The sequence below is a fragment of the Pinus tabuliformis genome, chromosome 3_2, assembly GCF_031772625.1.
Source record: "Pinus tabuliformis cultivar Carrire ecotype Pingquan chromosome 3_2, CPIR1, whole genome shotgun sequence".
Lineage (NCBI taxonomy): Eukaryota > Viridiplantae > Streptophyta > Pinopsida > Pinales > Pinaceae > Pinus > Pinus tabuliformis.
The window spans coordinates 763,093,170-763,165,258 of NC_142302.1; the positions used below are offsets into that span (position 1 = coordinate 763,093,170).

A 72,089-nucleotide genomic window follows, 5' to 3' on the forward strand; every position below is an offset into this window, starting at 1 on the left:
AAGTTTTTAGTGAATTTGATAGTATGCCACTAGAGTTTTCCAAGAGGAAAAACACATGTATTCTACATGAGAAGGCATAATAATTGATTTCAAAAGATCACTAGAAAATAGCAACGAACTTTAAAATTTAAAACCAAACTTATATTACAAAATTAGATAAATATTAAACCAAAATTACATTTGAAAATTAGCTAAGTACTAAAACAAACCATAATTCTTAACGAATTACAACCCCAACTAAAAATGTATGATTCCCAACATCACTTGCCATAAAGCTTCTAAAACCCACCACAAAGGACCAAATGCATCCTTCCAAAATGATTCCTAACATAGGATCAACCTTCGCATATCTAGAGGAATTCCCTCATCTTGAAACTTGCCTCCACTATATCAATATTGTGGAAGCTCTTAGCGTCAACTGTAATACTCCTATCAATGAATGTCTTCACAAAAATCTGCACACCCCCTCAAAAATGAGGGGAAGGAAGAATTGTAGATTCCTCTAACTGTCATTATCGACCATAATAAACCATATTTCTACTATCATCTTCACATTCCTTTCCCAACAAAGAACAATATTTGACGATCTCAAGGAATTCCATCCTTGCCTTGAATTTTGGCCTTGTTCATGGTATCTAAAATCTCAACATCAAGAGTAATTGTCTTCCCAATTAGAGTTTCGACAAAGATATGCATTCCACCTCTCAAACACAAAACCAAGTGAAAAGATGATTTCTTTTGGATGTTTATAATCACTTCAGGTACAACCATCCTCCAGTTTCTTTCTAGCAAGATTCATTGTTAGTAGCTAGAATGTATGCCCTCTTCAACTTGCATCTTTGCCTAGCTTAACTTGTATACCCTCCTTAATGGTGCCCAAGATGTCCACCTCAAAAGAATGGTTTTGCCACTCAAAACTAAATACAGAATTCCATCCCACAATCGAGGAAAGGCAGCAAATGCTTTCCAGTGAGTTTTCGGAATCTTGATGTTCATATTGTCAAAATAGTCAGAACTCTCTACCCCTAGATATAGTCTTTCCAATGAATACCTTCACTAGCTCTTTTAAGTTAATGTATTTACAAATATCTACTTATTGGCAACCACTGATACAAAACAAGCCTCCATACCAAAAAAGTGTATGATAAAGTGAATCAACTTTTATAATAAAACCATTCGAACAAGAAATATATAACTTACCCTTCTTTATCCTTAAAACTGCAAATAAACTTCAACATATACCGAAAAAATGTATGATAAAGTCAATCAAAGTTTGCAATAAAACAATTCAAACAAGTAAGAAATAGCATTCCCTTCTCTATCCTTCAAACTGAAAGTAAACTTCATTTCCAAATAGGTTATGAGGTAAAGACAAAAAAAAAATGTGGCAATCTACAAACTACCAAAATACACTGAATTCAAAGAAACTGAAAAATCCTCCTTGATGTTATTTCAAACAATGAAAATTAAATTCAGTACCAATGGGTAAAACATACTAAGATACCTCTTTTTTTGAGTTTTGTTTAGCTTTGAATTTCGCATCAACCATAGCTAAAGTGTTAAATATGTAACCATTTATGGTATCTAAAAATTCCAGGGAACTGATTGGGGGATATTTTACCAAAAAACCTTACTCGTTTGGGCTAATTCAAACACGATAAAATTTCAAATTAGCACCGACGAGTAAGTCAAACTAAGATACATAAATTTAGTTTTGTCTAGTTTTGAATTTCCTATATGGCATCGCTGAAGTGCTAAATATGTGACCATTTCTTCTAATTTCAAAGAAAAAAAGGTTTTGCACCTATTTTGAAAAAAAAAAAAAGGGCAGTAAATTTCCAAGGAAAATTGTAAAATAGCACTCAAAAAAGAAAATAAACCTTAAAGGAGAGGATGCATCTAAAGATGCCAAGGACCAGCTGAGAAGTAAACAAAAAAAGATACATAAGATTTCCATACATTGTAAGGAAAGGCAGTTGTGACAAATTAGGAAAGATTCTCTTCAATTCAATGTCCAATTGAAAGGTGAAATATTGAGAGAATAAAATGAAATGTAACTCTTGTCAAGGACCCTAATCATTTAAAATTCCAAAAGAATTATTCCAAGATACGCCAAGCAAGAGAAATATGTTGCCATTGCATGGAAGCTTTTGTTACATGAAACTAATGATCTTCACCATTATCCAACATCTCAACCCATTCACAGGACCCGCCATTATCAAAATCAGCCTCAGATCCATAATATATATAGAAACAAATTATCTCCCCATAACCAACTAGGCTCACTTTTGTAACATCGATGTCTACAATCTGTAGTAAGTGTCCTAGTTTACATGAATATTAAATAGAAATATTCAAGAAAGCTAATTCAATGTGCTCTTCATTTCAGCCCTTGTAATTTCGATGGTACAGTACATATTCAAAAAAAACTATTCAACACATGCCTAATACCAAATTCAAACACAGGTATGAAACATTAACATCGTAAGTTTCAAGAAGCCATGTCAAATTCAGACTGAGAGAAAACTAGCTATATGCAAGAGGGAGAAAAAACAAATAGCTTATCAACTCAAAATTTGTCCATCTTTAACAACATGTGCGTCTTATCAATAGTTCGTGAAAATAAAAATTGTTTCTCATTTAGCTAAGCCATACTAGTATAAGGGCAGTGTCAGTTTTAGAAAAATGTCAATACTAGATAACAATTCATACAAAATCTATAGATTTGTAGCTGACACAAATTAACTAAAAGGAAATTATCCACCAAAATTTCTACTATGCCACTAAATCCCCAATCCAACTGCATCAGTATCATAGACGGTATTAAATGACATTTAGAAAAGGATTGGAGAAGTTTCTTTCCTGGATAAATAGAACTACAAAGAAAGCTACAGAACACTGTAAGATATAAACAACTTCATACAACATTATATGTGAAGCAGAATCTAATCATACAAGCATACCACAAACTAGATTCATATAAGATATTAAATATACAAGGCAAAGCATCAATAAACCAAACCAAATAGTAGCACTTATAACTCTTGACCTTTTCAAATAAGTACAAAATCGAAATGGCAAGAAACTGGACCAACCTCTCTATCACATGCATGATTAAATCTTGTAATCTCCCGTAAGATTCCCTGTAACCATCATTACAGTCTCCACATCATCAACAGTGATTTTTTTGTTGTTGTATAAACCATTAAGTTTCTCTGGAACATTGTTGCTTGTACTGTCTGTGAGACTAGTGCCAATCTCATTAATTGTAGGTTCTTGACCATTGTCAGGCCCAACATGCCTTGCCCTTAGTTTCTTTTCTAAGTCTATGTGAAAGCGACCTCTATTCTCCATAGATAATAGTGAACCCTAGGTTCTACATCAATTTTCTTGGTTTCTTCCTATCAGGCTTCGTTGTTCAACTTCATTGATACAATATTTTGCAGCATACTTTCTTCATAACTATTAAGACCTTGAGCAAGAAAATATGCATATTGACTTCTGGCTTATCTCCACTGTGTTTGGCTTCTTGATGTTTTTAGATTTTCCCCCTTATACATAGACTACTCCTTGAGACCAACTTTACCCAGGTAGGCGAGGTAGATCCTAAGCAAGATCCACCTCACCCACAATATTGCAGGAGCATATCCTCCCCTTGAACTGGGACTAACTTGATTCCCCATGGCAAAGTGCTTATGTCACCCACAATTGAAGTTTCAAATATTGCCCAATTGGGATTAACATTATTCAATTTCCAATTTTCTTTCTTTGGTTAGGCAGCTACCTTTTGAGGGGTACTCCACTTGTTCTAAATATAGACTCTATTACAGGTACCACGTTTACCATAGCACTAAGTTGGGCTTAATTCCCTCTGTTACCAGCATTTTAAACAAAAGGTAGTTATCATTTTAAACAAAAGGTTGATTCATGACAAACATTTCTTCGAATGGAGAATTCTTTACAGATTCCAATGGTAAATTATATCTGTGTTGGAAGGTTGCTTTAAAAAGGAAAGTGTTATCAGAAGTCACTAGGAAAGTCTCATGGCGGGTATTGACACTGATATCGAAAATATGGATTCACTGGTATTGACTGAAAGCACCAAGACGCTTGGCTTGCTTTGTTGGCAGATCTTTCACCAGGAGAACAGAGCATTGTTGTTGTTGTCTTTTGTTATACCGGGTTGTCTCAACCTGATAAACAAGTCACAAGAACACATGTTGTTGTTTCTATTTCTACTTAAGAGGCAACAGAAGTTGTCTGAGAGGAGCTAGCTCCTATCAAAGAAGAATCATTGGCCGAAACTAGAGTTGCAACACATGCTGCTCTAGAAGCCCAATGATGAGCCCCAAAAATGGATAATTATTTGGGCTCATTCAACCTCCTAATTCGATTTAATCCACCATTCTCATTAGTTTATTGCATGTTTTTTATTATATTTATGCTAATAGAGTGAATTGGGTTAGTCATTATGCCAACAAGTCTAATGGGTGCTTTGTGTAGCCTTTTTGGTCAATTTGGAAACAAAATTGAAGGTTTTAATGAGCACTTGACAGCCAAATTCGTTGGAGAACAAAGGAGAGGATTTGTAGGAAGGTGTCCCCTTCATTTATGGGCCCTTACCTCGAATTCTCCACCATCAGCTTGGAGTTCAAAGGCCACCAAATCAATTAACACAAGGGCAGCCAAGCAAGTCAAGTAGGACTGCTGTTAACTACAAGTTTTGGGCAGCCGAGTCCCTAAAGTTTAGGAGGATTGTTGGGGTCCTCAATTTGTATAAATAAGAAGGCTCAGGGCCTCATTTTGGTTAGCTAGTGGTTAGTCATTTTTGTTAGCCAGTAGTTAGTCATTTTGTATTCATTTTGTAGTCATTTTGTAGTTCGATTTTTAGGCAGTAGATTAGCTTTGCTTTCAGCACATTTTGAAGTCCTCCTTGTGGACAGTTTTTGGAATGTAACATTTCTTGCTCAATAAAGATGAATCCAGCTTTGCACCAGTTCTAAATCTCTCTTAGGAGGTGGTAGCTCTTGGGGTTGGGCCCATCTCAAGTGCCCAGTACCTCCTTTGTTTACTTTCATGTGTCTTTGTTGCATTCTTAGAATAAAATCTGTTATTTAGATTTAAACCTTGTTTTATTATTTAGGTTGTTTTTGATGAATAAAATAGCTTTTCATGCTCAGATTTAGTTGATAGGTTGTTAACAGAAAAAGCTTCAAGAAAAGGGCCAACAAACATCTGTGGTTTCACCTCTCCCTCAGTGGGATCAGGAGCTGTGACTAGGATGACTTTGCTGCCCACAAAAACACTGATTTTGCTTTGCCATGCAATCACTAGTGTTTGATCTTCATGTGTAGAAGTTGGTTACAAGTTCAGACTTTCATTTGCATAGTTGCATGAGTTAAAATACATGGTTTCATTGCAGGTCACACTTCTGTTCATTCTCTTTACTGACAGCTAGCAAATTAGGTCAACGAAACTAGGTCTTTGAATTTACAAGTCTTTGTTGGTTCAGATTGAAAAAAAGACTTGCAGAGCACCTGTACCACTCCATCTGCTTATTCTCCATCAGCACCATCCACTCCACCCTCTACTTAGAATCCTTACCTCACGTTTGACACATTTGCTCACATAACCCTAGTTTTTGTACATCATTGTTTAAGCCTTCTTTGAGCCAACTTAGCTATCTACACCTTCTCACCACTCCATCCACCAGTCCCTGGGCCACTTCAGACCCCTATCCTACCTCCATATCCATTCATGCATCTTCCCTCACTCACCCATCCTCCAAAATCCAATTTTAAAACGTCCTGTAGAAATTTCTGAACATCCTGTAGAAATTCCTGAAACATCCTGTAGAACCCCTGCAGACTTCCTGTAGAAGCTCACGAATGAGGTTTCTTGATAGCCAAACTCTGTGAAACTCTCTGGAAGGATGTTAGGGACCCCTTAGGCCCTCTCTGAACCTTCCCGACCTCTTCCAAGCATTTCCTCTCGCCAATCCACCTCTGCACAGTAAAAAACAGTTAAATTGTATGCATGATAATTGTGACAACTTATTCAAAAATACAAAAAGATGTTTTCTTCAGATAGTGATAACTTAGACACATGCATTTTACCTTCCTCGAAGTCAATGGCATCTCTTTTAGTAGCTTGCATCTTCCTTCTTGCATCAGTAGGACTAGCTGGTAGAATTAGGGTTTGCTAGGGTTTGCGTTTTCCTTCAGTTGCTCAATCTCTTTTCACAAATAGATTAGCTTCCTTCGAGTTAGTTTTCATCCATAAATTAAAAATCTTCTTCTAAGAGCTCATAGAAGTTGGCTTAAGCTCCTAGCGGACTTGTGCCAGCTGACCAAGTGACAGCTACGGCAAGAGCTAGTACTTGTGCATACAGCACCGTTGCTTCCAAGTTTGTTACGAACTATCGGGTTGATAAAATTAAAGAAGGGAGTTCCAGGAGTTGCAGTATTATTGCTGCAATACTGGGGCCCACCATCTTTTTGGCGTCGTTGCCGGGGAAGCGTCAGAGTATTGGTGATTGCTGCTTTTCTTCTATTTTCCACTACAACCTTCTGCTAAGTAGTTTATTTCATTTCCATTATGCAATTTCGGTTATGCAAAAGTAGATTAGATTTCCCGCTTTCATAGATTAGCATTTCAATTCCGCAATTTCATTTCTGCAAGCGTAGATTAGCATTTCAATTCCGCAAGCGTAGACTAGCATTTCATTCCTGCAATTTCATTTGAGCAAAATAGATTAGTCCTTTCCTGCTTTCATTTCAATTCTGCATTTTCATTTTAGCAAGATAGTTGCAGTTCAATCTATTTCAGTTTTGCAGGTAGAAGTAGAAAAAAGCAAAAATCAACCAAAAAGATTTCATTTCATGCCTTGTAGGAGTAGAGATAAGTTAGAAAAATGATTGCACAACACCCCCACTGCTTCACACAGCCAACATTCTCTCTTCTTCGACGGATGTGATTAAAGAACCCTTAGGTGGACAACAAGACATATTTGAAGAACCTCAAGGAAAGAAGAAGAAGAAACCATTCCTCTGGAGCAAATGGCTACAAGCAGAAATGTTGGGAGCAGCACCTTGTCCAAAGACGAATTTGAAAATCAGATCGAAGATTTCAAGAGTGATATGAGGCAGTTTCTTGCCATGCAACTGGATACCTTGCGGATCCAAAAGAAGCAAGAAGAAGCCAAGAGGGCTTTCGCCATTTTTTGTCCTAGGTGCACTAGAAAGCATCCTAGGAACGAATGTCCACTGTACTCCATAGAAGTGTGTTTTGTAGTTGAAGAATACCATCCTACAGATCAGTGCCCTTCCTTACCCATAATCAAAGCTGCATATCAGAGAGCCAAAGGAGCCACTGAATCACTCTATTATATGAACCAAAGGAGGCCACATGAACCTAGATCTTATCAGCAGGAACTGCAAGGGACATCCGAGACCTATTATGACCCCTATCAAGCCACTTTCATGCCTTCTTGGGGTCCCCCTGCTCATCCTTCCTGGCTCACACCTCCTCCTTGTTCCTTCATAGATCCATATTATGCCCAACCAGCTGCTCATTCGTTTCACTCTTATGCTCAGCCACAGCCTCAGTGGAATGCACCTCATCAGGGGTGGAGGCCCCAATACAACACTCCTCCCGCTTCTTTTCCTCCACCACTTGCTCATCCACAACCATCGCCTCCTGCTCCACCAAGGCAACCCCAAATGCCTGCCCAACCACAACCCCATCCACATCCATCTCAAATATACACCCCCACTCAGCTACCCATACCACCATTTCCAAACTTGTCCATTGGAATAGCTCAACAAAATTGCAATGCTGAGACACAACATGTCCAAATGACTCCTCTTGAGCTCAATGATCTTCACCATAGCTCAGGAAGAGCGTTGCAAAGCAAGGATTACATTGACAACATTGAAGGACCAAAGGCAAAAGAAGATTCAAAAGAGGAAATCAAAGCACCATGGGCTGCACTTGATGAAGAGAAAACATCAGAAGCAGAAATCAAGAAATCTCCCTCATGGTTATCATCAAATCTTCCATGTATTCAAGAGAAATATCAACAAGAAGAGGAAGATGAGAAAGTCATGATCGAAGGTGACATGAAGAATGATCCAGAGCAGCAAAAGGACCAAGGATATCAGAGCTATATTGAGATATGGTTTCAGACGATCACTAAGTTGCAGCAGTACTCTCTTCCTCAGCTGTGTTTGATCCCCTCAAATTCAAATCATTTGGTCTCTGAAGTCCAGCTAGCTTTCAAAGCATGCATTTCAAGCCACCACATCAGTTTATCTCTAATCTCGATGTGCACATGGCTCCATTGGAAGTATTCTTATACTTGAAAATGATTTTGTTTTTCTAGCCCAGACTAGCTTACTCTAGGCTAGCCTACTCTAGCCTACCCTACTATACTCTAGCCTAGCCTACTCTATCCTAGCCTAACCTTACATAGCCTACTCTAGCCTAACCTACTCTAGACTACTCTAATTTATCCTAGCCTAGCCTAGCTTACTCTAGCCTAGCCTAGCCTAGCGTAACCTACTCTAGCCTAGCCTACTCCAGCCTTCTCTAGCCTACTCTAGCCTAGCCTAGCCTAGCCTACTTTACCATACCCTACTCTAGCCTACCCTAGCCTAGCCTACTTAACCCTACCCTACTCTAGCCTACCCTAGCCTAGTCTGCTATAGCCTACTCTAGGCTACCCTAGCCTACTCTAGGCTACTCTAGCCTAAACTAGCCTAGCCTAGCCTACTCTAGCCTAGCCTATCCTAGCCTAGCCTACTCTAGCATAGCCTACTCTAGTCTAGCCCAGACTACTCTAGCCTTGCCTAGCTTACTCTAGCCTACTCTAGCCTACTCTAGCTTAACCTACTCTTGCCTACTCTAGCCTACTCTAGCCTGCTCTACTCTAGCCTAGCTTACTCTAGGCTACTCTACTCTAGCCTAGCCTAGCCTACTCTATCCTAGCCTAGCTTAGCCTACTCTAGCCTACTCTAGCCTAACCTATCCCAGACTAGCTTACTCTAGGCTAGCCTACCCTACTCTCCTCTAGCCTACTCTAGCCTAGCCTAGCCTAGCCTACTCTATCCTAGCTTAACCTTGCATAGCCTACTCTAGCCTAACCTACTCTAGACTACTCTAATTTATCCAAGCCTAGCCTAGCATAGTGTAACCTACTCCAGCCTACCCTACTCTCCTCTAGCCTACTCTAGCTTAGCCTAGCCTAGCCTACTCTATCCTAGCTTAACCTTGCATAGTCTACTCTAACCTAACCTACTCTAGACTACTCTAATTTATCCAAGCCTAGCCTAGCATAACGTAACCTACTCTAGCCTAGCCTACTCTAGCCTAGCCTAGCATAGCCTACTCTAGCCTAGCCTAGGATACCCAACTCTAGCCTAGCCTACTCTAGCCTTCCATAGCCTACTCTAGCCTGGCTCAACCTCGCCTAGCCCATCGTTCTCTAGCCTAGCCTACCCTACTCTAGCCTAGCCTAGCCTACTCCAACCTAGCCTACTCTAGCCTACCCTAGCATACTCTAGCCAAGTGTAGCCTACTCTAGCCTAGCTTAGCCTTGCCTAGCCCAGCCTTCTCTAACCTACTCTAGCCTAGCCTAGCCTTCTTTACCCTACCCTACTCTAGCCTACCCTAGCCTATCCTAGCCTACTCTAGCCTAGCCTAGCCTACTCTAGCCTACTCTACTCTAGCCTAGCCTAGCCTACTCTATCCTAGCCTAGACTACTCTAGCCTACCCTAGCCTACTCTACTCTAGCCTAACCTAGCCCAGACTAGCTTACTCTAGGCTAGCCTACTCTAGCCTACCCTACTCTACTCTAGCCTACTCTAGCCTACCCTACTCTATCCTAGCCTAACCTTACATAGCCTACTCAACTACTCTAATTTATCCTAGCCTAGCCTAGCTCACTCTAGCCTAGCTTAGCCTAGCGTAACCTACTCTAGCCTAGCCTACTCCAACCTTCTCTAGCCTACTCTAGCCTAGCCTAGCCTAGCCTACTTTACCCTACCCTACTCTAGCCTACCCTAGCCTAGTCTGCTATAGCCTACTCTAGGCTACCCTAGCCTACTCTAGGCTACTCTAGCCTAAACTAGCCTAGCCTAGCCTACTCTAGCCTAGCCTATCCTAGCCGAGCCTACTCTAGCATAGCCTACTCTAGTCTAGCCCAGACTACTCTAGCCTTGCCTAGCTTACTCTAGCCTACTCTACTCTAGCCTACTCTAGCTTAACCTACTCTTGCCTACTCTAGCCTGCTCTACTCTAGCCTAGCTTAATCTAGGCTACTCTACTCTAGCCTAGCCTAGCCTACTCTATCCTAGCCTAGCTTAGCCTACTCTAGCCTACTCTAACCTAACCTATCCCAGACTAGCTTACTCTAGGCTAGCCTACCCTACTCTCCTCTAGCCTACTCTAGCCTAGCCTAGCCTAGCCTACTCTATCCTAGCTTAACCTTGCATAGCCTACTCTAGCCTAACCTACTCTAGACTACTCTAATTTATCCAAGCCTAGCCTAGCATAGTGTAACCTACTCTAGCCTAGCCTACTCCAGCCTATCGTACTCTCCTCTAGCCTACTCTAGCCTATCCTAGCCTAGCCTACTCTATCCTAGCTTAACCTTGCCTAGTCTACTCTAGTCTACTCTAGCCTAGCCTAGCCTAGCCTACTCTATCCTAGCTTAACCTTGCATAGTCTACTCTAGTCTACTCTAGCCTAGCCTAGCTTACGCTAGCCTACTCTACTCTAGCCTAGCCTAGCCTACTCTATCCTAGCCTAGACTACTCTAGCCTACCCTAGCCTACTCTAGCCTAACCTAGCCCAGACTAGCTTACTCTAGGCTAGCCTACTCTAGCCTACCCTACTCTACTCTAGCCTACTCTAGCCTAGCCTACTCTATCCTAGCCTAACCTTACATAACCTACTCTAGCCTAACCTACTCTAGACTACTCTAATTTATCCTAGCCTAGCCTAGCTTACTCTAGCCTAGCCTAGCCTAGCGTAACCTACTCTAGCCTAGCCTACTCCAGCCTTCTCTAGCCTACTCTAGCCTAGCCTAGCCTACTTTACCATACCCTACTCTAGCCTAGCTTAGCCTAGCCTACTTTACCCTACCCTACTCTAGCCTACCCTAGCCTAGTCTGCTATAGCCTACTCTAGGCTACCCTAGCCTACTCTAGGCTACTCTAGCCTAAACTAGCCTAGCCTAGCCTACTCTAGCCTAGCCTATCCTAGCCGAGCCTACTCTAGCATAGCCTACTCTAGTCTAGCCCAGACTACTCTAGCCTTGCCTAGCTTACTCTAGCCTACTCTAGCCTAGCCTACTCTAGCCTACTCTAGCTTAACCTACTCTAGCCTACTCTAGCCTAGCTTACTCTAGGCTACTCTACTCTAGCCTAGCCTAGCCTACTCTATCCTAGCCTAGCTTAGCCTACTCTAGCCTACCCTAGCCTACTCTAGCCTACTCTAGCCTAACCTATCCCAGACTAGCTTACTCTAGCCTAGCCTACCCTACTCTCCTCTAGCCTACTCTAGCCTAGCCTAGCCTAGCCTACTCTATCCTAGCTTAACCTTGCAGAGCCTACTCTAGCCTAACCTACTCTAGACTACTCTAATTTATCCAAGCCTAGCCTAGCATAGTGTAACCTACTCTAGCCTAGCCTACTCCAGCCTACCCTACTCTCCTCTAGCCTACTCTAGCCTACCCTAGCCTAGCCTACTCCAACCTAGCCTACTCTAGCCTACCCTAGCATACTCCAGCCAAGTGTAGCCTACTATAGCCTAGCTTAGCCTTGCCTAGCCCAGCCTTCTCTAACCTACTCTAGCCTAGCCTAGCCTTCTTTACCCTACCCTACTGTAGCCTACCCTAGCCTATCCTAGCCTACCCTAGCCTATCATAGCCTACTCTAGCCTAGCCTAGCCTACTCTACTCTAGCCTAGCCTAGCCTACTCTATCCTAGCCTAGACTACTCTAGCCTACCCTAGCCTACTCTACTCTAGCCTACTCTAGCCTAACGTAGCCCAAACTAGCTTACTCTAGGCTATCCTACTCTAGCCTAGCCTACTCTATCCTAGCCTAACCTTACATAGCCTACTCTAGCCTAACCTACTCTAGACTACTCTAATTTATCCTACTCTAGCCTAGCCTAGCCTACTCCAACCTAGCCTACTCTAGCCTACCCTAGCATACTCCAGCGAAGTGTAGCCTACTCTAACCTACTCTAGCCTAGCCTAGCCTTCTTTACCCTACCCTACTCTAGCCTACCCTAGCCTATCCTAGCCTACTCTAGCCTAGCCTAGCCTAGACTACTCTAGCCTACCCTAGCCTACTCTACTCTAGCCTACTCTAGCCTAACCTAGCCCAGACTAGCTTACTCTAGGCTAGCCTACTCTAGCCTACCTTACTCTATTCTAGCCTACTCTAGGCTATCCTACTCTAGCCTAGCCTACTCTATCCTAGCCTAACCTTACATAGCCTACTCTAGCCTAACCTACTCTAGACTACTCTAATTTATCCTACTCTAGCCTAGCCTAGCCTACTCAAACCTAGCCTACTCTAGCCTACCCTAGCATACTCCAGCGAAGTGTAGCCTACTCTAGCCTAGCTTAGCCTTGCCTAGCCCAGCCTTCTCTAACCTACTCTAGCCTAGCCTAGCCTTCTTTACCCTACCCTACTCTAGCCTACCCTAGCCTATCCTAGCCTACTCTAGCCTAGCCTAGCCTACTCTAGCCTACTCTACTCTAGCCTAGCCTAGACTACTCTAGCCTACCCTAGCCTACTCTACTCTAGCCTACTCTAGCCTAACCTAGCCCAGACTAGCTTACTCTAGGCTAGCCTACTCTAGCCTACTCTAGCCTAGCCTACTCTATCCTAGCCTAACCTTACATAGCCTACTCTAGCCTAACCTACTCTAGACTACTCTAATTTATCCTAGCCTAGCGTAACCTACTCCAGCCTTCTCTAGCCTACTCTAGCCTAGCCTAGCCTAGCCTACTTTACCATACCCTACTCTAGCCTAGCCTAGCCTAGCCTACTTTACCCTACCCTACTCTAGCCTACCCTAGCCTAGTCTACTATAGCCTACTCTAGGCTACCCTAGCCTACTCTAGGCTACTCTAGCCTAAACTAGCCTAGCCTAGCCTACTCTAGCCTAGCCTATCCTAGCCTAGCCTACTCTAGCATAGCCTACTCTAGTCTAGCCCAGACTACTCTAGCCTTGCCTAGCTTACTCTAGCCTACTCTAGCCTAGCCTACTCTAGCCTACTCTAGCTTAACCTACTCTAGCCTACTCTACTCTAGCCTAGCTTACTTTAGGCTACTCTACTCTAGCCTAGCTTACTCTAGGCTACTCTATCCTAGCCTAGCTTAGCCTACTCTAGCCTACCCTAGCCTACTCTAGTCTACCCTAGCCTACTCTAGTCTACTCTAGCCTAACCTATCCCAGACTAGCTTACTCTAGGCTAGCCTACCCTACTCTCCTCTAGCCTACTCTAGCCTAGCCTAGCCTAGCCTACTCTATCCTAGCTTAACCTTGCATAGCCTACTCTAGCCTAACCTACTCTAGACTACTCTAATTTATCCAAGCCTAGCCTAGCATAGTGTAACCTACTCTAGCCTAGCCTACTCTAGCCTACCCTACTCTCCTCTAGCCTACTCTAGCCTAGCCTAGCTTAGCCTACTCTATCCTAGCTTAACCTTGCATAGTCTACTCTAGCCTAACCTACTCTAGACTACTCTAATTTATCCAAGCCTAGCCTAGCATAACGTAACCTACTCTAGCCTAGCCTAGCATAGCCTACTCTAGCCTAGCCTAGGATACCCAACTCTAGCCTAGCCTACTCTAGCCTTCCCTAGCCTACTCTAGCCTGGCTCAGCCTCGCCTAGCCCAGCGTTCTCTAGCCTAGCCTACCCTAGCCTAGCCTCCCCTACTCTAGCCTAGCCTAGCCTACCCTACTCTAGCCTAGCCTAGCCTAGCCTAGCCTACCCTATCCTAGTCTACTATAGCCTACTTTACCCTACCCTGCCCTAGCCTAGCCTAGTCTACTCTAGCCTAGCCTAATCTAGTTTAGCCTAGCTTACTCTAGTCGATCATACTCTAGCCTAGCCTAGCATAGCCTACTCTAGCCTAGCTTACTCTATCCTAGCCTAACCTACTCTAGCCTAACGTGGCCTAGCCTAACCTACCCTACTCTAGACTAGCCTACTCTAGCCCACCCTAGCCTAACCTACTCTACCCTAGCCTAGCCAAACCTAACCTAGCCTAAACTAAGCTAACCTAAGTCAACCTAGCCTAGCCTAACCTAACCTAACCTAGCCTAGCCTAGCATAGCATAACCTAGCCTAGCCTAGCCTAGCCTAGCCTAACATAGTCTAATCTAACGAAGTCTAACCTAACCTAAGCTAACGTAGCCTAGCCTAGCCTAGCATAATCTAGCCTAACCTAATCTAGCCTAACCTTGTCTAACCTAGCCTAACCTAGCCTAGCCTAATCTAATCTAGCCTAGCCTAAGCAAGTGTAACCTAACCTAGCCTTACCTAACTTATCCTTTCCTAGCCTTGCCTAACCTAACCTAGCCTAACCTAGCCCGACTTAACCTAGCCTAACCTAGCCCAGCTTAACCTAGCCTAGTCTAACCTAGCCTAGCCTAGCCTACTACAACAAATGGAGTAAATGTATAAATGGAATGATCGAAATGAAATGGGTGATTGGATAGAGAGAAACTACAGTAATGGCTGAAGAAATCAACAAAAAATACTCTCATAAAACTAAAAGAAAAAATGAAATTCCCTTCACTAAAAGTAAATTCTCGAAATATTCTTCTCAATGAATATCTCGATGGAGGTGATCGTAAGGACAGATCATTTAGCCTAATGTTGCTTTTTCCAATCAAGATAAAAACATAATTCAAAATTATTTGGAGAGAGCCACTTAATATGAACTAGAAAAAATATTTTTTTATTAAGTTGTTAGAAAAAATATTTTTTTATTAGTGAGACAGTCATGGAAAATTGATTTTCAAAGCCACAGCTTACCTAAGTAATATTCATAATTGCTAGAGAAAATTGACACCCAACAATAAAGGTAAAAAAAATAAACTACAAAGCAATCTCATAAAATTGACGCCCAATTACAGAGGTAAAGAAATTCCACCCAACTACAGAGAGGTAAAAAACTAAACTATAAAGGCAGTATCAGAAAATTGACACTCAACTACACAGGTAAAAAAATTGTCAGAAAATTGGCACCCAACTACACAGGTAAAAAATTGCCAAGAAAAATTGGCACGCAACTAGGTAAAAAACAAACTACACAGGCAGTATAAACTTATAGGCAAATAAACTACGACCACAAATACACTAAATACATAAATGGAATGAACACAACGAAATATAAAAATAATGAATTGCTCCCAGCAAAAGAAATCAACAGAAAATCACCATTCTTCCCTCACTAATTTTTTTTTTTTTTGATATTTTTGATATTCAGTAAAATTATTACATAGTCAAAACTAAACCATATTGATATTGATCCTGTCTTAAATTATAAGAGTAGAAATTTGCAATTTCTTTTTTCTTTTCCACAATCCTAGCCAACACAAATTTAGATACTCTGGCTCCATATTTAAAACTTAAATACAAAAGATTACACTGTTTACAATAAGACGTTCTATCAACAAGTGTAATTAGTAAATATCAGTCCTTATACGTTTTAACGTTTGTTCTCTATTTTTTTTTGCCTAGTGTGGAAGTTGCAGGGCCATGGTAGTTATGAACTCAAGAAATTAACCCTTATTCTTAACAATTAACAAGGTGGATGAGGCTCAGTCAAATCCATACAATTACCTTAATAGCAAATTCAGGCTCTGCAGAGAGGACCTGTTGGCACCTTACGGAGAAGCCCTGCAAAAAATCAGAAGTAATTCCAGGTTGCAAAAACAAAGAAACTTGTGTTATTCAACTATACACATCCGTTAGATATGTATACCGAATTCAGGTCCCAGATAATTGCATTCTTATAAACAAGGTGGATGAGCCTTATTGAAATCCATATAAAATTGCATTCTTATCAACAAGGTGGATGAGCCTTATTGAAATCCATATAATTACCTTAATACCCAATTCAGGCTCTGCAGAAAGGACCTGTTGGCACCTTTTAGAGAAGCGTCATCTTACTGAGAAGCCCTGCAGAAAATGAGAAATAATTCCAGGTTGCAAAAACAAAGAAACCTTACTGAGAAGCCCTGCAGAAAATGAGAAATAATTCCAGGTTGCAAAAACAAAGAAACCTTACTGAGAAGCCCTGCAGAAAATGAGAAATAATTCCAGGTTGCAAAAACAAAGAAACTTGTGTCATTCAACTATGTCGGCATGTGAGCAGGTCGCAATGGTGTTGATTAGGGTGTTTCGTTTGAAGTCAAAAGTGGTGCCCAAGTCGATTGGGAGAATTCAAAACTTCTGGTGAAATCTTTGCTCTGCAGGTCTAGCGATGGATTTATGGCATTTTTCTGGTGAGGGATCACAAATGTTATAAGAGTGAGATCATGGATGGTCATGAGCTAGTTGAGCTCCAGAATGGAGCAGAGTATTGCATATGTGAATCCACGAACCCTAAAGATTTTAGGGAAGCTAGTGATAGAGAACCTCCACTTCAGAACATCTTGAATATCTTGAAAGCAGTGTACACGATCTTGAATATAGTGTGGATTGGCGTGAGTTCCCAGCATAAGTCTTGAAATTTTTTAAGGAAATTCAGCCTCTCAGATTGCGTTTCTAGATGGAGAGCTTGACGTTGAAGATCGTATTCTGTGTGAGTCAGAATAAGGGTTTCTGTAATTGATTCTCGAGTTGGGTTAGTTTCCTGTCACAATTAACTGCTATGGCTACGGAAAAGGTTATCAAGGACAAGGTCGCGTCCTTGAGGAAGGCGCTAAGTGAGAATGGAGAAAGCCAGTAAAGGGATCTAAGGGATACCTGTATGAATTTAACAAAATTCAACTAATGAATAACAACAAAAGAATATAGACAGAAAGACAGAAATTATACAAAATTTGACCACAAGTAATGAGGATTGAATAACACACCTTAAATGCCTAATCAGAGTTTTTGAAGTTTGCAGTAGCTGGGGGATGCAGGGGTAGTCTCTGTGTTCCATTGCCATAGCTTTTGGACCACCACCACATATTTAACGGGTAGTCTCTGTGTTCCATTGCCATAGCTTTTGGACCACCACGTTGTTAACAGCTTGAAAAGGGCGAACGATCCTCATACTGATCCCAAATGAAATTAATTCTCATACCAGGAATGAGGGATTAATGTGAATATCTAACCAGAAAAACAGAAACACCCAAAGAAATTTACTTCTGCTGCAGACAAATTGTGAATATCTCACAATTGGATTCAACGGTCATGCTTTTGCTTATTAGAAAGATGTGGGAAAAGCGTATTGGATTCCCAGTTTTAAAGCAATGCTTTTCTTGAAAAAGATAATTTTATGGTAATATTTATTTATTTTATTTTCTATTCCTATTAATATTTATTTATTTTTTTATTTTAATTTTAATATATTTAAAATATTTTATATTATTATAATATTTAATTATATTATTTCTAGGATTCATATTTTATATAGAATTCAGTTTTAATTATGTGAGGGAAATTTTGATGGTTTAATTTCACTTGAAAATTTATGAATAATATTTAAAGAATTAACAATAAATGTTTTTTAATTGATTAATTATATATATAAAACTTATTATTTTCAAACACATATATAATTTTTTTATTTTCTAAATCATTTTAGAAAATATAATCACAATTTATTTTTAGTTTTCCATTTGTCAAACAATTCTAATAAATTCAAGATTTTTAGTTTTCCATTTGTCAAACAATTTTGACCAAGAATGTAAATTTGACTTGATGAAGTTGTTCTTTCAATAGTAATTGTAAATCTAGCTTTCAAAACCAAATTGTCCTATTGCAACATTCGATATATGCCACTCCATAAAATGGCATTCAAAAATACTAATTCATGTATTCATGGATTTGGCAACACAATTCGTATGCACCACTCTTTTTTCATGTTTGAAGGACACATAAGTTGGTGGTCCATTATTTGACCAATCTAGGAGCACACATGAAGGAAAATTTGATAAATATAAAATGGGGGAGGCACCTATCTTAGTAATAATAATTTGGGTGAAATTGCAATTTCTTGTTGTTTAAAGTGAAATTTTGAATGTGTAAATAGATTTAATGCATTAAAAGATCGACACGCTACTCAAACTATATACACTCCATTCAGGGCATATTGACCATGAAAGTGAATTGAATTTGATCAAGAATATGAAGGGGAACCTGTATCTAGATGTGGAAATCAACAATGTGTTATGTACAAGTCGGTAGAGACTACATAGCACATGCAAGTGATAGTATAAGAAGAGTCTTGTAGGACACTAATGAGAGGTGACCATACTGGCCCTACATTGGAGTAACTAGCATGAAATGTGGCAGAACAACCTACAATTAGAAGAATAAGAATAGACAAGAAATATAGTCAGGAAGAGCATAAAAAGTCATCTGTAGTCGTAGGAAGTGAAGTACGTGAGAATGGTAGAATAATTTAATTGCCTGAGAGGCGCTCGTATAGGGGTAGATCTCACATAAAAAGTAAACATGTAAACTTAAATGTAAACGTAATGTTTAACATTTAATATTTAACATTTTTAACATAACGTCCGCCCTATTTAGAAATCAATTTAATTATTATTATGTATAAACACAATATAAATTTAAATATAAAGGGTTTACAAACATTCAAAAAAATGTATGGTAAATAAAAAAAAATATAAATAAGAGTATGGTAAATAAATATAACTTTTGTTTTTATATTTACTCCAAAAGTATGGTAAGTAAATATAAATATAAATAAACTAGAGGTATGGTAAATAAATAAAACCTCTTTTTATATTTACTCCATAAACCTCTTTATATTTACCAAAACTCAAAAAAGAGGTTTCATTTAGGTAAAGCCTATGGGCCAAATACCATGGGACAAATAATTATTAATACCATGGACCAAATACCATATTTATAAAAGTGGCATGGTAAATAAATAAAAATATATCAAATAATATTAATATAATTATATACCAAGTCTATGGGCCAAATACCATGGTAAATAAAAGAGAAATGATAATTAAATATAAATATAAATAAACCAGAGGTATGGTAAATAAATAAAACCCTTTTTATATTTACTCCATAAACCTCTTTATACTTACTCACACTCAAAAATGAGGTTTTATTTTGGTAAAAGCTATGGGTCAAATACCATGGGCCAAATTATTATTAATACCATGCAAAAAACTATTATTAACCCCGATATTAATATTAGAGGATTAATAATAATATTATTGTGATTAAATCTAATATTCATATTAATATATTATAATATTAATATTATTATATTTAATAACTTTGGTTTAATACAATATTAAATTTATTATATTATAATATATATTAATATATCATGATATATATTTACTCTAGCTATATATGGGAGGGAAGAACAAAGACATAGAGTGATAGAGATGGAGAGATAGGGGGAGTGACAAGAGAGAGATGGAGATAAACTAAAGGAGAGGGGAGAGGAGGAATGAAGAGCGAGAGAGAGGGAGAGGAGTGAGACAGGTAGAGAAGGGTAAGAGAGGGAGAGGGAGACACAAAGATGGAGGGGGGAGAGAGAAAAGGAGAAAGGGAGGGAAATAGTGAGACGATTGGAGGGCGGAGAGAGGGGGGAAGAGAGAGGAGGGTAGGAGAGAAAGGGAGAGAGAGGAGGAGAGATGAAGGGATAGAGAGATGGAGTTGGAGGGGGAGAGAGGAAGGGAAGAAGAACGACATAGAGAGTGAGAAGTGGAGAGAGAGAGAGGGAGTGACAAGGGAGAGATGGAGAGAGAGAGTGTATTTTTAGGGATGAGATAAAGAGACAAAAAAGGAGAGATAGAGAGAGGGATAGAGGAAGGGTTGTAGTAACATAGTTAGAGAGAGAGAAAGAGGGTGATGGGGGAAGAGAGAGGATTGGATAGAGAGAGAGAGAGAGAGAGAGAGTGATGGGGGGATAGAGAGAGAAAGAGAGAGAGATAGTGATGGGGGAAGAGAGAGGGAGGTAGGAGAGAAAGGGAGAGAGAAGAAGAACGAGATGCAGGACTTTAGAGAGAGGAGTCGATTGATGGGGGAGAGAGAGAGAGAGAGAGAGAGAGAGAGAGAGAGAGAGAGAAGAGAGAGGGAGATAGGAGCAAAGGGAGAGAGAGTAAGTACGAGAGAGTAGACTTGAGAGAGATGAGGAGTGAAGGAGGGAGGGAGGGATAGGGAGATCGAGTTAGAGGGGGAGAGGGGGAGGACAGAAGAAATACATAGAGAGTGAGAAGTGGAGAGAGAGGGAGTGATAAGGGAGAAATAGAGAGAGTGTGTATGTTTTGGGTGAGATAAAGAGACAAAGAAGGAGAGATAGAGAGAATGGGCAAGAGAAGGAGAGAGGAGAGAGGGAGGGATATAGTAATAGAGTTGGAGGGTGAAGAGAGAGAGAGAGAGAGAGAAGGACTAGATTAACCTAAGACATATTTAGCATATTATAAATGATTATATTTATATTAGATGAATTTACATGTTATTGGTTGCGAATGGAGAGACTGGGGAGCGGGAAGAGCGGAAGATCAGAAAAACAGGGTTGAGGGTTTCTGCGCGTGTTTTTCTCCATGGACGGTGGTCGAGGAGGGAGCTCCACTCCCTCCTTCAAAGAGGTAGTGGTTAACAAGGGCAAGACTCCCCCAGAATCAGACAGAGGTAGCAAGATGGAAGGAGGAAAATAGGGAAGAGGATATAGAATGTAACAAGAAGAAGGAGAATGAAGGCACAAATAATCCACAGCTGCAGGCCCACAGGGAGCACATCCAGACTTATGCAATCATATGCAAATTCATGGGACTATGGCCCACCGAAAATGATTTACAAACATGGATCAGATACCACTGGAAGCCTAAAGGAAGCATCGATCTTCATCTAGGATCCAAGGGTTTTTTCACTGTGGTGTTTGCAAACATTGAGGACAAAGACAGAGTGTTTGAAGGTGGGCCCTACTTCTATGCAGCAGCAGGGCTCTACATGCGGCCATGGATGATGAACTTCGTGCCGGAGCGGGAAACCTTTACCCCAGTCCCGGTTTGGGTAAGACTCTATTCGCTACCTCTGGATTAGTGGCAAATAGAATCACTAACAGCCATAGGCAATAAACTAGGGAGGTATGTCAAAACTTCTGAAGCTACAAGAAGGGGTAAATACACCTCCTTTGCCAGGATCTGTGTAGAGATGGACCTATTTGGAGCACTTCCGAACGAGGTCATACTGGAGGTTCATGATGAGGAATGGGTGCAAACTGTCGACTAAGAGCATATTCCATTTAGATGCCGAAAATGTCACAAACACTGACACCTTCTTAGAGACTTCCCTCTCAGTAAGGTAGGGAACAAAAGCAAACCTAACATAATGAAAGAAATAGATGGATTTCACAAGGTAGCTCACAAAGGAAAAAATGGAAAAAAAGGGCCAAATCATCACCCAAGAGATGACCAAAAAGGGAGGCTGAATCAGTTCCATGTTCTTGAAGAGGAGGAAGATACAGTAGGTGAAAATCAAGTAATGAAGGAGGGATATCATAAGCAGGAAAAGGAAGAAGAACAGGATTAGGAACAGGTAAAGGAAAAACAGAAAGGGATAATGATGAATGAATCAGAGATGGACATGGATCAGGAAATGACTCAGAGCGAGATGGAACTGGAAGACAATGAGTTACAAGAGATTCTGGACAGAGAAAACCTATATCTAGAAGGGTTCTTGAGTAAGGGAACAACGGGTGGGGTAAAATATCTACCACAAGAAGAATGCAATCGAATAAAGCAGTTATTCTTATGGAAAACATAGGCAAAGAGCTTGGTAGAAAATAACAGCGTTGAAAGACCGGGTAATCATGGAAGGAAAGCAGTAAAATCAACCCTAGAATTAGCTCCAAGAAACCCGAGGAAAAAAAGGGGCAGAAAAAAGCAGAACGAGCTTTTAATGGAATGTGGAAAGCTCATGATAGACTCAGGTAAGATGAAAGATCTAACCAGTTACTCCTTTACCAATCTGTAATTATGAAGTTTACAACTTGGAACGTAAGAGGTCTAGGAAGCAAAAGAAAACAGAGAATGCTGAATAATAGAATGAAACAGGTAGCTCCGGATATAATTTTTGTCCAAGAAACAAAATGCTCTGTTCAAAAGATAAGACAAATCCATAGTAGGTGGCTCAGCAGATATGAGTTTATAGAAGTCAAAGCAGAAAATACAGCAGGGGGTATCCTCATCCTTTGGAACCCCCAAAAAATAGGTATTATTGATGCAGAGGCATCAAGAAATTATTTATCAGTTGTTATACAGCTTGTAGGAGACAGGGACACATATCTTGTAACAAATGTTTATGGCCCTCAAAGGTTAGATGACAAAATCAAGTTTATTGATTCCTTAGTGGACCTTCGGAGCAGATTCGCAGGGTTACCGTGGGTTATAAGAGGAGATTTCAACATGATCAGATCTCTCTTGGAGAAAAAAGGAGGGACAAGAGCACTAAACAAAGATTCCTCAGCTTTCCATTGTTTTTCAGAAAACATGAAGCTAGTGGACATTGAGACAAAAAATGGTCTGTGCACATGGAACAACAAAAGAGGAGGGGATTCCCAGGTAGCTTCCAAGCTAGACAAATTCATGATCTCTGAAGAGCTCCTGCTTCTAGACAAGAAAATAATAGTTGTTTTCTTCCTTTTGGAGGCTCAGATCACTGGCCTATTCAAATGGAGATCAAGGGCATTGGCACCCCAAGAAACAAACCGTTTAGGTTTGAAAATATGTGGCTTTCACACCCGGATTTCATCGGCAACATTGGAAAATGGTGGGCTGAAGACCTGCAGATTCAGGGATCATCTATGTTCTTGCTACATAAAAGATTAAAACACATCAAGCATAAGCTAAAGGAATGGATCCAGAAGGAATTTGGCAATATTTTCACAAGTAAAAAAATCATGGAAATCAAAATCCTAGAGCTCAATCAAGCTTTGATAAAAAATAACTTTGACAAAGACAAAAATGATCAAGCAGAGAAATACCACCAAGAATGGGAAAGGCTGTGCAAACAAGAAGAAATTTTTTGGCATTTTTAGTAAAGCATTTTGGTATTTTGAGGAGATAGAAGCAGTGTTAGTAAAGCATTTTCGGGACATTTCCAAGGAAAACTTTTCAGGAAGAGAACCTTTCATTAAGAATTTAATTAAACACATACCTAAATTGGTAACCAGAGAGGATAATGGTAACCTCAACAGACCTGTAACTGAAATGGAGATCAATGAGGTCCTCAAGGAAATGCAAAATGGCAAGGCACTAGGCCCGGATGGATTTAATGTGGATTTCTTCAAAGCCTGCTGGAATATTGTTAAAAAGGATATTGTAGAGATAGTAGAAGACTCCAGGCGGAACAAGACCATTTTGAAAGCTCTCAATACTTCCTTTATTGCCCTTATTCCAAAACAGGATAATGCTCAAACACCAGAGAAATTTAGGCCCATCGCCTTATGCAATGTTGTCTACAAAATAATCTCCAAGGTGGTGGCCAATAGACTCAAACCCCTGCTGCCCACGCTTATCTCCGGGGAACAAACAGGGTATGTTGAAGGAAGACAAATTCTGGACAACATAATTCAAGCTCACGAGGTGGTTCACTCATTAATTGGCAACAAGAGAGAGGGAATGATCATGCAACTGGATATAGCCAAAGCATATGACAAAGTGAATTGGATATACATCAAAAAAGTGCTCACAGCGTTTGGTTTTGATCATAATTGGGTCAGATGGGTCATGGCCCTTGTAACTTCGTCTAGCTTTTCAATTTTAGTGAATGGCTCTCCTTTTGAGCTTTTTCTCCCTTCCAGGGGTCTAACACAGGGAGATCTGCTCTCTCCCTTTCTCTTCATCCTCATGATGGAAGGGTTGGGGCGGTCCATCAAGCATGCAAGAGTAACGGGAAGAATTCGAGGTCTCCAACTTACAGAGAATGGGCAAGTTCTAACTCATCAACAGTTTGTAGATGATACCATGTTATAGGGAATTCCTACAGTCAAAGAAGCACTTGCTTACAAACAGATTTTGGACGACTTCGCGGAAGCCACAGGTATGGAAGTTAACCTTACCAAATCAAAAGTCTTTTTCTTTAACACTCATATTTCCATCCAGAGAAATGTCTCCAGAATTTTAGGCTTTCAAAGAGAATCTCTTCCCTCCAAGTATTTTGGAGTTCCACTTACAGCTAAACCCCGACACAAGAGTATATGGGATCCATTAATAACTAAAATGCAAGACAAGGTCAGGAAATGGACAAACAGATCTTTAAATTTAGCTGGTAGACTGGTTCTTACTAAAGCAGTTCTCCAAGCTATCCCAATCTTCATGCTATCATCCCTCCCAGCTCCAATAGGAGTCTTGCAGCAATTTCAGAATATTCAACGAGACTTTATGTGGGGCAAAGAGGATTCTAGGAAAAAATGGGCTTTAGTCTCTTGGGAAAAGGTCTGCAAACCCAAGAACCAAGGAGGCCTGGGTTTAGACAACACATAGATTCTCAACAAGGCTCTAGGAGCCAAAATTTGGTGGAGGTGGGTTAAGGATCCTAAAGCTCAATGGGCAAGCATATGGAAGGAAAAATATGCCAATGCCTCGCCAGATTCGGATATCATACGTATAACAGGAACAGTGAAAGGCTCCCCCATATGGAACAAGGCCTGGGAGAACAAAGAAGTGGTGCAAAAAAATAGTTTATGGGAAGTCAGAGAGGGAGATCAAGCACTTTTCTGGGAAGAAAAATGGCAACAGGAACCAAATCTACTAAAGGAAGAATTTTTAGGCCTCAAGCAAGAGACTGACAATCAAGGATTAGTAAAAGTGAAAGACTTTTGGGAGAACTCACATAATGCAGGAAAGTGGAGAATCTAGAAAAAAATTGAGGGCAGAGAGGACAGAACCCTCAACAGTAATGCAGAATCCCTTAAGGGACTGCTGGATCAGAGAATAATTTTAGTAATGGAAGGGCAAGACCAACTGAGATGGGGCAACAACAAAGAGGGCAACTTTAGTATCAAGGAAGCTAAAGGTTTTCTCCTTGATTTGGAACCCCAAGCTCCTAATAAAACTTGGCAAAAGCTTTGGAAGCACAAAGGCTGGATGAAAATCAAACTTTTCATGTGGTTAGTTCACCACAGAAAATTTTTAACCTGGACAACCTTAAAAAAAGGGGCATCCTGGGACCCTCTAGATGTCAAATTTGTGAGATCCAGGAGGAGACTATAGAGCATCTTCTCAACAACTGCATTTTCACCGATAGGATATGGGAATTTTTTACCAAAATCTTCAAACAGTCTGATAGAGACAAAGACAGTATTGCCAACACTCTAAACAACTGGAGGAATAACTTTTCAGATAATGAAATGCTCAACTATGTTTGGAATCTTCTGCCGAGTTTCATCATTTGGAATGTGTGGAAGGAAATGAACAAAAGAATATTCAAGGAGGAAAAGTCTGCCTCTCTTAGCCTGGTGGAGCTAATCGTAAAACAACTAAAGAAGACAGTGGGCACCACGGGTAGGAATCTCCCCAAAAATCCTCCCTCAGTTGGAGAGTTGAGAATCCTCCAGCTGTTAGACTTGCAGGGGCTTATTCCTCAAGGTCTAGACAGGATAGCAAGCATGAGAGAAAAGGTGGAGGAATTCTGGCATCCCCCCTGAAGGTTTTTTAAAGTACAACATTTTTTTTTAAGTACAACATTGATGGAGCTTCCAAAGGCAACCCGAGAGATGCTGGTTTTGGGGGAGTTTTGATGGATAATACAGGTAGCATTATCTCCCTCTTCCATGGTCACTTATGAAAAGCCACTAACAACATGGCAAAATTAATGGCATTGGAACAATGCTTAGAATTTTTGATACAGAGAAATTGCCAAAATGTCATAATAGAAGCGGATTCAGAGTTAGTCATAAACGATGCCAGGAGAATCAGTAATGGAACAGGGCCGGAAAAGGTCACAAAACACTGGAGGTTAACTAGAGTCCTTCAAAGAATTCAAGCGCATCTACAGGAACTTCGTACTCTCAGATTTATTCATGTGAGGAGAAAGGCCAACAAATTGGATGACATTCTAGCCAACCAAGGTGTTAGCAGCAAGGACAGAGCAATCTTAAGGAGGAGGAATATAATGGTGCATAGTAACCTGAAAAAACTCTACCATAACCAGGAGGAGGAGGACAAAGAAGAGTACAGACGCAAAATGACAGATCCCAATTAGTAATGGTCAACGGTCAGAGGGCTACACCAAGTGGGACAAAAAGGTGCACAATGACAGGTAAGGCAAGGTTAAAGGTAAAGTGGACCACGTTCAGGACAATTCTAAGTGACGGGCGTCAGAGCTACCCGAACCATAGAAAGCAGCATCAAAAACTTCCGCATCATCCTAATTTTTCAGTGATGGAAGTCAAAACTGCCTCTGGGCGGTTTTGTAGAGATCGCATCGCTCTCAGGTTAAAAGTGGTTTCAGATTTTTGGCAGCGATGCCATAGAAATCATGCCACGTGGTGGAGATCTCGGTACAAAAACCACTTTCCCCACGTCATAAAGGTCAATTACATCAGGCGTGCAATTTTCTGCTCTGTCGTTCGATGGCACAAGGTAAATCAACGCTTAGGATCCATCGAGCAGTTTGGTAGGGCCCGAGGGTTTGGTGGGGTAGGCGGTTTCGTAGCAATCACACCGCTGTTTTGTTAAGAGTGGTTTTTTGTTTATTGGCAGCGATGCCATAGATATCTTAACATGTGGAGAAGGGCCCGGTCCTTAAACCACTCTCCCCGCGCCCTAAAGATCGACGACTTCCTGCTCAGCCATCCAATCGCACTTGGTAATTCAAAGCTCTGGATTCATCATGCAGTTTGGTGGGGCCGTGGGTTTGGTGGGGTCCGCAGTTTCTTCGAGTAGTTTTGGTGGTGCGATACTTCGGGGTTTCATCCGTATGCGCGGGATTGTGTTTACCATCAGATCGGTTGGTGCTTTTGGATGGGGCCACGTGTCTTGGTGGGCTTTTCACCTGAGTTACTTAGATGTTTGTTTGCTAGAGATCAGGCCTTTGTTTTGATTGGTTCAACCAAAAGTATGTAATGAAAGTTTTTACTGTTTGTTGTAGCGGGGTGATACTTTACTTTAGCTTCATGCCCTTTGTTTCCCTGTCACCTCTTGGAGTTCAAGGTTCTTGTATATTCTGTAAATTTATTCTCGATATTATGAAATAGAAGGAACTACTCTTGCTTTAGCAAAAAAGAATTTACATATTATTAACAAAATTAATCATATATTTGTTAGATTTTCTTTGGCCACACACGACTGAAACTAGCCTAGATCCATCTTAACTCTGGATCTATCAAGCGCCAAGAGGGATAAAATCTCTCAAGATGCAAAACTTTCCTCAAGTTTTACACTCAAAAAAGAGGTTTGCACCTCGAGAGATTTGATCCCTCTCATTGCTTGATAGATCCAAAGTTAAGATGGATCTAGACTGGTTTAATGGAAGCCAAGGTTAACAATATATAGAATTTTTTGAGTACATACATGGAGGGAAATGGACACTTGGTTTTTCCTCAACAAAATTGACCAAATATACCAAGTGAAGCCAAATGGGGAACTATTAATTTTGCAATAGTAGCAAGTATTCATCTAGGAATATTAATTGAATGGATAGAAGACTTTGAGGTTCAAGAAAGGGTCTTATATGTGATAACATTAAAAAAAAGTAGTATATATTTTCAACTTCCAGTTAATTTCGGGATAGTAAGTACATAAACTTACATACCATATTAGAATGTATAATAGTTAGTGGGATAATTTAATCTATTTAGGTTGTTTCTACTCAATTTGGCTTACCCTTCACTTGGTCCATTACTATTCTCTTCTTGTCACCAAGTTTTCTAAATCCCTTTGATAATTCACTCACCCTCACACGTGCATAGCCTCAACAAAAAATTCAATTATTTAACTTTTTATTCATAGATTAATGTTACTTTTACCGTGGGTATCGATCCATAGTATTAGCTCATGATCAATCCATACTTTTACCGTATCAGAGATCCTTCGAAGCCCCCAACTCCAAGTGTTATAAGAATCAACATCCATGACAGAGTGATATGACCTTTTCCAAATATCCATACCATATACCATTCAAATTCCTTACCTCCATGTGCTAGATGATTAAGAACACATGATCGTGGGTACTCACAACATCCTATTATCTATACCATATATTGATTTTCTTCTTTTTCTCCAAGTTATAGCACCCAATATTGTAGGCTATAAACTCGATTTTATATCCATATTACTTAGGTGTTCTTCGTTCACAAATATTTGGTATACATAACGATAAATGAAAAAAATCCAACTTTCCAGCAATGGTTAAAAAATTTCTCATCACATTAGACTCCTCATACAAGACTATTCTCAGGTAGCCCAACATAGGGCCCACACTAGACTAGCCATTAGATATGCTAACTATGGTGCAAATAATTGGTTTTTTAGAATTTTGGCCAAATAAAAAGTACACAGGAAAACCTCGGCAAGCAGGGTCTTGACACAAGTCCCGAGACCTCATGGATTTCCATGTTAATCCATGGTTGAACCTATCACAACCTACTATGTGTTCTTTTTCTGAGTAATATTTGCCCCATCATACTTGCCAATAAATATTAGATATTGGCCATGACTTTTAATATAAGTATTGCACTCCAATGTGTTATAAAATGTAACTATGTTCAGACTTCAATAATGTACTTGATTCATTATGTAATGTTCTTGTCAAAAGAATAACGAAAATAATTTTATTATTGAAATAATGAATTATTAAAGCATGGGTTTCATGCTTGGGTCATCATTATATTAGTTGAAGTCCCCATTTAGGACTCTTAGGATTAATATTGAGTTTATATATTAACTGTATATTCGAAGAGACCCTTCTTGGGCTTTCGAACCATTTAAAAAGGTTTTGTATCAAGTCAAATATCAATTATGTACCCTCCATATCATGTTAGCCTAAGGGAGATCAAGTCGGCTTAAGGACCCCCATTTGACCCACAAGAATCCTATATATTGAAGGAGGTCAAAGTCATTTGAACCAACTCACTCTCAAGTAAGTTCGCTATCTCAAGAGGAGTTGGAGAAGTGCGAAGTTTGTTTCCAGGAGAAGGAAATAAATGTGTATTTGGGGAAGTCTTTAGAGAAGAAGAAAATTGAACTTTTGGTGCCTTTCTAGCTCTGTTTTCTGGTTTGTGTTGGGAGATCGAAGTCTCCTAAGATTTTGTTATTGTTAGAAGCTGCATGTTGCCAAAAGCCGATGCCTAGTCGAAGTTGTTGGAAGGGGTCGAAGGTCTGGGAGGCTGACATGGTGTGATCTTGATGAAATATTAGATAATAAAGAAGTAAAAGAAGCGAACACACTCACAGGTAATTATCAAGAAAGGAGAATCAAACCCTAATATAATATCTTTAATTTTCCAACATGGTATCAAAGCTAGGGTCAAGAGAATTTGAAGATCACTTTGTTGGCATAGGTTCTCCCTCTATGGTGAACTACATAAGATTTGGTTACAACACTACTGCAAGATGGATTAGGAACGTCGTATATTACTTATTCCACAAAGTCAAGGCTCAAGGATTCTTGGTTGCCCTTACAGGATTTCTTACTAATGATAATGCATGGATAATTGATAGTGGAGCATCGAGACACATGACAGGTGAAAGAAAGAAACCTTACATGTTATCAACGAATCATCCTCTTATGCCGTGGAATTGGGTGAAAACAAAAGCTATGTTATTAGAGGCCTCAAATCTACATCATTAAAGCTAGATAATGGTTCAAAGTTGCATCTCAACAGCATTCTCTATGTTTCAGGTTTGAAAAAGACTTTACTTTAGATTTCTTTTTTAGAAGATAAATGGGAAAGGATTTCTTTTGTTGATGTAAAAGTATTGGTTTAGGGAAAGAACTCTAGTATGGAAAAAGCTAGGGTTATTGGCATTCGTGAAGGAAGCTTTCACTGGGTTATCACTCCATCTCCTCAATCTTTGGTTCATATGGAAATAAGTCCCATTGAACTATGGCATCGAAGGTATGGTCATCTTCATTATAGGGTAATCCATGCTCTTAGTCAATTGGTTCATGGTGTTCCTGATATGAGGTTGGATCATGAAGGTCTATGCAAGGGATGCTCTTTGGGGAAGCATAGAAGAAAGCCATTTCATAATAGTGAAACTAGGTCTATACAAATATTAGACCTCATCCATTCTGATGTATGTGGGCCCATGTTTGACAAATCACTTGGAGGTCATCTCTACTATGTAACATTCATTCATGAACACTTGAGGAAGACATGGATTTACCTACTCATGGTATGAGGTATGTCATGGAAGATAGCTTTTTATTGATCTTAAGATAAACTTTAAAAGAGTCATCTTGGAATTTTTAATATGCATTATTTTCGGTGAAGTGTCAATTACTAAAAGTTTGAAAACATTGAGATATCATGGTTAATTACATGGTGAATATTTTCCAAATTTTGACTCACTATATTTTATGATATATATCATGTGGAATTTAGTGTTTTGACTAGTTAATTTTTAGTGACTTAAAGAACATTTTCTAGGGTTAGAAAACATTTTTTTTAGAGACATGATCCAGTGTCTTTACATAAAATAGCAATATGTCATTTAATGAGCAAAATTATGGTAACGAAAGGATACACACTGGAATTGCACATGGTTCCACATGGTTGGAAACTTCTATAACCCCTTTGATACCTTTTCGAGTGGTAACACATTTGATAGTACCTATATATGGCATATCACTATAATGTGAATTTGACTTAATGGGAATTATTGAAAATAATTTAATATTTATTTCATTCATTATGTCATCAAGCAATTGTACAACTAAAATTCACAAAAGAAGAAGAGAAAACAAAAATTAGGCCAAATGCTAGGGAAAACCCCACAAAGGGAAAACACATCAATCCTTTCCTTATAGATTATTCATCTATAAGAGAAATCCAAGTCAAGTTAACCAGTGATCCAAATGCCAATTAAACCCTCCAAACTTTGTCATGATCTATCCACAAGGTAGTCAATCAATATGCCACATCACAGAGACAGGTGCCATAGAAAGCTTTGATCATTACAAGGAAACATGTCAGAAGAACTGTCATCAATACAAAGAAATATATCCATAGGAACTTATTGAAAATACTGAGAAGGGGTAAATAAGCATGGAAAATTTTAAGGATGGAAATTTATTTTAATGTTTAGAAACCTTGGCAAATCTCACTAGTACATAATATGCAATTTGTAAAATGTTTGGAAATGTTTTTGTAAAAGTATACAAATTTCTAGAAATTTTATATAGTATCTATATAGAATTTTGGAAATTTTTAAGGTAAAACAATATTATACTATAAAATTTTGGTGAATATGTTTTAGAAAAAATGGAAATTAACGCATATTTTTTTGGAAAAAACATGGAAAATTAGCCCACTTGCAAATATTAGCCCCTAAAATTTTCCTTGTAATATATATATATATATATATATATATATATATATATATATATATTATATATATTATATTTATATATATATCATAAATATATATATATATATATATATATATATATATATATATATATATATACTCTTCCTATAATCAAGAGTGACAGTGGCTCACATCATAAATTGAAGCCCGGAGAGAAGGCCCTAAGCTTCTGATGATTTGTTACCCATATTTATGATTGACAACAGGTAGATCAGATTCAATTGCAGAATAAAGTGATTTTTTCCAATGGATCAAGGCTATTGATCTACAGCGTTCTTGACACCTCACAAGGAGGGTTCCATCCCCATTGGAGCCATTGTTAGGGTCCTATATATCAAAGGATGACTTGATTGTAGCTGTAATTTTGTATATGAGATGTTGTAAATAATCTTCCATTCTGCAAATTTATTTCTAAAGAAAAAATAGAAAAGAAAAGAAATGGGGATATAAAAAATATATACATGTGAAAAGAGTAAAAAATAAAATATGAAAAAACAAGAAAAACAATGAAAATACCCCATAAAAAATATCGATGCAAGTGAGCAAGTCAAAGTGCCACTCAAAAATGAAAAATTTCATTAGAAGTACCTTAGAAAAATTTCAATAAAGTGTGCATCTTGTTTAAATGCCACATTGAATTAGGAGAAGTATATTAGTTAGTTTAATCACATTGTTTGAACGTGATTAGACTGGATTAAATAAAGTTAGTTTAGGTTAGTGAATGAATCAGCCACACAGTTTAATCGCAGTTGAATTAGACTAGTAAAAATAAAATTAATTAACCACAGTGTTTAAACATGGTTGATTAAGGTTTAGTGTTAAGATCAATTGTTAAGTTAATTTAATCGCAATTTTAATTTATGATCGTTGACTTGCCATGTGGACTCCCCCGTCCCCACCATTCGCTCATATGCCATCCTTTCCCCTCCACTGCCTGTCCGCCACCTCATGCCTACAGGCCCCACCCCCCTTCCGCCAAAGTAACCTCCTGCCATTACTTTTCCCCCAATACAATGTTGTTATTTGGCACTCTCACCACCACATCAGCAAACCCATTTCCATACATTTCGGCCACTTGTTTTGGTTGATCAATCTCAGGAATCCCTGCAGGTATCTAGTCAAGCAGATTGATACAAATGGCAGGAGACAAATTGCATTCATGGACGCTACAGGGTTATTTTTCAGGATCCAAAGTATGCCTAGGCATTCATCCCCAAAGCCACAGCCATTCTTCTTCTTCTTCTCGTCATGGCTAACCATTGATGTGTTATATGAGGACATAAAATGGATTTGATGGTTAAAGAAATTTTTTACTGTATACTTCATTTAAAAACGTAGTATCTTCAATAGGTGATTTTCGGGCTCATTTTTTGGGCAACAAAGATGAATTTCTCAATAGGGTGGTTTGATCATGGTTTGACAGTGGCTCACATCATAAATTGAAGCCCGGAGAGAAGGCCCTAAGCTTCTAACGATTTGTTACCCATATTTATGATTGAAAACAGGTGGATCAGATTCAGTTGCAAAATAAAGAGAGTTTTCCCAATGGATCAAGGCTATTGATCTGCAGCGTTCTTGACACCTCACAAGGAGGGTTCCATCCCCATTGGAGCCATTGTTAGGGTCCTATATATCAAAGGATGACTTGATTGTAGCTGTAATTTTGTATATGAGATGTTGTAAATAATCTTCCATTCTGCAAATTTATTTCTAAAGAAAAAATAGAAAAGAAAAGAAATGGGGATATAAAAAATATATACATGTGAAAAGAGTAAAAAATAAAATATGAAAAAACAAGAAAAACAATGAAAATACCCCATAAAAAATATGGATGCAAGTGAGCAAGTCAAAGTGCCACTCAAAAATGAAAAATTTCATTAGAAGTACCTTAGAAAAATTTCAATAAAGTGTGCATCTTGTTTAAATGCCACATTGAATTAGGAGAAGTATATTAGTTAGTTTAATCACATTGTTTAAACGTGATTAGACTGGATTAAATAAAATTAGTTTAGGTTAGCGAATGAATCAGCCACACAGTTTAATCGCAGTTGAATTAGACTAGTAAAAATAAAATTAATTAACCACAGTGTTTAAACATGGTTGATTAAGGTTTAGTGTTAAAATCAATTGTTAAGTTAATTTAATCGCAATCTTAATTTATGATCGTTGACTTGCCATGTGGACTCCCCCCTCCCCACCATTCGCTCATATGCCATCCTTTCCCCTCCACTGCCTGTCCGCCACCTCATGCCTACAGACCCCACCCCCCTTCCGCCAAAGTAACCTCCTGCCATTACTTTTCCCCCAATACAATGTTGTTATCTGGCACTCCCGCCACCACATCAGCAAACCCATTTCCATACATTTCGGTCACTTGTTTTGGTTGATCAATCTCAAGAATCCCTGCAGGTATCTAGTCAAGCAGATTGATACAAATGGCAGGAGACAAATTGCATTCGTGGACGCTACAGGGTTATTTTTCAGGATCCAAAGTATGCCTAGGCATTCATCCCCAAAGCCACAGCCATTCTTCTTCTTCTTCTCGTCATGGCTAACCATTGATGTGTTATATGAGGACATAAAATGGATTTGATGGTTAAAGAAATTTTTTACTGTATACTTCATTTAAAAACGTAGTATCTTCAATAGGTGATTTTCGGGCTCATTTTTTGGGCAACAAAGATGAATTTCTCAATTCCGAGACATGGGTTTTTTGCAGGATGGTCCCAATTTAGTCAAGCGATGAATATTTTGCAGAAATTGTGATCAAATAGAGATATTTTTCTAGTTTTCTGTAAGGCATATGTTCAATGCCATTTTCTGCAAAACTATATGCCATGTTTGCTCTGTTTAATCACCTTTCCAAGCAAGTTATCATTTTACTCATCAAGCAAGTCATTTGGCTAACCAAGCTAGGAGAAAACTTGATTTTCCCAAGGTCACTTTAGAGGTGCATAAATTCTCTCGAGGCAATTGTATTTTTTACATTTCTCTAAAACCATGACACCTGTGTAAAAAGTGAAGGAGGTTTTTCTTCCTTGGCCTATTTTGGACAAAAACCTCTCTCAGTTTTCATTCATCTTCTCTTGCTCAGAAACATCATTGGAGTGAATTATTGAGCCTTCCTCTGGCCTGCAAGTATTATTGAATCACTTTGAGAACAAAAATTTGCAAACCTTAGACCTAATGACCAAGTTGACTCTTTGCTTATCAAGTGATAAAAACAAGACTGTAAATGATTTCAAGACTGTCTTAATGAACTTTAATAAACAGAGCTGAGCCAGCAGGACATGGCATGAGGGATAAATGAGTGACCAGGTCCTTCCGTCAGAATATGGCATGCTCCTAAATGGAATGCAGGTGATCGAGCAGAATGGGAAACCTAAAAATGAAATGCAAAAAGAGTTTTGATCTCTGAGGAGGACTAAAAAGACCGACTCTAACAGACTCTAACTTCCCTGCACATACAGCTGCAGGGGTCGGCGCACTCAGCTGTGAACTTCTACCCTAGGCCTCTATGCACTCAGTTGTAGAGCCTCTTCCTATGCTAAGATTCTTTGCTCTTAGCTCTCACAGACCCATTACATCAATGACTCATCCATGATCTACTGAAATGAACTACTAAGAGACTCTTCTAGAACTTCTTTTTATACAATCCCATGGTCCGTGGACAATGGGTAGATCTCTAAAGCTGACATGACTTATAGAAAAGAAGGGCAGAAACCCTTACTGACTCTTTACATCTTCATGCTCAGCGACCACAAAATGCATATATGTTACATTCTTCATACAAAATTTGGCCTTTCTTCCCCAAAATATGGGCTTTTGACCCCAAAATTGGCTCTAGGGGAATCCGTTCCCAACAACTTACTTCATCAATGAAGTTGACCTAAATAAATGATGTTGATAAATGTCAATTCAAGGAACACGACCAGGTCTCTGCAAAAGAGGAAAGGTAAAATCAAAGGAGGTACTTATAATTTTCTATGACCTATATAATTTTATAGGTCATGATAATGATCATAGAAACAATCTGCATAAATTAAAGACATTAAAGATAAAAACCATGTCAATTGTTATGGTTTTGCAACATGCTTATAGAATTTTGAAAATGACAAGTCTTAATGACTTTGATCAATCTAGGGTTTTTATAAAATATGTTATTTCTAACAAGACCTTGAATACCTTAAAAATATAGGGTTTTTCATCTAACTATTTTGTGTGGTTGTACAACTTATAGTTTGTAAGTGGCAGGTCTTGGTATCTAGGGTTTGTAAACCCTAGAAAGTATGGAATGAAAGAATAAACCCTAGAAATATAAACCCTAACTAATTTCCGCTTTGAAAGGAAAACAAACCTAGATATTGGCAGATATTATATCATGATGATGTGAAAAACAGGATTTGATAAAAAGGGGTCCAAGAGTAAGATGGAGCCAACCTTTCTCCAGAGATAAGTATTTGACACCTTGATTATTATTAATGTTATTGTCTTTATATTTTGTCTCCTTTTTCTTTTATAAGTCTTCTAGTCAAAGTTACATGTCAAGGCTAAGTTCTATGTAAGGCTTGAATAAGTAGATGAAATACTTGAAGGAATGTGGCTTAGCATGAAGACTATGAAGGAAGGAGTAGTTTGATGTATGTATCGAGAAGGCTATCGGATGGGAAGCAACAAGAAGGAAAGATAGAGCTATAAGGGTCCTAATGGTTACGATATTGAAGCCTCCTGATTAGTTCGAATTGATGATTGAAATCTAAAGAGCATAAAGTTGAAATATGTTGTAATATGAGATATATTGTGCAAGGGATTATTGACCTCAGAGGGAGAAAGTAACAAAACTTGACACCTTGACTTGAGGCCATTATGATTTGGCAAGGCTGATACTGATGATTTATTTTAGATGTGATTTGGCTCCCCGAAAAAGCATATTGCAATAGTATATGCAAAGGATGGAAATAAATAATTTGTTGGATCTAAACTACGTGGTTTGATCATGGAACACATAGATTCTATGGATAGCACTATTGATGACTTGGATAAGCATGAGAGAAAAATTGATATTGGAAATTCAATATGACTTTTTGAAGAATATGAGGAATAAAGTTGTTATGAAGAAAGAATACATGTGTTAGAAGTTGTGAGGAAGCTCGGCTCCTTGAAGATGATAGATGAACATTTTAATAATAATTGTTGAGATCTTGAAAGGTTGAATTTTGATATGATGTGATGCTATTAAGAGCCAAGAAAACCTATCATGAAGATGAAATGTGAGATAATTTAGCTCCGTAAATTATTTGACATCTCAGAAGGTTGAATCCCAGTAATGATGATACATGAGAAAGGGGCCTTGCATCTACAACTATATATCCATGGAAGAACAAGTAGATGATGTATGCGACCAGCTAAGGATGGTGATGATGTCTCCTTGATTGAGAGGGAGAATAAATATCCTTCATTTTTTGAGGAGTAAGGATCTCCTCCCTAGTTGAAAGAGAGTGATGATGGACACCATATTCTTCATATGTGTCATGCACTAGGCCATGATTAATTGCCACATGTCTAGTTTATGGCATTGGGAGGGAGAATGGAATATTGGATAAAAATCTAGTAATCATTACTCCTGGGGGATTGGGAATCCAGGATAGGAAGCAGTCCCATGGAATAAAACTCTTTGAGGATCTGATAACGTATCCAAGGTAAGATTGGTCGATGAGGAACGATATTTTTTAAGGATTGGGAATCGAAGATAAAAATAGTTTTGGAAGGAAATACCTTGTGAACATTCGAATGGGGCATGTGTTTTGAGAGGCTATGATGGTGTCCATGTGTATGCCTCCCAACATTGTGCTCCCAACATGGCTTATCAATATAACTCTTCTTATGATAATATTTCAATTTGAGAAGTATCCTTGTACCGATTATGTAATAATGAATACCTCCCTAGTTAAGAGGGAGTGTTGGAAAATGTAACTAGGTTTAGTATTCATAATGATCCATGTACTTAGGTCATTGTATATTTTATGTACAAGCAAAGAGAAGAAAAAAAATTACTATTATTAATTTTTATTAGTTAAGAATGTTCATCATGCTTATAGGATTTGTTGAATCAAAATCCTCATTGGACTTCTTGTAAAGAAAAAGAGAAAATATGTAATGTTGGGTCAAAAATTCCTATATATGTCAAGTCGGCCCTACCCAAAAAGGAATGCCTATTCAAACCCCTTTGGACAATATAAATATAGGGTGATATGATCTCATTTGGACACACAATTTTCTTGATTCGTTCTGAAATTTCGTAGAAGAAGGAGGGTTCAAGTCTGAAATTGAAGAAGGGTTTTTGGAAGTTCTGCCTTATCATATCTCTTGTTTAATATTTGTTGTTGGTCTCCTGCTATTCATGATTTTTTTTTGTGTAGAAGGAGTGTTTGACTTGGAATCTAGAAGGTTGAAGTCTTGGATATCTTACTTTGATCTAATTCTATAAGAAAATATTTTTTCTCGATTTTCCCCTTAGAGGGGTTTTGGCCTGGCTTGGAGCCTATATCTTGTGTTCATTATTTTTCTTGTGATCTTCATGTTTACGTTTTGGTAATTGTTTGATGGAATAACATAATAAAGATCAATAAAAGGCCAACACACTTCATAAAAAAATATCAAGGAAAGAGAAATCTAATATAAATTGTAAGCCTCTTGATTTCTCAACAAGATGGGTGGTTGGGGGATGTTAGAAGAAAACATCTCTCTTATAGAAAAACTCATAAATCCATTAATTTGCCTTAGAGCGATCGATCTCTCTCCCATGCATGGCCTAGAGGGTCGTCAATTAATATGCATTAATTGTATTCTCACATGTTTCCTTTTTCCTTATTATATATTTACCTTCCCATAAATATTTCTTTTCCTTATGTCTGCTTCCATAGTTTTTTTCCATTTTTTCCAACAGGTGTTAGTCTTTTGCAAGATATTCAATCATCCAAATGTTCTTCCTCCATATGATTCTCGAATACCCGTATTTTTGTTATTCTTCGTGCATCTTTAAATTCCACTATTTTCTATCTCAACAAGTTTAGTGATTGGAAGCTTAAACAACAAAGTAATATATTGATCTTAAAAACTACATCATAGACATAGAAACAAACCAAAAAAGTATATTGCAAACATGGGAAAAAAATAATTATATCTATCACAATGCCAAACGGTTAATTGTTGCCTATATCTTAAACTATAAAAAAGATTAGTAAAAAGGCATAAATGTGCAAAGGGGAAATCCAATGTTTCACCTATTTTTATCTTGGACCTAAAATTCAACCTAACAACTTATATATTGATCTTCACGACTACAACATAAATCTACAAACAAACCATAAATGTGGACAGAACACACAAAAAATAAGTTTTATCCAATACAATGCCAAAGAGTTAATTGTATCCCATACCTAATTTCCAACATATCTATATGATAAAACGAAAAGTTTGAACTCTATAAACTAATGATGAAAATTACGAGTAAAACACTGGCATAATAAAACAAATGTGAAAGGATTAAAAGAAATTGAGGCAACAGGTAGAAGTACATTTTAAGGTGTCAAAGATTTGTTCATGGGAATGCAGTGACAATGGCACGATTAGGTAAAGGGGTGTACCATATTTTATACATATATACATACATAACACAAAAACATTAAAATCATATTATTCACCACGTCTCATCAAGCATCAATATCAACATTGATAGTAATATAATATTAAATGGAAAGAGTCAGCATTGAGTAATAGGGAGTATTATCCTAAGACGAGAATTTACGTTTTCAATTTTTACAATACTACAAATTAATTGAGAATCCAATTCAAAAGATGTTATACCTAGACATTTAAAACAAGGCTAGATTTCTCATCAAAACCATGATACAATGCCATGAAAGATGGAATACATATTGTCCACATCCTATACATACTTCATTAAGATGCTCTCTTGGTTTTGGAACATTTATGAGGGCTTCAAATCATAGGCAACAAGAGAAGCCAAACTAGTTGAATCTCCTAATAGACATGCCATATTCATTGGTTGCATTTACTCAAAGGACCTTTTTGTACCATATCTCTTTTCCAGAATAATCTTAAGGGTATTATAAACACAAAACAAGTTTGTCTACCTTCCTTGATCCCAATTAGGTGCTCTAATTCCTCTCAGGGGAAAAAGAATCGCCACATATGGGGGCGGCCATATAAAAAATTGTAGTAGTTCTAGGATATGTTCGTATGAAGCTTTCACTAGTTTATTGAATTCTACCAAACATCTCTATCATATAAAGTGTCTATTGTGCCAAATTTTCTCACTTGCAAGTGAATAGGCTAAACAAACTCCTAGTACGATACATGCTCTTCCTATTATGTACCTAAGCACCAACAAGGTAAAATTTGCCTATCATGAAAATAGTTATAGGCTTCAAATTATATCATATGAGTCAAATCATGCATAAACATACTTGCTAAAGCCATTATGTATTAATAGTTGAGTACATATCAAATTTGATTAGGCATAATAATGCCTAGACAATGGATAGGACTAAACGGTCCCTGGAAAATGTTAATTATTTTAATTAAGTTCATTATTTAATTCCTATATTAAGTTCATTAGTTAATTCCTAAATTAAGACATGAAAATATCATTGTGATGACATGAAAAAGGGTTTTGAGCTTTCTTCTATATCTGCATGCTTCTATTTTAAAAAAATTATTGGATTCTATTTTTAATTTGATTGCATGAATGGTGCTTTTATTACTTTTTTTGCTTCAATTACAGTGATTATGCTTTTATTACTATTTCTTACATGGATTATGTTTTTATTACTATTTCTGTCGGGATGACATGGATTATGTTTTTATTACTATTTCTGTTGGGATGACATGGATTGTGCTTTTATTGTGCTGAGCTGAGCTGAGAGGGATTGTGCTTTTGTTGTGAAAAAAGCTGGAGAATAATCCGAGCCGTCCGTTGCAGAGTGCGAGAGATAAAGGGTGCTGCTTATCAAACGGGTTATCTCAACGGTTAAAGTTCTTGATTGCTTTAATTCGATTTAATTTTTGGATTCATATTGGCATTGGATTGGCATTGTTGTGCTGCTCCTCCTCCTCCTCTCAGAGTTTCTGCATTGTGTGGTCTAGTCTCGTGCGTCTGTATGTTTGGAGCTCCATGTGTTGTGTGTGTGGTCTGGTCTCTGTTGTTATGTGTGTTTCTGTCATCTGTTTGGTGTGTCTATCTGTGTGGTGTGGTTGTATTCTCTGAGAGCTGGAGGCAGAGGCGTGCTTGTGTTTTCATAGAGGCAGAGGCAGAGGCAGGTAGCCCCTATCAATTACTGAATCAAGACAACTTTGCCCAGGGATCACAATTAACTCCAGGGACAACTTTGCAGAGGCATCCGAACTCTGCCCAGGGATCACAATTAACTGAGGCATCCGATCACAGTTAAATGAGGCATTCTGGTAAATTTATTTTTAAACTCTTTGTATAGATCACTCTGATTATGGGTTGTGGGCTGCAAATAAAATTAGGTGAACGAGAGAGGAATCGATTTGATTTTAGAAATTTAATTCCGGTAACTTGATGTTCAGAGTTGTATGGTTTTTTAAATTAGATTTTCCGCATTCTTGGTGAGGCGGCAGTATAGATCCTTAATTGCCTGCCAATATGGATCTGGGCGGCGGCCGTCGTCAAATACTGGCCACTGGGAGAAATTCCTCAGAGTCTGCGGTTTCTTGGTGATCCTCTGCACCCATGGTGAGCGGTTTCTTAATTCCTCAGAGTCTGCGGTTTCTTGGTGATCCTCTGCACCCATGGTGAGCGGTTTCTTAATTTTTTCGGTTTTTTAAATTAAATCTTGTGCATCCATGCTGCTGAGACGGTTTCATATTCATATTCCACAGATATCCTATGCTGATCCCAGATTGCAGTCAGTGTCCCTCGCTGTGCCAAGGTATGAGATCCTCTGCATCGATGTGAGGCGGTTTCTTGGTTTTTTAAATTAAGTCCTCTGAATCCATGTTTCTTGGGTTTTTTAATTAAATCCTTTGAATCCATGCTGAGGCGGTTTCCTCTGGTTTTTTAAATTAGATCATCTGCATCCATGCTGAATCCATGTTTCTTGGGTTTTTTAATTAAATTCTTTGAATCCATGCTGAGGCGGTTTCCTCTGGTTTTTTAAATTAGATCATCTGCATCCATGCTGAATCCATGTTTCTTGGGTTTTTTAATTAAATCCTTTGAATCCATGCTGAGGCGGTTTCCTCTGGTTTTTTAAATTAGATCATCTGCATCCATGCTGAGGCGGCAACATAAATCCCTCGTTGCACAGAATCGTTTTTGAGGAGAATCTAAGGGATTGAGCAATGCCCCTTGAGGTAAGCCTGTAAGCATTTTCTTGACGGACTATGTTAATTTTGTTGGGTGTCATTGTCGATTGCACCAAGGAGAATAGGGGATTTTATCAGAAATATATGTGTGATATAGAGAATGTTCAGATTTCACTGTACTTTCTTTCTTGTAAGATATTTCATTCATTTATGATGAATTTATAATTTATAGTCCTGGCTCTGATAATAAATTTATTTATGTATTGCTGTGAATAAAACGTTGATTCTCCTACTCCAACCTTCCAAAATCTAAAATGGTCAAACTCCATTTGACCATATATCTTCTAATTTGAAAAATATTTGGGAACTTGGGTTCTGTCTCAAAACATCCTTGAAACTCATCTCCTTGCCCTTGCATACTATAGCTAAGGATATATCATAAACCTGGGCCGAGGTTTCTCATAGTCGGCATAACCATAATTCATGGTTTTTCTGTGTTGCTAAATAGACTATATATATTATATGCCAAATTCATGGTTTTTCTGTTCTCCCACTGCAGCGTCCGTTCTCCCAGTGCAGCAGCGTCCCTTCTCCCAGATCATTCCTCACAGTGCAGCAGCGTCCCTTCTCCCGATAACATTGAATCTAAGCGCAGGGAAAAAAGGAAACCATTTAATTTCTTCCGTCAAAGGTAAGCAATTTTTTTAAATACATATTTAATGAAAAAAAGAATGTTCAGATTCATTTAATTTCTTGTATGATCCTTCAATATATGTATGCTGTATTAAATACATTTCCTCTTACTTTTATTTTTTTACTTTTATTTACTCTCAGCTTTCAAAACCGTCAAACTCCATGTTGTGCTGGGAATGTTTGATTGATTATGTATTTTAATTAATTGGATGAATATGCCCAATGAGTCTCCATGTTGTGCTGGGAATGTTTGATTGATTATGTATTTTAATTAATTGGATGAATATGCCCAATGAGTTGTAGGCTATCTGAGAGTATGATGGCTTGTATTGCATAGATATATCACCGTTGTTGCAGAAAAAGATACACCCCATAGAAATGGTGCAAAGGTTAATTCAAACCTTTATATCAACTTTAAATTTATTCATTGCCTTTAATTTCATCATATCTCTATGTTCTAACCTTTGCATTCACTTAGCAAGTTATCAAATTAGGGGTTAGGAGCTTTGCTTAAAATATTAAATTTAATTCAAAAAAAAATTGCTACTTTATAGGTAACCAATAGATGACCACTAAATTTTAATAACTGTTGTGTTTTTTGCAGATGATTTAAGAGCCTGAAAAAAATACAAGCATGATAGGATAGATGAACTATCTACATGTCATGACAGAAGATATGAATTCATTATGTTATTATGACCCAAATTAAACTAGTAGTGATTTATTTTTCATCTTTATTTTGTAATTACTCTAAAAACATTATCATTATAATAAAAGTATTATTTTGTTTGAAAGGGCTAAAAGCCCTTTCTCATTGCTCTTGAGGATGGACCATGGCTGTCCTCAAGGGTTTGTGTCCTTCTCTCCGCCTTACTTTTTTATTTACTTATTTTAGAACTAGATACTTTTAGTTTAATAGACTGCAAACTAAAATCTTTTAATGCATAGATTGATTGATGTGTTTTTCTGTTACTTGAATTTACATGTAGAATTTTGTGGAATGATTGTTTTTTGAGTTTCATTTATAAGATTGCGTTTACAATGAATTTCTAATGTCCAAAATTTGATATGCAATGTTTGTATCTTTGTGTGTTTACAATGTGTGGGATGGCCAAGACTTGATATCTAATATTTGTATCTTTGTGTGTTTACAATGCTTTTTGTGATGTTCATTCATTTGATGTGTATATTTTTGTGTGTGATGACCCAAATTTGATATGCAATGTTTGTATCTATGCGTGCTTACAATGTGTGGGATGACCAAGACATGATATCTAATGTTTGTATCTTTGTGTGTTTACAATGCTTTTTGTGATGTTCATTATTTGATGTGTATATTTTTGTGTGATAACCAAAATTTGATATTGAATGTTTGTATCTTTGTGTGCTTACAATGTGTGGGATGGCCAAGACATGATATCTAATGTTTGTATCTTTGTGTGTTTACAATGCTTTTAGTAATGTTCATTATTTGATGTGTATATTTTTGTGTGTGATGACCAAAATTTGATATGCAATGTTTGTATCGTTGTGTGCTTAGAATGTGTGGGATGGCTAAGACATGATATCTAATGTTTGTATCTTTGTGTGTTTACAATGCTTTTAGTGATGTTCATTATTTGATGTGTATATTTTTGTGTGTGATGACCAAAATTTGATATGCAATGTTTGTATCTTTGTGTGTTTACAATGTGTGGGATGGCCAAGGCATGATATCTAATGTTTGTATCTTTGTGTGTTTACAATGCTTTTTGTGATGTTCATTATTTGATGTGTATATTTTTGTGTGTGATGACCAAAATTTGATATGCAATGTTTGTATCGTTGTGTGTTTACAATGTTTTTTGTGATGTTCATTATTTGATGTGTATATTTTTGTGTGTGATGACCAAAATTTGATATGCAATGTTTGTATCTTTGTGTGCTTACAATGTGTGGGATGGCCAAGACATGATATCTAATGTTTGTACCTTTGTGTGTTTACAATGCTTTTTGTGATGTTCATTATTTGATGTGTATATTTTTGTGTGTGATGAACAAAGTTTGATATGCAATGTTTGTACCTTTGTGTTCTTACAATGTGTGGGATGGCCAAGACATGATATCTAATGTTTGAATCTTTGTGTGTTTACAATGTGTGGGATGGCCAAGGCTTGATATCTAATGTTTGTATCTTTGTGTGTTTACAATGCTTTTTGTGATATTCATTATTTGATGTGTATTTGTGATGTGTATGACAATGGTTGTTGTTTGGGATTCATTTGCATAGTTATGCGTTTACAATGGATGTGGATGACATGCTTGGTATGTACTTTGAAATGTGTGTGAATTTTCTTTAGCATATGGTTTTATTTAGTGTCTACATCAACTTTGTATGTTTGGATATTTACAATCTTCTATGTATGATGATCAAAATTTGATATGCAAATGTTTGTATGTATTTATAATTTTGTGTGTGTAATAAGAAATTTGATGGGATGTTTGTATGCTTGTGTATTTGCAATGCTTTTGATGTTCGAATGTTTGTGTATTTGTAATGCTTGTGTGTTTGTATTGTTTTTGTACTTACAATCTTGTTTGTAATGATTAAAAACTTGAATTGTACTCTTGATTATTTGCAATGCTTTTGATGTTTGAATAATTGCGTGTTTGTAATGTTTGTTATGTTTGCGTATTTATTGTGTGTTTGTATTTCTTTTGTTCTTATAATCTTGTTTGCAATGATTAAAATTTGAATTGTACTCTTGATTCTATGTTTGTACTCTTCATTGTATGTGTGTTGTGTACTCTTGATTGTAGGCATTTTTTACTATGTGTTTGTATTCTTGATTGTATGTTTTTTCTTATTGTGTTTGTTTGGGTATTTACAATCTTGTGTGTAATAAAATATCAAGGAATGTTTATGTGTTTGTGTATTTATAATGTTTTCGAATGTAATGATGGAAATATGATATGATGTTTTAGTACTTGTGTATCTATATGGTTTTTAATGGAATGATGAAAATTTGATGTGATGCTTGCTTATATATAGTATTTTTTAATGTAATGATGATTGTTGATTGTAAATTGGTATATGCTTGGAATGTGTGAGAATGAGAAAAATTTGATATGGGATCATTTTGTATTTGCAATAATATTTTTGTAATGATCAAAATTTGATGCCTATTTTCAATTTAAATTTATTGCACATGAAATTAAAAGGGGGGATTGGGAGAGTGTTGAGTGAAATAGTAATATTATAGAATCTACAAGTGAGGGGGTAGCTCAAATGAACTTTAGTATATTTCTTAGGGAAATCACATAGAAGGTGGGGCTGGGGGAGTGATGAGTGAAATAGTAGTAAACCATAAATTAGGAGTGAGGGGGAGGGGCCAAACGAACTTCCACCTTCACGTGGTTGGCCTAGTTAGTGGAAAATTTATATTGCAAAATTCTCGAAGCTCAGAGAAGTTCCTTTGAAATATAAAGAAACTATTATTTATATACTTTTATTTATCAAATTTTAAATAATAATAAATCCCCAATTTTAAATAATCAATATAATTTTCCGTTATATCTATAATTAACTTCATCATTTATTTAAAAATATCTAAATTATTTATATTATCCTAATATATCAATATATAAAATAATATTTAAAAGTATATTAAAATTAATCAAATTATAATATAACAAATATTACAAATATATTTAATCTTTCCCCACACACAAAAGCATATATATATGCATTTAATTAATTATTATTTAATAAAATTATAAAAAATTAAAATACATATATTTAATAATAATTATTATGATTTTCAAGCCCAATAAAATATTTTTATAAATATTTATTTAATTATTATTATTAAAAGTATTATTTCATTGTTACTAAAAATAATATTTAACTTCTTCTTATTATTATTAAATAAAATTATAAAATATTATTATATTTATTATTATTAAATAAATTTAGAAAATATTATTCTAAAAAATTATTTAATTATTATCATTATAAATATATATTATTATTATTTCATTTAATATATATATATATTATAAATTATATATATATATATATATTATATTTTAAAATATAAATTATTATTATTATTTAAAAATATATATAATATATATATATATTATATATATATATATATATATATATATATATATATATATATATATATATATAAAAATTAAAAAAAAAAAACTTAATTTTAATATTGTGAGTTTTAAAACTATAAATTATTATTATTATTAAATACAATAAGAAAATATTATTAAAAAAATATATTTAGCTATTATTGCTATAAATATTTAATTAATTATTAATATAATAAATATTTCTTCCATTATTATTTAATAAATTTATAAAAATATTTTTATTATTATTAAATAAAATTTACAAATATTATTATAAAAAATTATTTAATTATTATCATTATAAATATATATTATTATTATTTTATAAAAAAAAAATTTTTTATTTCATCAATAAATAAGTATGTATATTAATTTAATTTTAATATGGTAAGTTTTAAAAACTAATTTAAATCTAAAATTTTAAAATAAAATTCATATTTTATTAATATACTATATCAATGTTTAATATATTAAAATTTATTTATAATTTTTTTCCAATACTAATAATTTTTAGAATATTAAAATATATTAATATAAAAAATTTAAAAATATATAAATAGTTTTCATGTTACATTTTTATTAATAGTTTTTTTTTTTAATTTTATAATTTATTTTCTCCGATGGTGTCATTATGTGGGTAGATAGGGAGTTTTGTTGTATGAAGTGCAGAATAGATAACATGTGTCACAATTTGGGGAAGGCATGGCAGTCACCATTTGATGGTTTTGGGTTTGAATGATATCAGCCTCATCATTTTAAATGCATGTTAAATGACACTGGGGTGGCCAAAGTACATGAACTGTGGGATTGGAGGTGAGGAGTTATCCTCGACCTCCTTCCTTTGGATTCTTTTGTGGTTGTTGTGTGTTGTTTCTTGTTGCATGGATGTATTGTTTGGGTTTTTTATTCAATCAGTCCACGTTGTGTTGTGTTTATTGTTGTGTGGTTGCACAGTCTGGGTTTCTACTTCGTTTTGAGTCTAGGCCTTTGGTAGCAAGTTTGGAGGAACTTCTGTCCCATTTTTTGGTTCTGAATTATGTCAAAGGCTGGGAGCTTATTATGTCTACATAGGTCATTGTTTTATCAATTAGGGTGTCTTTGCTCTAGGTTGTTTTCATTGGTTGCATATGTACCTCTTTATTGTTATCCTTCAGCTTTGCAAAGTAGAGGTTATATATGGTAGTATTTGCTTTCGCCTTGCTAGTGTTTCTGAGCTTTTTAAGCATTGGATTCACCCTTCCTCTGGGTCAGAGTGTTGAGTTTTCTCTTGTCCTTTGTTTGTGTCAATCTCTCTAATAAGGTATTGGAGATTATAATGTTTTATGTCTTTTTGTTGTGGGGAATTTGATAATTTGTTGGGGTTTAGTCCTCTGTTGTGGCTAGTGGGTCACGGCCTGCTAATATTTTAGTCAGGGTTTCAAGATCGATGTTTTGTTCTTCATCTTGCTTCATGGGTAGAGGGTCTCTGAGTGGTCCTATTTGTTATTTTGTCATTATGGTTATGCCTCCTCACGAGAGAATGTTGAGCACAAAGGGAGACTTGGGTATTGTTGAGCATAAATGTATTCGTTCTTTTGCTTATGGTTCAGTTGAGACTCATTTCAATGTGATTCCCTTAGAAGTGAGAAAGGAAATTCTCTTGTTGGAGTTAGAGTCTATTGAGCATCCATATCACTTAGATTCAAATATTGCTGATGAAGATATTACTAGGGTCCCTATTCCTGGTAGATTCAGGAAACTCAGGTTTCATTTCTTGAGTTTCTTAGCTCTTCACCAACAAATGGATACCTTGTTGCATTTAATTTTTAGGGATAAGTAGTTCGAGAATTATAATGTATTTTTTTCACTTGAAGACACCAAACATATGCTCATGAATAAACAATTATGTTTATATTATGGATTCGTTATTAACCAAGGTTGAAAGTTTTCTTGTGTCGGATTCAGCTTTAGGTGACCTCACTGACCTGCATGGTGATCACACTAACCCTCCAATGGACAATGCACAATACTTGGCAATTATCTTCTCTAATTAAGATTAACTTTTGTTGGTCTTCTTCTTTTCGCTTCAATTTTGGTCATCCATCTCGAGGTATGGTTTCATTATGACGCTTTCAACTTGGTTTGGTTAATCAGATTAGTGTGAAGGTTACTGGTGCATGTTTTGGGATTGCATTGTCATGGAGAAATTTGAATTATATTTCTATAAATTTAAGGTATCTTCAGTGTTATTCATTTTTTATTAGTCATGTCCATGTCATTCATGAAATTTTTTATGTCAGTTTAAGTATTGGTTTTGGTATTAGTCGCTTTGGATATATGAGTATGTTGATGACCATCCAATTACAGATCTTATGGCGAGGGAGGCTCATACTTGAGCGTGCTATGAGAAGCATTTCATGTGTGTTCTTCTCCTCCAGATCTACATGTACTTGTGGTTACTTTTACATTATTGGTTTGCTCCTTTAGTGTGTCTCGTTTATGGAAATATCGTGTTTATGTCACTTTAAAAATGGACAATATGTTGTATAATTTACTCTTCATTAGAAAGGTCTCATTTTGTTTCTTACCATCTTATGGAGTTGTCTTTATGTGCACACTCTCTATTTGTAATAAAATTTAGTAATTTCAATTATATATAAAAATTATATATATAATATATTTAAATTATAAATATATTATTTGATTATAATATTAAAATTATATTTAATCAATATTAAAAATAATATTTATTATTTTTATTATAATTTATATAAAATATATATATTATTTTTATATATAATTATATATATATATATATATATATATATATATATATATCTATATATATATATATATATATATATATATATATATATATATATATATATATATATATATATGTTTTTTTTTTCTCTGCAAATACTAAATTCTATTAACTGTAAGGCAAAATATTTTTACATAGTGTCGAGGCCTCAGGAGACATAGTTTGAGAGTGCTCAACAGAACAGAACTGCCCCCTTACAAACAGAAGCTGGGGAGACCAGTTACAATGATCAAGAACCCAGATAAAAGACATAGAGAGTGACATATTTAGCTGAGAAAGAGAACTGAGCCACAGAAACACAAAATCAATGCAAACCAGCACAAAATGTATCACCAAATCCCCAGCTGGAAGCCAAAAACAGTAGGTCATGAGCGCTGAAACCTGACTGTGAGCCTGAAACAGTAGTCGAAACAAAAAATAAAGAGGCAGTCCCAGGTGGTGCTACCCCTCCTTTGCCGTGCCATGATTCTTCTCCTCAGCCAGACCTGCACCGCCGGTTCTTAGACTTTCATTGCCGCCCAAATCACTGCTAGGGATTGCCATCGAATGGCTTGCTTCACCTTGAGTCCCTTCCTCAGCAGCAGGTCCTGTATCTTCAAGGGGAGGAAGATTTTTGAGAAATTCCTCCTGTCCAGACTTCTCATTTTTCCAGTTCTCCAGGCTATCTTTGTCCGTGGAATGCTCACTGCTTTGGGAAGGATCAGGAGCAATGCATGGCAGAGGGGAGACCTGATTTTCCTCTTCCGAAAGAATAATGGTGATGTGAGCAGTAATAAGGGGCCTGTTCAAATTACTTTGAAATTTAAAGTGCGTGGTTTGGAAGGCACTGTTCGGAATAGGTTTACGACCAGAGCTTAATGATGGCCCAACTTCGTGGACGGGGGGGGGGATTGATGGGTTCCGGCGCAGCTTCCATAGCGTGACCGGCCGAGGGATGCAAGCGGCTGTCACGACGCCCCCCTGAACGATGCCTCTTACCCGAACAAACCATAATGACAAACAGGTGGTAGGGGGCAGAGAAATTATAGACAGGAGAGACAACATAACAGAGTCGCTTGAGGTGAGAGGGATGCCCAATAGAACTCACAAACGACAACACAATACAACCAGTGCGTAAATCCAGAACAGGGGAGAACTTACCCTTGATAATGTTGGCCTGGAGCTCGCGGCGGTGAACCAAAATCAGTCCATCACCAACAGCCTCCGCTAACCAGGTTCCGTTGCCGAGCGACTGAGCATAAGGCATGATAAAACCGCTGAGGAACAACATGATTATAACTGAGAGAATGTTGCGTCGATAAGCGCAATCCATTAATGCAGATCTGCTAACCGATCCTGCATTAATACCTTCCTCCTGCTCGCATAAGGTTAAGTCTCGGGAAGCCACGCTGCTTTGCAGCTGGCAGTACCGGACTTTAATTCTCTGCATGAGAAGCATTAAGGGTGATGGTGCCACCCGCATCCGGGGATATGATGGTATGTTTTGATATCTAATCTAAATTTAAATATTTTTAATATTTTTAATGTTAATAATATATATAAATAATTTTCATAATTTTTTATTAATTAAATAAATATATATTTTTACATTGAATTAATTATTTTTTTAATTCCATAATATATATATATATATATATATATATATATATATATATATATATTAATTGATTTTAATTCTATAATTTAGTAACTATTAAAAGAATTTAATTAATTTTAATTTTATAATTTATTAATTATTAAAAAAATAATCATTTTAATAATATCTAATAACCTTAATTTTAGCTTTGATGGTTAGTTTGATCAGTCAAGTCCCTATCATTAAAGAACCTCTACTATTGAGAGTTCGTGGGTTCAATTTTGTCAACACTCTTTTGGACAATCAGATGGGATCACCCAGTGAGCAATGTTGCTCAAAACATGGATGCAGACCAATCCCATACAACAGATGGAATGGATGGATTCAGTTGGAACATTGTTCGTGATGCCTAAACTTAATGTCAGTGCTTAGTCGTTTGTGCCTAGATTGTTGCTCGTCATCAATTTTCCTGAATACGAAGGTAGAGCTCTTGGAGAGTATGAGTGCGGTGGTAGCACTTTGAAACGAAAATTCTTGGAAACTCTTGGCAGTTCTAGCATTCATGACTCCATCCGACAAGTCAACTCGTTGTGATCTCCAAGTTATCTTACGTCTTTACCTACTGTATTAGTTTAATCATGGCAAACTATGTTAAGTTTTGCTGTGGCCTAGAAGGTCAAGCTGATCTGAGTCAACACTTTTTTAATCCTTGATACAACATATTTAGCTACAATTACTCTTTCACAGTATATGACATGTTGATAAGAAATACATTAGCAATATAAAACAACTCAAACTGTGTTATTGGGTCATTCTCCCAACTAGGCAGCCCATAACGTATGGACTACCTCTTTGTAACTCCTTGCATTAGTAATATAAAGACGAACCATTTTTTTGTAAGTCGATATTTTATTCATATTGTTAAAAAGATGTACATCCAGTAGAGAAAATGCAGGTGGTCTCACCTCGACTAGGTTTGTTGACCAATGTTTGTAGCAAGCGACAAAAATACAAAAATGAGGCTAAGGACAATGTCCATAAATGAAAGGGCCAAAGGCACCAAAAGACATAAAAAACATAGAAAACACTTGATAGCATACTAGCCATCCGACATAATGGAAGTTGGGTTATCCAGCGTAATTCTTAAAGGTGGTGGAGGCCAGAAGTTTCACTAGACATGTCCTTCGAAGTGCGATGACCAAGTCTCTAGCTTTTCCACTTTTTTTGCAAGGTGGTTTTGGCCTCGCCACACCACCACGACTCGCTCTCTGAACTAGCAAAGAAAGTAGTGGATCCTTTCCAAGGTGGTCACCAACTCAACATGCTCCTCCCTTCAAACCCGTTTAGCCGATTCCACCCGATCTAGCAGAGATTCAATTAGTTCCCAGCAATTCTCCTGACAATAATGTTGAATTACCTGTGGGTTGGGAGCTACACGCCGACTAGACCCTCAACTAGTCATTCCACCTCGCCGCACACCACCACTTCACTGAGGTTACTGAGACCTCCCACCTCCACCTCCATGAGAAACCTTCTTTCTGTCACCATGACTGCCACACATTCCAACAGTCAATATCCATGAGCGACCAACAGTCTTGCCACCCTGACGCGTCCCGAATGGCACCATTGCCGAATCTTCTAAAGGAGCAAGCATTAGGGGAATTTTGAGGTTTAAAATGATCCTCCTAAGAAAAATGTACAACAAAAATAAACTTTATAAGAACTAATAAGATTCAATATGATGATGTCAAGCATGGGGGATGATTCACCATTTTCGGAGTAAAAATGTAAAAATATTAAAAAATAATAAAATAATAAAACTACTTTTTCAACTCGTATTTTCAACTTATCTCCCTAGGTTTTTACTAAAATTTTGAAACGGAGTAATCGTTGGAGACAAATTTAATTCCTCATCCAAGGAGTACCCATGCTGCATACTTTTGGTGGACCTTGCCTCATAAAAAATGAGAAATACATGAAAACGCGTGATTGTAATCACATTTTTCATGTATTTCTCATTTTTTGTGTTGTACAATCCATCGAAAGTATGCAACATGGGTACTCCTTGGATGAGGAATAAAATTTTGCATCCAATGAGTGTTTCCACTCCAAATTTGAGTAAACCCATAGAGAGATAAGTTGAAAATACGAGGTTAAAAAATAATAATAATAATAATAAAATAAAAATAAAAAATAAATAAATAAATAAAAATAAAAAAAAAACAAAAACAAAAACAAATATATATATATATATATATATATATATATATATATATATATATATATTTCTCCCTCTAAACTTTGATGATGTAATGTAATCTTATTTTATTATTTCCACTATTATTTTATAATTTCCTTAGTAGGTCCATTTTAGACCTCAAAACTCCCCTAATGTCTCGCCTGGTCCCCGCAACTCGCAGAGCCTGGTTTGGTAGGGTGGAGGAGAGCCCACGACGTGAGGAAGGTCGCATATTGAACAGTCCAACAGAGCCAAACACCCCAGCAATTTTCAGAGTCCAACCCACTGAGACTTGTCGAGACCTCCACACCCAAAGGCCATATAATATAAAGACGAACTTTAAACAAAAACAACAAAAAATTTATTTGACATATATGATAATATTATTCATAAAGAGTTTAAAATTTAATTTTTAACTATATTTTTTTTAATTTCATAATTTTTTTTAATTCTAAAATTATATAATTAATTGCAACTAATGTTTAACAAGGTCTTGAATCGGCGAAACGATGGTGGTTTAGGGTTTGGGTCAGACCTGCACAGACCACGACGATTTTGTCATAGCTTTCCAGTAATACGAACAACAACAAACGACAAGGAATAGTGCACAAATCATGGACATCCCCCAGGGGGAGGATACGGCTCCTCCCCACAACGACGGTGAAAACATTCAAATTCAGAGGAAAGATACCATAAAAATGCCCAGGAATAAAAGGGAACGAGACCTGCTATACAGACAGATAATACGGACAGAAATGCAGCTCCCAACGCAACATCAGCCTCCTGTAAGCCTGTTGCAACTGAAAGACCTAAGATTGAGCTCCCATGTCAACGAATCAATACCCAAATCCAGCACATGAAGGATCATGCCTTAATAGGGAAATTTATAGGCTTCTGGCCTACAGAGAAGGCTTTGCATGGATGGATCACAGCCAAATGGAAACCAAAAGGGCACATTACCCTGCAGTTGGGGCCTAAGGGTTTCTTTACGGAAGTTTTTAATTGCATAGAAGATCGAAACAGAGTCCTCGATGGCGGACCATACTTTTTTAATGCAGCGGGCCTGTATCTCCTTGACTAGATTGAAAGATTCAACCCAGAAAAAGAAGATCTAAGCTGGGCACCAGTTTAGATCCGCCTCTATTCCCTTCCATTGGAGTACTGGGATGAAGATTCACTGCAATATATTGGAAATGGTCTAGGGGAATTCATGAAAACTGTGGAGGAGACAAAACTCCGAAGATATACTTCCTACGCCCGAATCTGCGTTTATATGCATCTAAGCAAGGCTCTTCCCGATGCGGTAAGTCTATATCATGAAGATTTTGAAAATCAATAGATTATGAGCATGTTCCATTTTGATGCAGAAAATGCCATGCCCTTGGCCATCTCTTTCGTGATTGTCCATCAAATCTAAAAACCCCAACCTCTACTGCCCCAGATAAAACTGACTCAGATGGATTTACCAAGGTTAGCAACCACAAAAAGAACCACAAAAAACCCGTTTCAAACCCTAAAAGCCCTCCGCCAATACTTCCATGACATCCACTAGCAATAGCTTTGAGACCTTAGCCCAGCATGATCTAAATGACTTTGAGAATCCCTCACACTCTGAGGAGGCACCCAAGCTAACATCACAATTCATTCCCACCAGCTCAAAGAAGCCCCAAAAGCCTAAGCAATCCATAGATCTCATTACCTCCTCACCCAATTTGACTCTGGAAGGGAAATCTCAAGGCATGGACATCGACAATGTGCAGCCAGAAACCACAGCGGTAACAGAAATAGTAGAGGAAAGGAGCGAAGCTTAGCACATGGAAGAGGAGCCTAAGAGCATAAACATTGGAGATCTAGACATCCTTGGATTAGAACAAGATTGCAAGAAAAAGGAATATGACAAGATCCCAAAAAGACAACTGGAAAACTTGGAAGTCATCCTTTCCAGAGCACGCCAGCAAAGAACCCTAGGCATTCAGCCTGGAAGTCAATGGGATGGCAAAAACATTCCTTAAGAAAACAAAAAAAGAGGAAGGAAAACAGATCTTCAAAGAACCATCCGCATTGGGGAAATGCTGGTGGAATCGAGAAGATATTACAAGCTTACAAAGTATTACAATCCCCTTCCCAATAATGAATCATGAAGCTCACCTCATGGAATATTCGAGGGCTAAATAGCCCGGGGAAATACAGATTGATAAAAAAAGCATGATTTAGCAGGAGAAACCCCAAGTCTTCTTCATGCAATAAACTAAATGCAACTCTACCACACTAGGTCAAACCCCGGAAAAAGCATGGCCATGCAGTCAAGCAGTAGCAGTGGATTCCTTAGGTTCTTCAGGAGGTCTACAATAGTCTGGGACGAATGAGCTATCACGCTTACAAACATTCATGCGAGTAAGCACTTCATTCAGGCCACCTTTCATATTACAGGGACAAATGTGCATGTTCACCTAACTAATGTCTACTTCCTCCCGGAGGCAATGCATAAGATAGACATATTAAATACTTTATCTTTGATCAACTCCAACAGAACTCATCCACTCTGGATTATAGGAGGAGATTTCAATATGATTACAAAACTGGAAGAAAAAATAGGAGGCAGGACCAAACTAGATAATGAAAGTATTCATTTAAAAAACTTCATCCAAAACAACTGGCTCATATATATGCCATTCAATAATGGAATCTACACTTGGAATAACAAACAAGCAAGCACACATCAAATTGCCTCTTGATTGGACAGATTTTTGCTTTCCGACAATGCAATCCATCTTGGAGCAGACTTCTCAGCCTCGATCTTACCTCTCACAGGTTCAGGTCACTAGCCAATATCGCTCCAATGGAAAAGACCAGGTAATACTACACGGCGACCTTTCCGCTTTGAAGCATTCTGGTTGACGCATCCATACTTCAACAACCTGATAAATGCGGTTTGGAAAAGTTTCAAACCCCTGGATGGCTCAAAAATGTATCAATTCCAAAAAAAACTCAAAAATCTAAAAAAAAATATCAAGCAATGGAATCAACTTACTTTTGGCAATATCTTCCAAGCACAAAATTCTCTAGATCAAGAAATGCAAAGACTACAACAGATGATCATCACGAACGGAAGATCTGACGCTCTCTCAAAGCAGGAAATCATGCATACTCGCCCTGAAGTTGGTTCAGCTAGCAAAACGAAGTGGTAACTCATCATGTAGCAACTTGTTTTAGGTTCGTCTCCCAGACTTTCATTTGGGACCCTGGAGTGAAATTGACTGGAGTTTTAGGTTTCTACCGCGGGCTTTGTCTAGAATTTGGGAACACTAGCTACAACTTGTGGTGCAGTTACCCTTCTAGCCTAGGCCCTTGTGCATTGCAGGTAATCCTCTCTTTTTATTTTTGTTTCTTTGTTGTGTTTCTTGTTTCAGTGGCATTTAGATTTCGAGCGCAACTTTGTTTTCTTCTTGGTGTGTGGAATTGGGCAGGTGGCGGAGGAAATGTGGGTATTAATATCTTTGTAGCACCTTTTAAGTGTCCTCTGTGTCTGTGGTGGAGGGTTTATGCTAAAGAGTTATTTACACATTTGAGTTCTTTTGTAGCTTACCTTCGCTTTGACTTGCCTAGTTCTAGTTTCAGTCCCAACTCTTTAGATATCCTTTACTGGTCCTTGGTGGGCATCTCGTTGTTGGGTGTCTTGGCTTGGGGGTTGTGGTGTTTGAGCTTCTTGGAATCTACTTCTTTCTTTGCATGTGGTGCATATTCTTGGGGTTGGACTCGATTGTAGTCACCCCTTCTTAGCTTGGGGATCATCTCAACATTGGGTATGGTGACCAACATCATTGTTGGGTCCTTGGGTTCTTAGATTACACTACAGCATTTAGCTCTGGTGAGAAATTTGGGGTTCCATCCACGCAATTAGTTTGGAATTGTATTGCATAGGCAATCATGTCGCATCAGAGAGGGCAACTTCACTATGGTGGAGGGAAGCATGAACATGCAGGGCACGAGGATAATATCCATAGTTCATCCACGAAAGATTCGACAAGTGTTGAACATGCGGGGAAAGTGGCCCATGCCCAAGGTAACCCCAATCCTGTCTCTGTGGAACTCGAACTTGCATTTTGACAATGCCTTAGTCAAAATATCTACATCCTGTTCCTCGGTCGAAAAATACAGCAACATGATCCTCTTGACCACACAGTCTCGAATATGGTGATACCAGATATCAATGTGCTTGGACCTGTCATGAAAAAATGGATTCTCAGAGAGTTTGATACAACTCTGATTATCACAGTAGATCACGGTTGGATCCATCCTCTGACCAAACAATCCCACTAGAATTTTCCGCATCCAAATGGCCTCACATGCAGCCTGACTAGCATCCATGTATTCAGCCTCTATTGAGCTAAGTGCAACTGACCTCTGTTTCGTACTGTACTAGGAAACTACAACTGAACCAAGGTTGAAGATTCCTCCAGAAGTGCTCTTCTAGTCTGATGGACTCCCTGCCCAATCCACATCTATGAAACCTTGAAGCTTCACTCCCTCTGTTCGTCTGTGCCACAATCCGAATTGAGATGTGCCTCTGAGGTATCTCAGCACATGCTTCGTTACCTTCCAAAATAGCTTGGTAGGCTGAACCATAGCTTGACTCAGTTGGTTCACCGCAAAGGATAAGTTGGGTCGTGTGTTCACCAGATACATAAGTGAACCCACTAGCTGCCGATAAACAATAGCAGCTACTACCTCACCTGAAGTAGCATCCTCCTTCCTCCAGTTCCCAGCTAGAGGAGTCTGCATGGGCTTGCACTTCTCCATGTGAAAGCGCCTGAGTATCTCATTGCCATATTTGCCTTGAGACATAAATACTTCACCATCTTTCTGCCACACCTCCATGCCTAGAAAGTAGTGCATAAGACCCATGTCTTTCATTTCAAACTCTCTGCAAGGTCCTCCTTGCAAGACTATATCAGCTGATCATCACTTGTCAAAATCAGATCATCGACATAAACAACAATGATCAATGGTTTACCTTCTACCATGATGTGGTAAAGGTTCACATCTACTTCACTCTTGGTGAAGCCCAACCCGGTGAAATAGCTGTCGATCCTGGTGTACCAAGCACGGGGTGCTTGCTTCAGCCCATACAAATCCCTTTTGAGTCGACACACATGCGACTCACGATCGAAGGTCTTGAAACCCTCTAGCTGCTCAATGTACACCTCCTCCTCAATCTTCCCATTGAGGAATGTTGTCTTCGCGTCCATCTGATGGATCTTCCAACCAATCTGAGTTGATAGTTCCAACAACTATCTGATAGATGAGTACCTTGCTACAAGAGCAAAGGTCTCATCGTAGTAGATCCCCTCGACCTGTGAGAAACCTCAGGCAACAAACCTTGCCTTATGTTTCTCAACACTGCCATCAGCTGCTTGCTTTACCTTGTACATCCATCTGGAACTCACCACTGACTTGCCCTGAGGTCTTGGGACAACATCCCACACACTATTTTGAATGATAGAGTCATACTCCTCTACCATTGCATCAACCCAGACTGGTTGTTGCACAACCTCCTCGAATGAAGAAGGTTCGGTCTCTACACACTCCCCAACCAGGGCCATGTACCCAGTGTACCGCTCGGGCGACCTCCTCTGTCTGCGCTGAGAAGATGGTTGTCCCACATTCTCTAGTGCATCTAGCATCAACATATCAACTTCCCTTGAGCATTTCCACCCATCTCTAAAAGTCTCAGCATGAGTGGATGTCTCCACTCCCAGATCCTCTGCATGCAGCTACTTCGCATCAATCTAAGACTCCTCCTCCTTAGGAACTGAAAGTTCCTCCTCTGCATGCAACTTGAGCTCCCTCTCAAGTGATAATCGCATGGATTTTTGCTCGTAGAACTTCAGATCCCTGCGTACCACTGTCCTCTAACTGGTAGGCAGATACACCCGATAGTTGTGGGCTGTATCTATGTACCCCACAAGAGTTCCCAACTCAGTTGTTGGATCCAGTGTCTTCCAGGCATCTTTGGTCACATGACAGTAAACTGATGATCCAAAGATTCGGAAGTGACTCACATTTGGTCGCTTCCCGAAAAAGGCTTCCATAGGTGTCTTCATTCCCAGTATACAGTGCGGGCTTAAGTTTTGCAAGTATATTGCTGTATTGCATGCCTCAGCCCACAAATGCAGTGGTAGGCTTTGTTCATGCAACATCGCTCGAGTTGCTCCCACAATCAATCTGTTCTTCCTTTCGGCCACCCCATTCTGTTGTGGGTTATGGGGTGTCGTCAATTCCCCTTTAATTCCTTCTGCAGCACAAAAGTCTTTAAACTGGTCGGAGACATACTCTCCACCGTTGTCACTATGCAAGGCTTTTATTTTCTTTCCAGATTCTTTCTCTGCCAAGGCTTTAAACTCACAAAACCTCAAGAAGATCTGATCCTTCTTTTGCATAAAGTAGATCCAACATCTACGAGAAAAATCATTAATAAAAATAACATAGTACCTTTGTTTAGCGGTGGAGGCTGTAGAGAAAGGTCCACAAACATCTGAGTGAACTTGCTCCAGGATTGCTCCAGCTCTATTGTCTCGATTTGGAAAGGAAGATTTTGCATACTTACCCAAGGTACAACCTTTGCATGTATTCGTCTGCCCTAGTTTTCCCTTGGGAAGTCTGGTAGAAATCTGTTGCATGATCTTCAGGTCTCCGTGGTGCAAGTGGCCCAGTCTTCTATGCCATATCTCGCCAACATCTTGGCTCTACACCATCTCGTCCTTGGAACTCAATGCAGCAAAGTCGTCTACCTCCAGCTTGTAGAGATTCTTTACTCAAATCCAATTCGCTTGGTCTGTCCAGTATCGATATGCCTCAAGAATACCTTTCCTTTACTAAAGACTACATCATAGCCTTTATCTTCTAGCATAGCGACAGACACAAGATTCTTCTTCAGACCTGGTACATACTTTACATCAGTCAGGGTGAGGGGAGCTCCATGCTCCCTCTGAAACACAACTGTACCTTCACTTGAAACACGATACTTTCCATCATCCCCCATCTCGATCCGTATCTGTAGATCCTTCTCCTCCAAGGTACTGAAAAGATTCATGTCACCTAACATGTGGAAAGAAGCTCCATTGTCCAGGTACCACACACATCCCACCATGGATGAAACCATGCATGAGATAAGAGGGAAATCCAGCTCAAACTGTGAGGCCAGTTTCTCACCATTAGATCCCTTCGAGGATCCCTTATTGGATTTCTTCTGTTGAAAATTCGTAGCATAATGGCCCACTTCATGACAATGAAAGCATCACACTTTTGATTTGTCAAACTTCTTCCCACCATGGGAAGAACCGGATATGGGATGGGACGCCTTCCCTTTCCCTTTCCTCGCCTTACTCGCTAAGGCTATATTTCCCTCATCATATTTCTTCGATGAGAATCCATCTTTGGTGCTTCTTCTTATCTCCTCCTGCATCATATCTGACCAAAGTAGTTCCCAATCTGGAAGTTTTTCTCTTCCATTAACCGAGTCTTGCTAGCTATGCCAACTCTTAGGAATATCGAGGAGTGCAAGACTCACTATGTCGTCATCAGCGGTCATGATCCCTACACTTCCAAGCTCATCCCTGCAGGTGGTGAGCTTGTTCAAATATGCAGAGATCGTGTCACCCTTTTCACACTTGATTTTCCAAAGCTTTTCTTTCAGTGCCAACTTCTTCTGATCGCTGTTGTTTTGATATAGATCTTTCAATGTTTTCCACATCGAAAACATTGTCTCCTTCCCATGGAGGCTCAAGGCAATGTGGTCTCGAACTCCCTCCAGGAGGATTCTCCTTGCTCTAGCCACACATTTCTTCCATTTCGTCAATTTTGTAGCATCAGTGGGCTTGGGGACTTCTTGATCAATGAAGTCCTTTAAACCGTTATCCTCTAATACTGCTTCCATGCTATCCTTCCAGGATATATAATTCGAGCTGCTGTCAAGGGCATACTCGAGTCTTAAACCATTGAACGCCATTGGTGAAATTGAGATGTTATAAGAACTCGATTTCTATATTCAGGAACTTGAAACTTCGAACTTCTCCCTTCTTATATATTGTTATTCTCTTTGATCACCTTTTCTCTGATACCATGTAAAAATTCCCACTGTAGATCAACAGATTATGCAATATACTAAAGCAAAATACAAGATCTACTTCTGCAACAAACTTTGCGGAAGCTTAATCAAATATGAGCAAGATCAATGGGAACACATATAACTGAGAATGAGAAATCAATCACACATAACACAGAAGAAATAACCAGGGTAAAGCATCAACCTAAAACCCCAATCTCTGTATTATCATACAAGCGGAAATATGTTCGAGTTACCAAAAGAATCAGCTCACAAGCTATCCTGCTCTCTCTGCAATCAAGCAATATAGCTCACAGATTGAGTAGGCACTAGATATGCCTTCCCTCAACCCTCCAAGCCTCCTATTTCCTTGCGTAGTTTTTCTTGGGGTACAATCATGTCACATGTGTGAATTGGCCTCATCACACTCACTAAATTGAAGAAGTAACTGTGCAATCTCCAAGGAATGAATTCCTTCTGCATGCAAGAGATATTCACAATGGAATATTCCTGCAACTGATAGTACATTGTCCCTCCATCTGATCTCAACTGGGTCTCTGTCTGAACTGACATGCATCGGTTATTTATGAGAGAATATTTAGTTATCTAAAGTGCGGTAGTTATGTGCATGCATGCATTAACTAACTAAACTCACAATTAATTCAACAAACTGTTTGAATTAATCTAACTGGACTTGACTCAGTTAACTGAGCCAACTAATTACAACTCATCCTTATATCTTTAACTGATGGATAAATTCCTCAATCATTGGAGAAATTGTTGCATGTCCCCACATAGACTTCATGTTTGATTTTCTACAACTAATTAACTCAAGGTGAATTAATTAATTATTTTACAAACAACTGCTAAGATCAAATTCGAATTTTTACTTCTCTGTTTTAGTTCAAGGACTAACTAAAATAGGAAGGTATCCCGAAATGCTATTTATAGCAGTACTAAATTTATCACTTCTATATTTAGCATTTCTTGTTGCTATTTTCAACATCCCCCATAGTTGACATCATGATATTGAATCCTATTGGTTTCTATAAAGTTTATTTTGGTTGCACATTTTTCTTAGGAGGCCCATTTTAGACCTCAAAAATCCCCTAATGGCACTCTGCACGACTGCACAACTCTGTGTTGCCGCTTGTCGAAAGATATTTTTTGCACATTCACTTCTAGATTGTCCTCAAGGATTTCAGTGTCTCCTTGATCACTTAGGACTTGCTCTACTCCCGGATCTGGTGAAGTTGGTGGAGTTACCTATTGGTTCTGAGGCATGAGGTCAATGTCTTGATCTAACTCTAGTTGAACCACATTCGTATCCATTTGTTCAATCTCCTGAGCAAAGTCTTGCTCCTGCGACTGCTCACCCTGTCTGCTATGTGTTGGCTGCTCGAATGAATCAATAACATGTATGGGCATAGTTTCATCAACATGTGCATGTTGCACCTCCTATTGTTCTTATTCATGTTGTGCTTCCTTCTCTCTTCTACACAGCTCGTGTTCTTCCCTGAGTTGTTGCTTGAACTCTTGCAACTCCTTTTCTGCTTCCTCTAGCTTCTACTTTTCCCTTTTCCTTTGCGCGATACTTTTTTCACATTGTCGCCTCTTTGCCTCAATCTCCAAAGCTGCTCTTAACACAAGTGGGTCTTCTTTGAACTTGCAACTTTGCTCCGCCTCCGCGCTATCAATAACCTTCCTCTTGCCTCTGTCAAGCACAGGTCTGCTACCCTCTGCTGCTGTTGATGATGCTACTCTCTGAGATGTTGCTACATTCTGCACTCTACAGCCATTTTGAATGGTTCATTGAGCCTGGAGAAGTTGTAGCAATATCTCCATGGATCTTCCTCAGGCCAATGACACGCCCAAGGATGATACACTTTTGCACATTGGTCTTTCACTAGGCAATGCGGGTCATATGGATTGAAACTTTTGGTGCGGAAGGTGAACCTCTTGAATTCCTCTGTCTCGACCTCATCATGCTTGAGATTCTAGATCCCATACAACCTGATCCGCAAAGGAAGAGCGGGCCAAGGTGCCTTCTTCTTCTTGTGCAGTCTTGCTAACAACCTTGTCAAGATGTGATATGCAACTTCTTGCATGACCAGCTTATCCATGGAAAACTTCGGCAAAACATGTGGAGCCTTCTCCACGTTGTACATCTGTATGAACATGCCAAGGGGTGAGGCATACCAATCTTTTATGTCAATCAATGCCTTCATTGTTGCCTGCGACAGGCAAAGCGGATCCTTCTCAAAGATCATCATGTACACCGGGGTGATGAAGTGGTCTGATAGTTTTATGATAACTCCACGGAAGATGCATTCGGAGAACAACCTGCAATAGGTGTGCACAGGGGTTTCTAAAGTTGTCCATGTCCAACGTAAGCCTGGGAACCGTTGACGAGCACAAATTACATCAAGTATGTAAGCGGATATGAAAATATTTTCTTGTTGACCCTTGGGAGGATGTTGGGCTTCTGTTACTTGTTCCTTCAGCCGGAGAGCCAACACGTCAGACCAATTGAAATGTCTTCCTTCATTCGCCAGCTAATCCAACACAATCACCCAACTCTGCGGGAATGTTTCTGTACTCTCTTGGCCCTATATGTGGCATGTGAAGATGACCAAGAGCTAATAATCCTTCCCCGGTATCCTTGTCTTGTACATTTGGTTGGGTATTATCATGAACTTATATGACTCTTTCACCCAGCTCTTCAAGATGTCTCTTGAGTTTACATTGTTGTTTGGTTTGGTGAAGGGTGTATCCATCGTGATCACTGACTGCGGCAAGTTATACATCGCTTGAAATTACTTTGCCCTAAAGGTAGAAATTTATGTTCCAATGACACTGCTCAACACCATTCTCTTTGGAGAAGTATGCGAGACAATCATGTGGATCATGTTTGCGCATGGAAACGCGGGATATCTGCATGCAATCCGGTACAAGCCAAACTTGTGTATGTTGACGTAGACCCTGCGGTCCTCCACCTTCTCCTCAAATGTGCCTAAAAAGATGTCATTGATGTCCTTCCATTTCATTTTGATCTCCTTGTCTATGAACAACTTAGTGTCTTCATAGATGGGAAAGCTCATAGACACGTGCTCGACCACATCGGTGTCCTTTGACCCTGCTCTCTTGAAAGCCATTGTACCTATATTATTGAGAGAGACGAACACCTATGATACTTGGAGACAGAGCAACACTCATGTAAAGAACAATGTCAGTTGAAAAACCAAAACAACTTGAGGACTGAGATGTAACACACTTGGGTGGATGACTGGAAGATTTGTGCAATTTCACTGGAACGCTGGGAGATTGACTGCCAAAACTGTGTAGAACACAGTCCGGGCCGTCAGTGAGCTGACTGACTGCTGAAACTGCACAGAGCACAGTCCAGTTTTTCCTTCTGAGGACTGAAATTGTGCAATGCGCAGTTTCAGTCTGCTTGACTGTAACCCGGTAAAATTGCATCTGCGCAATTCTAGGGGCCAACAAGGCACGCCTCTCAGAATTGTGAAGAGAAATCCTAGAAGGCCAATATGAGGCAAGATCTACACAATTCCTGGGCAGGGGGCAGAGCCTTCACTCTCATAAATGTGCAATGCAAGCCGGGCAAGGCAAGGTCTGGGCCAAGGCAGCCAAGACCCGCCGACGCGCAACTGAAGAACAGTAAAGGCTAAATGCATGTGCAAAGCTGAGTGCAAACATGAGTGAGTAAACATGCATGTAATCAGTGAGTGAAAGATTCAATAAACGAGAAAACAAGTAAGTGTGTGAAGTGAGTCGCCACAACGGCGACTGTCAATGCAAAAAGAAAGTCATGCATGCAACAACAAGGAGATGAAATGGAAAACTTGAAACAGTGCTTCTACAAGCTAACATGCATTAAACGACAGCAAGTTTTCAACAAGACCAAGCAAACAACACTCACACAACAACAACAACAACAACAAAAGCGACAGAAAAGAAACAAAAGACATGAAAAGTGGACTTACCCGAAAAAATTTGAGTTGAGTGTGTCAAATGCTTCTAGATACGATGGGGGATGCCAGAGTTCCAAGATCGAAGTGAAGAATGAACTCTGAAGCATCGAATAAATAGTTTTGATAAGATTGAGGCTTATGATGCGCATGCCACAGATCTAGGAAAAAGCGACACTTGGCAGGAGGTTTCTAAAACGCCTTTTGCATGTAACCCCAACTGCTAAAAATGGATCCCTAAAATCCAAGAATTATTTTCCTTCTTTTTTTTTTCTTTTTTGGGAAAAATCAGCCCATGCATGCAAAGCAAGATTTCTCAGTCCTGGAGAGAACCAGTCAACTTTGGAGCATAAGCAACGGACTGCAAGCCTCTAGATGACTTCTGCGCAGTTTCTAGGTGGAGTGGCTCTGGATGCCCCTCAGGCTCTACATGATTTCTAGATTGAAGTCAAGGTTGTCAGCCAGATTTGCGCAAATTTTGAGAGCAAGCCCATCGATGGGCTGCTCTGCGCAATTTTCAGAGGTAAGGTTGCCTGCTTGCTCTATGCATTTCTGGAGAGCAGTAGGTTGCGTTAATTCTCTACACGATTCTAGAGGGTAAGATTGGTTTCCCTCTATTTTTTTGCAATTCTTCAAGTGAGAACAATAGCCAATTAATGACCAAGTCACAGACACACGCTGATAAGCCACAGAAACTCAACTAAAGCATAACTACTTGTCAGTGCAAGACATGTTGCTGAGGATGGTTGGTAGGGAGGCTCCAAAATGAAGCTAAGGAAAAATTTTGGAGGGTGGTAGTAGCCACTACAACAACTGCTAAACACCCTAGACTAAGAACATATAGAAATGTAGGCTTAGATTTTTTGCAATGCTTTTCTGAATATGATTTGTCTGTTATTCCTAGAGGCCAAAATATTTTAGCTGAAGCCTTGGTTGTTTCAACCAGCACTTGAAAAATGCCTTTTCATCCCAATAGGAAGTATGTGGTAGAAGTAAGACACATGCTAGTTGTCCTTGATAATGTAAAATATTGGAAGGCTTTTGGTAATGATAAACAAATAGAAAACTTCTTACAAATGAAAGATGAATTTGAGACTGTAAATATTGATATAGAAAATGATATAGACGAAAATGAAAAAGAAATAGTGGTTAATGAAATAGATGATAATCAAGAAGAACTTGAGGTTCTGCAATTAAAGGACAATGTGTTACCAAGAGGATTGGTACCATTGGAAGAGATTCTTGACTTTGACGATATAGCCAAGAAGACGAAAATAGAACCAATATGAGCTGAGGTAGATCAATGTAACATAGGAACTGCAGAGAACCCCAAATTTGTCAAACTGTCTAAATCCTTACCACCTAAAGAAAAACAAAAATATATTGATATTTTTAAAGAATTCTCTGATGTGTTTGCCTGCAGCAATGAAGACTTGAAATATTATGATACAAGTATCATTCAGCACACCATTCCCATCAGGGAAGATCAAAATCCTTTTAAATAGAAATTGAGGAGAATAAATCCAGTTTTACTTCCTTTGATAGAAAATGAAGTCAAGAAACTTTTTGATGCAAATATCATTATACCCCTTAGATTTTCGAAATGCGTCTCAAATCTAGTACCTACTAGGAAGAAAACATGTGAAATTAGGTTGTGTATATTTTAGAAATCTTAACAATGTTTCTCTGAAAGATAATTATCCCCTTCCTAAAATGGATCACATCCTACAAAAGGTAGTTGGCTCCAACAGAATCTCACTGCTGGATGGTTTCTCAGGATACAATCAGGTTCTGATTCATCCTGAAGATCAACACAATACAACAATTACAACACCATGGGGAACTTTTATGTATGTAAAAATGTCTTTTTGCTTGATGAATGTTGGGGCCACTTTCCAAAGAGCAATGGAGATAGCCTTTGCTGATGAAATTGACAAGTTCATTGTGATTTACCTAGATGATATAATTGTGTTTCAACAGATGAAGAACACTTGCACCATTTAAGAAGAGTTTTTGAAAAGTGCAGAAAATATGTTATCTCCTTAAACCCTAAGAAAATTCTTTTTGGTTTAGAGGAGGGAAAACTTCTAGGTCATATCATTTCTAAAGAAGGTATTAGAATTGATCCTAACAGAGTCGAAACCATACTAAAAATTGACCCTCCCAGAAACAATAAAGAAGTTCAATCCTTTATTGGTAGGATAAATTTTCTCAGAAGATGTATTTCTAACTTGGCTGAAATCTTAAGATCCATTACAAATATGTTAAATAAAGACATGGAAATAAAATGGAATACAGAAACCAAGAAATCCTTTAATGAAGTAAAGATAGCTTTAACTATTGCTCATGTTTTGATAAGCCCTGACTTTACAAAGGACTTCATTATTTTTCTTTTCCATTTGAGCATACTATTGCAACTATTTTATTGCAGAAAAACAATGAAGGCCATGAACATCCCATAGCTTTTTTCAGCAGAGCTCTGAGTGATGCATCTGTAAAGTAAAACATTATGGAAAAACAATCATTTTCTTTGGTAAAGGCATTAAAGGATTTTATAGTATACATCCTACATTCTCATATCATTGCATTTTTACCAAGTGTTGTGGTAAAAGATATTCTCACACAGACTGACCTAGATCGCTGAAGAGGGAAATGGATTTTTGTGATCCTAGAGTATGACATTGAGATTAAACCAACCAAGATCATCAAAGGTCAGGGATTGGAAAAGATAATGGTTGAGTCCAATTTTCATGCATTGGATATCAATTATATTATTTCACTAGATGAACATGAAGAGATGGCGACTCCACAGGTGTCTGAGACCTTTGCTACTTCACCATGGCATGTCGGCATTATCTTTGTACTACAAAAATTACAAGCTCCTCCTGGTTTAACCAAAACAAAAGCTAGGTTTCTTAAAATTAAAGCTATGAAATTCTATATTTTAGATCAAAATTGATATTGGAAATATGGTGGAGGTATTTTACTAAACTGTTTACTGAAAGATGAAGCAAACAGGGTCATGGAAGAGTTTCATCAAGGACATTGTGGAGGCCATTTGTATTAGAAAACCACAACCAACAAAATCCTAAGGTCTGGCTTTACTGACCTACCTTGTTTGTAGACGAGCATAAGAAATTCAAACCTTTGAAGGCAAGAGAAAACTTTTGCCTATACCATTGAAACCCATTTTAGTTGAAACTGCTTTTTAGAAGTGGGGCCTAGATTTCATTGGTGAAATCCATCCCAGCTCCTCAGGCCAACATAGATGGATCTTAACAGCCATTGATTACTTTACCAAGTGTATTTAGTCTATCCCAACCAGGCAAGCCACAGATACTATCATTATCCAATTTTTAGAAGGTAACATTCTGTCTAGGTTTGGATGCCCCCATAATATTATCACTAACAATGTTGTTTCCTTTAAGTCAAAGAAAATGGTTGATTTTTGTAACAAATACCACATAATATTAGGACATTCAACTTCCTATTACCCACAAGGAAATGGGTTAGTTGAGTCCTCCAACAAGAGTTTAGTCAACATCATCAAAAATCTACTGCAGGAGAATAAAAATTTATGGCATAAAAAGTTGATTAATTCCCTGTGGGCTGACCGAATTAGCACCAAAAATTCTATTCGAATGTCTCCATTCCAGTTAATATATGGATTTGATGTTGTGTTTCCAGTTTCTCTGGAAATTCCTGTTTTAAAATTGTTACAAGAATCACAAGTGGAAACTAATGAATTACATAGGAGGATTAACCAGACCATACAATTGCAACAATCTAGGGAAGAGGTGTATAAAAAAACTCAACTTGTTCAAGACAACATCAAAAACATCTATGACATGAGAACAAAAGCATATGATTTACAATTAGGTGACCTAGAGTTAAAGTGGGAATCAAGGAATGAAGGCAAAGGCGAGCATGGTAAGTTCGACAGTTTGTGGAAAGGGCCATATAAAATGAAGCTTTCAGAGGCAATAATGCATTTTTCTTGAAGGACTTGATTGAAGAAGCACTTCCTGGTGGACCTGTCAATGGTAGACTTCTCAAATACTACTTTCCTCAAATTTAAATCAGTTTCATTTAGAATCATTGTACATATCATTTTACTATTCTACTGCAAGAGTGACAGTGGCTCACATCATAAATTGAAGCCCGGAGAGAAGGCCCTAAGCTTCTGACGATTTGTTACCCATATTTATGATTGAAAACAGGTGGATCAGATTCAGTTGCAGAATAAAGAGAGTTTTCCCAATGGATCAAGGCTATTGATCTGCAGCGTTCTTGACACCTCACAAGGAGGGTTCCATCCCCATTGGAGCCATTGTTAGGGTCCTATATATCAAAGGATGACTTGATTGTAGCTGTAATTTTGTATATGAGATGTTGTAAATAATCTTCCATTCTGCAAATTTATTTCTAAAGAAAAAATAGAAAAGAAAAGAAATGGGGATATAAAAAATATATACATGTGAAAAGAGTAAAAAATAAAATATGAAAAAACAAGAAAAACAATGAAAATACCCCATAAAAAATATGGATGCAGGTGAGCAAGTCAAAGTGCCACTCAAAAATGAAAAATTTCATTAGAAGTACCTTAGAAAAATTTCAATAAAGTGTGCATCTTGTTTAAATGCCACATTGAATTAGGAGAAGTATATTAGTTAGTTTAATCACATTGTTTAAACGTGATTAGACTGGATTAAATAAAATTAGTTTAGGTTAGCGAATGAATCAGCCACACAGTTTTATCGCAGTTGAATTAGACTAGTAAAAATAAAATTAATTAACCACAGTGTTTAAACATGGTTGATTAAGGTTTAGTGTTAAAATCAATTGTTAAGTTAATTTAATCGCAATCTTAATTTATGATCGTTGACTTGCCATGTGGACTCCCCCCTCCCCACCATTCGCTCATATGCCATCCTTTCCCCTCCACTGCCTGTCCGCCACCTCATGCCTACAGACCCCACCCCCCTTCCGCCAAAGTAACCTCCTGCCATTACTTTTCCTCCAATACAATGTTGTTATCTGGCACTCCCGCCACCACATCAGCAAACCCATTTCCATACATTTCGGCCACTTGTTTTGGTTGATCAATCTCAGGAATCCCTGCAGGTATCTAGTCAAGCAGATTGATACAAATGGCAGGAGACAAATTGCATTCGTGGACGCTACAGGGTTATTTTTCAGGATCCAAAGTATGCCCAGGCATTCATCCCCAAAGCCACAACCATTCTTCTTCTTCTTCTCGTCATGGCTGACCATTGATGTGTTATATGAGGACAGAAAATGGATTTGATGGTTAAAGAAATTTTTTACTGTATACTTCATTTAAAAACGTAGTATCTTCAATAGGTGATTTTCGGGCTCATTTTTTGGGCAACAAAGATGAATTTCTCAATTCCGAGACATGGGTTTTTTGCAGGATGGTCCCAATTTAGTCAAGCGATGAATATTTTGCAGAAATTGTGATCAAATAGAGATATTTTTCTAGTTTTCTGTAAGGCATATGTTCAATGCCATTTTCTGCAAAACTATATGCCATGTTTGCTCTGTGTAATCACCTTTCCAAGAAAGTTATCATTTTACTCATCAAGCAAGTCATTTGGCTAACCAAGCTAGGAGAAAACTTGATTTTCCCAAGGTCACTTTAGAGGTGCATCAATTCTCTCGAGGCAATTGTATTTTTTACATTTCTCTAAAACCATGACACCTGTGTAAAAAGTGAAGGAGGTTTTTCTTCCTTGGCCTATTTTGGACAAAAACCTCTCTCAGTTTTCATTCATCTTCTCTTGCTCAGAAACATCATTGGAGTGAATTATTGAGCCTTCCTCTGGCCTGCAAGTATTATTGAAGCACTTTGAGAACAAAAATTTGCAAACCTTAGACCTAATGACCAAGTTGACTCTTTGCTTATCAAGTGATAAAAACAAGACTGTAAATGATTTCAAGACTGTCTTAATGAACTTTAATAAACAGAGCTGAGCCAGCAGGACATGGCATGAGGGATAAATGAGTGACCAGGTCCTTCCGTCAGAATATGGCATGCTCCTAAATGGAATGCAGGTGATCGAGCAGAATGGGAAACCTAAAAATGAAATGCAAAAAGAGTTTTGATCTCTGAGGAGGACTGAAAAGACCGACTCTAATAGACTCTAACTTCCCTGCACATACAGTTGCAGGGGTCGGCGCACTTAGCTGCGAACTTCTACCCTAGGCCTCTATGCACTCAGCTGTAGAGCCTCTTCCTATGCTAAGATTCTTTGCTCTTAGCTCTCACAGACCCATTACATCAATGACTCATCCATGATCTACTAAAATGAACTACTAAGAGACTCTTCTAGAACTTCTTTTTATACAATCCCATGGTCCGTGGACAATGGGTAGATCTCTAAAGCTGACATGACTTATAGAAAAGAAG

At 38.0% G+C, this 72,089-nt stretch overlaps 2 long non-coding RNA genes across 5 annotated transcripts; one reads left to right on the forward strand and one right to left on the reverse strand.

The window, feature by feature from the left end:
* Positions 1-15,685: 15,685 nt before the first annotated feature.
* On the reverse strand, positions 15,686-17,443 carry LOC149182861 (uncharacterized). Its single transcript, XR_016257645.1, has 3 exons — positions 17,114-17,443; positions 16,140-16,214; positions 15,686-15,932 (listed from the first exon to the last, which is right to left on the reverse strand). It is a non-coding gene; the product is annotated as an uncharacterized LOC149182861 (long non-coding RNA).
* Positions 17,444-40,792: 23,349 nt separating this feature from the next.
* LOC149182862 (uncharacterized) lies at positions 40,793-43,488 on the forward strand. Of its 4 annotated transcripts, none has more exons than XR_016257647.1 (7): positions 40,793-41,263; positions 41,416-41,617; positions 41,705-41,754; positions 42,084-42,178; positions 42,690-42,821; positions 43,127-43,212; positions 43,428-43,488. It is a non-coding gene; the product is annotated as an uncharacterized LOC149182862 (long non-coding RNA). The 4 variants fall into 4 exon arrangements; XR_016257649.1 differs by having other exon boundaries at positions 41,444-41,617; positions 43,161-43,212; XR_016257646.1 differs by having other exon boundaries at positions 40,794-41,263; positions 43,161-43,212.
* Positions 43,489-72,089: the final 28,601 nt, after the last annotated feature.